The sequence below is a fragment of the Sinohyriopsis cumingii genome, chromosome 8 (assembly GCF_028554795.1).
Source record: "Sinohyriopsis cumingii isolate HCF-2022 chromosome 8, ASM2855479v2, whole genome shotgun sequence".
NCBI classification, from domain to species: Eukaryota; Metazoa; Mollusca; class Bivalvia; order Unionida; family Unionidae; genus Sinohyriopsis; species Sinohyriopsis cumingii.
Window position 1 is genome coordinate 4,222,988 of NC_142968.1, and position 72,089 is coordinate 4,295,076.

General features: G+C 35.6%; 1 protein-coding gene across 1 annotated transcript; it reads left to right on the forward strand.

Moving 5' to 3' along the window:
* The first annotated feature begins 26,991 nt into the window (after window positions 1–26,991).
* Window positions 26,992–57,867, forward strand: LOC149792875 (NADPH oxidase 5-like). Its single transcript, XM_089968917.1, has 14 exons — window positions 26,992–27,356; window positions 29,709–29,841; window positions 30,809–30,959; window positions 31,376–31,586; window positions 33,291–33,685; window positions 34,114–34,286; window positions 35,788–35,979; window positions 36,908–37,040; window positions 45,598–45,726; window positions 49,778–49,803; window positions 51,312–51,383; window positions 54,552–54,761; window positions 55,812–56,084; window positions 57,429–57,867. The coding sequence occupies exons 1-14, from the start codon at window positions 26,992–26,994 to the stop codon at window positions 57,558–57,560; spliced, it is 2,595 nt and encodes an 864-aa protein (XP_089825043.1). The 3' UTR covers window positions 57,561–57,867.
* The last annotated feature ends 14,222 nt before the right edge of the window (window positions 57,868–72,089 follow it).

A 72,089-nucleotide genomic window follows, 5' to 3' on the forward strand; every position in this document is an offset into this window, starting at 1 on the left:
ATGTATCTATGTATGTATGTGTGTGTATGTATGTATGTATGCATGCGTGTATGTATGTATGTATGTATGTATGCATGTATGTATGTATGTGTGTGTGTATGTGTGTGTGTATGTATGCATGCATGCATGTATGTATGTATGTATGTATGTATGCATGTCTCTGTGTGTGTGTATGTATGTATGTATGTATCAATGTATGTATGTATGTATGCGTGCGTGTGTGTGTGCGTTCGTGCATGTATGTATGTATATGTATGTATGCAATCACATGAAACAGTCACCCACCTAAGGAAAAAATTACATAAAAGGTGTAGCAAACCTTTTAGGAGAGAGGATAAAGTATTCTGGTTTCGTTCTCTATTCCGCTTGAAACGTCAGCAAGTGAGAAAAGGTACGACTTCGAACGTTTGCCGTCATCGTGAGCGAAAGACCTCGTAATTATATAGCATTCTCAATGTCCGTTTCACGTACTGTAGTGAAGGCATTAAACACCACATGTACGAGAGAGCGAAATATTATCTGGTCATGTCCAGATATATTACATAAAGAATCGCGTGTTTAATCGAACTTAAAACCGGAACAGTGATAAGCAAACACACATCTATGGAAAGACTGTATGCACTTGCAACACGTTTGTTCACAATGAATATGGAAGCAGAATCTGTATTGGAGCTAATCTTATGAATGTTTGAAACAGCAGATATGTAAAGTATAAACTGTGTTTGTCGAAAATGTCATTTGAAACCAGTTAGAAAAGATCAGAAAAAGCGGTATACCATTTCTGGTTGGGAAACATTATTGTGAAACAGCTGCCAACTGAAGTCATGCTAGGCCGTACATTCACGTCTGGGTGCGTCGGGATAAGAACGTGTCAAATATCTGGATAAGCTGACTGGGAGCACGCTACTGAAAATTTATTTTGGTATTGATTTCCAGGCTGGACATGTTTTACTGACTCATTTGTCATGTGACATTGGACAAGTAACGCGTTCTTACCAATTTCTTACTCGTAGAAGTATTGTCCGGCATGCGATTGCTTTCACTCTGGAAACACTCCAGAATACTATTTCTATCTTGCTATTTGATATTTTAGTTTTAAAGATTGCAAAAATATTACCTTAATAAAATCAACAAACAGTAAATCAGAGTAATGAAGACGATGGCAACAGCAAGTTTTGTCATTTCTAATTTTAGTTTAGGTTCGTAAATTACCAACCTGCACTTCAAGCTGAGTTACGAGAATCATCACAGAAACAACTAGAGTGTAGCCTGTACTTCAAAGTACTTAAAATGGGTCCTTTACTAATGTAACAAAGTATTAACTGTTGATACAAGATATAGTTTTATATAAGACTGATCATTATTTAGCGTTGATTGATCTGCAACTTAGCTGCCATCATATAATTTTTAGAGGTGAGATGTCAGTGATTTGTAAAGGCGAGCGTCTAGAACCACTCGCCACCCGAGGCCTAGAGAAGAATATACTAAACATAATAATTTTTAAAGGTCGCATAGCCCGTATACTATTGAGGGATACATCCGGTTGATGGATAATATTACAAGACTTAACGATGAATAATACATAGAGGTTATTAACTGTGTATTGAAAAATATTGGACCCGAAGTCACGTGACGGATAATGCCAGAACTTGCGAGAGAAAAAGGCTCCACGTGAACGAAGACCCAATATTTTAAATACTCAGTCAGTGATCATTTTATTTTATACTTAAAACATATTAATCATTATTATACATTAAGAAAATGCTATAGTTTAATAAAAATGTGTTTCCTTTTACTGAGTATTTTATGTGTTTTAATTTATTAATGAAGCCTGATCACTGCGCAATAATACACACTACTTTAGCACTAAGGAGGCGCGAGACAGTGAGTGAACGAATCTAAGCCTGACAAAGAGTATGGAATGTCATGTAGCCAAAGTAAAACATCGAAATAAAAGAAAAAAAAACTTTTCATATGAGGGAAAATTATTCAGCATATCAATATAAATTGAAATCCAAATAAAATTATGTAAGCATGCGCCAGAAAATAATTTCTCGACTTTAGTCTTTGTGGGCGACTTGGTCGTTGATAGATGTTGCTGTCATGGCGGAAGAACTACTTTAGAACTGCGTTGTGCGTCATCTATAGGAGAGCTAGAGCTATTGCATATTAAGAACAATGACAATCCATTCACAGACACTGGAATCGGGTATAATGGACTACTTTGACTGTTGTCCTGTAATGGACGTTAGCAGCTGGTTTTATGTGTAGATCTTTTTCATCCGTCTTTATCTTCTCCTCGAGTGGCTGAAGAAATAAATATATATCTTCTTGACTCATCTCGAATAGCTCGTTTAGGACGTAACAATTTTGAATTTTGTCAGAAATTATACATTTAATAAATTTGTAAAGATAAAAGAAAAAATACATGAATCTGTCTCGAAATCGACTCTCCACAAAGTGACGCGCGTAACTAGGACATAATACAGTGCACATGACCTTCTGACCAATCTGGGTTATCCTTTTGCACAAAATTTAAACAACGATAGTTCATACAATGAAATCTCATATTGGGAATCGTACAGACTGTTCGTCGTACGCTATGTGAGGAGCAATGAATGTAGCCAGTATTTATTTTTTATAAGTTTAGGAGCTGCGGTGTCTCAGTGGTTAGTGCCGCATTTACGACCGAAAAGGTGAGGGATCTAATCCTACCGTGGTGTGTCTCCAATTGCCTCAGGTGGCAGGGTCCAATTTTTATGTACAAATGTAATGCCGCAATCAGCGACCTAGTATAAAAAAATCATAAAAAATCAAATACACAAGTGAAGTCAAAAAGGTCCATATTTTTAGATACCTATATTAAAACAAAGCATATGAATAGTATTCACTTAACCAGAGAAGTCAATGGCAGTTCACAGCAGAAGAGGTTTATGCACCCCAACCCCTATTTTATTCATGCATTTTTCACATCCAAGTGCCATTTTGGACAGCATGTGGTGCTCACAGTGCAAACGCAAGCCCTTTCCCTCGATGAAAATTTTTCAAAATCATTGTCTACTAAATAGTTTGATGCAATTCAGAATAGTTGTCATCCAAGCCTTTTTGAGATACTCTAGTTCCCTTGAACCCACGTGTCTACTGCTATGGGAGGCTAGCTCTTCTTCCTAGCCAACTATTGGTATTTCACTATCAACATACTGCAGAGCAACTATGGAAGGTGTACATGCCTGACATCAATTTCAAGAACAACACAAGCCCAAAACACCTAGTTCACAAATATATCCATATCTATAAATACTAAACAATAATAGCTGAAAAAGTCACACCATAGCCTTAAGTTAAGAAATTTGCCAGGGCCAATTTACGAAACTGGACCCTGCCACCTCAGCACTATTTAACTTAGTTGCTGTGTTCTAAAGCACAAAGTCAAGGCCATTTTTGTCAAGCTGTCCTGTCAATACCTCAATGTTGTCACAGCTACTGAGAGGTTCATTACATCGACTGATTACGATTCTTTCACTACATTCTTGACTCAGGGGCCCCGAGTGGCCGAGTAGTCTAAAGCGCTCTCCGTTACGGATCACTGCCATCTCACTTCTGCCTGCGTAGGTTCGAGTCTCGGATTCGGCCAATGTGGGTATGTGAGAAAGCTTGCCAGTAGCTTCTCGAGGGTCGGTGGTTCTTTCTGTGGTTTTCCCGGGTTCTTCCTCCACCATTAATACTGGCCGCCATGTATAGCCTATCGTGTGCTGAAAAATGGCGTTAAACCCTACAACAACAACAACAACAACATTCTTGACTCAGACATATTCTAATTAAATGTCTAATCGGTCGGAATCATTTGTGCAAGATCGTTATGTTCAAGTAATATTATCCATTCTATTCTACCTCATATTTTTACATCTTTCTCGAAATAACTCAGAAGTACTCACAGAGTTTTCCATTTTGTTTATTGAATAAGTAAATTCTTCCCCAATTACTGCTAATGACATTGATGCAAAATCAGGGTTATTTTCTTTGTATAAAATATTGCCATAAACATGAATGCAAAATATCGAACAGATTTTGTCTTTTGAAAATATATTTTTCCAGCTTTAAAAAAACGGAATTGTTTTGGGGGAAAATGCCGGTTATGTTCGGTCTTATCTTTTACATAAGTCAAACGTCTCCGACTTGAACACGTAAATACATACCACGGATGTGTAAATATCAGGAAGGTTGTATGCCCTGTAGATAGGTATTATAATCCAACAGTAACTATGATGTTGGAGATTAAAGTTTCCAGGATTTTCATTCAAGCGTATCATATATAGATACCTATCAAAACTTGAGAAGAATACAAAGCAAAACTAAGTTCCTTCGTTTGAGTGTTATACATAGGAGTCTAAAATAGCTATAATGATATTTGTTTAAAACGTCCACGAAAGCTTAGGACAAGTTTAAATGTTGTATTGACACTATGAATAGGTGACACACATTTAGGACAGGTTTAAACGATGTGTATACACTGTGAATAGGTGACACACATTTAGGACAGGTTTAAATGATGTGTATACACTGTGAATAGGTGACACACATTTAGGACAGGTTTAAATGATGTGTATACACTGTGAATAGGTCACGCATATTCAAGAAAAGATTAAATGCTGTATTGGCACTATGAATAGGCGACACACATTTAGGACAAGTTTAAATGCTGTGTATACACTGTGAATAGGTGACACACATTTAGGACAGGTTTAAATGCTGTGTATACACTGTGAATAGGTCACACATATTCAAGAAAAGATTAATTATTGTATTGACACTAGGAATATGTGACACACATTTGAGACAGGTTTAAATGCCATGTTGACACTATAAATAGGTCACACACAGGTTAAAATGCCGTGTTATCACTTTGAATAAGTCACACATATTCAAGACAAGTTTAAATGTTGTATTGACACTAGGAATATGTGGCACACTTTTAAGCTGGGTTAAATGCTGTATTGACGCTACAAATAGGTCAGCAGTTTCAAGTCAATGGCAATTACTAATATAAATATAAATTCATAATATAAAAATGAAAATGTTGTATTGACACTAGGAAAATATTGTATTGACACTATGAATATGTGACACACATTAAAGACAGGTTTATTGCTGTGTTGACACTACAAATAGGTCATACATGTTCAAGATAAATTTCACTGTTGTGATGACACTAGGAATATGTGACATTAAAGACAGGTTTATTGCTGTGTTGACACTACAAATAGGTCACACATGTTCAAGATAAGTTTCACTGTTGTATGCACACTAGGAATATGTGACATTAAAGACAGGTTTATTGCTGTGTTGACACTAACAAATAGGTCACACATGTTCAAGATAAGTTTCACTGTTGTATGCACACTAGGAATATGTGACATTAAAGACAGGTTTATTGCTGTGTTGACACTACAAATAGGTCACACATGTTCAAGATAAGTTTCACTGTTGTATGCACACTAGGAATATGTGACATTAAAGACAGGTTTATTGCTGTGTTGACACTACAAATAGGTCACACATGTTCAAGATAAGTTTCACTGTTGTATGCACACTAGGAATATGTGACATTAAAGACAGGTTTATTGCTGTGCTGACACTACAAATAGGTCACACATGTTCAAGATAAATTTCACTGTTGTGATGACACTAGGAATATGTGACATTAAAGACAGGTTTATTGCTGTGTTGACCCTACAAATAGGTCACACATGTTCAAGATAAGTTTCACTGTTGTGATGACACTAGGAATATGTAACACACCTTTAAGACAGGTTTCAATGTTGTGTCGACACTACAGATAGGTCACGCATATTCAAGACAAGTTTAAATGTTGTATTGCCACTAGGAATTGCAAAGATCTTTCATTTCTAGTTCTCGTCCTCATCACAAGTTACATTAAGATATTTATCTGTTTTACAGTTCGAGAAAAGCGCGCATCTGTATCAAAGGCATAACTTTAATAACTGTTAGTGTGTGATTTATCATCGGTATACCCTGTGACCAGGTCACATCAGCCGCAGTGGAGGTAGGAAGAGGGCAGGGGGACCAAATGGCTCGGGCCTAAACGCCTAAGAGTCTACAGTCTTTTGTCTGATATTTTTAGATCTCATAAATAATATTCAAACGGGCCTCAACTTCTCGAAGGGGCCCGGTTTTTCCTCAACCTCTGAAATAGATTGCGTGTAATACATCTGGATCATACCGGGTGATACATCTTTATCACACCGTGTGATACATCTTTATCATACCGAGTGATACATTTTGTCATACCGTGTGATACATCTTTATCATACTGTGTGATACATCTTTATCATACTGTGTGATACTTCTTTATCATATCGAGTGATACATCTTTATCACACCGAGTGATAGATCTTTATCACACCTTTTGATACATCTTTATCACACCGTGTGATACATCTTGTCATACCGTGTGATACATCTTTATCATACCGTGTGATACATCTTTATCACACCGTGTGATGCATCTTTATCACACCGAGTGATACATCTTTATCACACCGTGTGATACATCTTTATCATACCGTGTAATACATCTTTATCATACCGTGTGATACATCTTGTCATACCGAGTGATACATCTTGTCATACCGTGTGATACATCTTTATCACACCGTGTGATACATCTTTATCTTACCGAGTGATACATCTTTATCACACCGTGTGATACATCTTTATTACACCCCTATGATTGATAATGGGCACTGATGCAAAATTCAGGGTTATTTTCCTTAAATAAACAATTGTCATAAACGTCAATGTGAAATATCGGGACACGTTTTATCGTTTTAATATACATTTTTCCAGTTTCAAAAACAGACCTTGTTTTGCGACAAATGCTCATTTATTTCCGCCTTATCCTTATAACAAGGTAAACATCTCCGATGTGTGCATATAAATGTATACCACGGATGTGTAATTATCAGACGCAATTTCTGTTCTGTACATTAGTAATATCCCCAACAATACCCATGAGGGGGGGGGATAATAAGGTTTCCAAGGTATTTATTCAAGCGTATCATATACAAACACCGCTTAAAATTTGACAAGAATACTCAGTAAATATAAATTCATACAATAAAAATGAAATTAACTTGACCTATTATTAGAAATGCGGCGTATCAAAAGTGCTTGAGGTGTGAATTTCGCACTTTTTAATTTCTCTTTTTAACATGGTAGCGCATGTTTTGTTTTCTTGGTGGCAAGTAGAAGAAATGGCGGAGAGTGCCGATGCGATGGCACACCGCTTAAAACTTGACAAGAATACTCAGTAAATATAAATTCATACAATAAAAATGAAATTAACTTGACCTGTTATTAGAAATGCGGCGTATCAAAAGTGCTTGAGGTGTGAATTTCGCACTTTTTAATTTCTCTTTTTAACATGGTAGCGCATGTTTTGTTTTCTTGGTGGCAAGTAGAAGAAATGGCGGAGAGTGCCGATGCGATGGTAGTAAAGATTTACTTACTTTGAATATTTCAATTTACATACTTAATAAAAACGGTAAGTCAATGCGTCAACTGTGATAAGATCGACCATTCATCCCGCTGGTAAAGACCACAATGTAAACACGTGATGTCACGACAATCATTTCATACCTCCCTCCGTATATACCATTGGGTATAAAATACTTAGATCGATATACACTTCAGTCAGCATTCATGTTTTGATCCACAATTAGTGTGGGTAGAGTTCAGAACGTGATATTGACGTTTTCATTTCATTTCAAATGTTTGAGACTGACAGATTTTGGATATCGCTGTATGAATTGCGGGAATACAGAAAAACCAAAACATCACTTAGTAAGTACGTTAAATCTTAAAATATATATCCTTACATTGTTTCTAATGCAATATACTGCTTAGCCGATAAATGTATTTCTCCTTCTAAGACCTTAACCACATAAGAAAGATACAATTACGACGTATTGTCACCTGGAAAACTATATGTAGTAATTAGTTTACGTAGCCCCAACATTTTATACAAATGGTAATGCATTTAACAAACATAAACAACTTGCATAGCCTATGACACGCACATGAAACGAATATAATACAGAGAAGAAAGATTCGCAAGACTAAAACTGTAAGTTACATAAATATTGTAGCACCATCATCAGGAATACAATATAACACTAGAGTTCTACATGTATTAAGACTAGGGTGCAAAGTATGCCACTTTTTCGGATTACAATAAGAAAAATTAATCGAAAAGAAATAAATACAAATTAAAGAAGAAAATAAAAAACCTAAACAATGAAACATATGTTTAATCGTACACAAAAAAGCGAAACAAGTTTTAAAATAAAGTTTATTTCCGATGTTAATCTGAGTGATTAGATTTGGTAGAAGGGATCATGAGCAGATATATATATATATATATATATATATATATATATATATATATATATATATATATATATATATATATATATATATATATATATATATATATATATATATAAAGAATACAAATCATATGGCGAATAACAATCATTTCAATTGCACTGGATCCAGCAAGGGATCACGTGTGTCAGGGATTGATTAAGATAAATGCATTAAACTAACAACGAACAGTACGAGACTAGTATCTAGCTAGCCTGAGCGCTTTCGACTCTATAATGAGTCTTTTTCAAAGACAAATACAAACATAGACACGACAAACAAATAAAATAGAAATATGGTTAGGTTTGCGAAACATTACATGCCTGTTTATACAGGAACACAACCTTTTAACTCTATAATGCGTCAACTAGTTTATTTCAGCTAGCTGCTGATACTGGAAAATATTTGTATTGACCTAGAAATTGATGAGCCATAACGACATCTGTTATTTTATGTAAATTTATGTAAGCGCAGATTATATCCCAGATATTTCATTATTATAGTAGTCATAGGCTATTAAGCAAATTTAGAGAATTATTTAAAAGAAAATTTGTCGGCTGCAAAAGATAATTGTATTTGTACATGGTTGTCTTTTTCTAGTCTTCTTGGTTTAAACCGCTTTTTTCGATGTTTTAGGGCGGCGTATCCAGTAACATTCCTTTTCTTTCCTGGTTTGGAGACTCTAGTTGCGGTTGTGAGTAATTGCAATAATTGTTATATCACTGAAAGTGTTTCCAAGGGAGGAAAAGTGTTCTGTGACCGGGCTTCTGTACAGCGTCTTTGTCATCCAATCAGATCTATAAAGATTGATCCTTTTGTGTAGCTTTTCAGTTTCTCCGACATACTGAAGGCTACAGATCTTACATGTGATGAGATAAATGACATTCTCTGTTTCGCACGTTATGTTTGGACTATGTATGTTTAATTTTTCTCTAGTCACTGTGCTAGAAAACGTCCTGGTCTATATCATATGTAGACAGGTTTTGCATCTTATATCGCCGCAGGGGCCAGATTGACTAGGATGGTCTTGATTAGTGATTGGCGTTGGATTTGCCCTGACTAGGATGTCCTTGAGGTTTTTTGGTCTACGGTAGGCAACTACATGTTTGTTAGGGAGGATTAACTTTAGTGCGCCCGACGATTCCATGATGGGCCAGTGTTTCCCGATGATTTTAATTACTTTGGGGGTTGTCTGGATGGTACGTCAGGATAAATGGTATCCTATCGGGGCCTTTTCTTTCTTTCCATGTTTTAAAAGGTCATCACGGTTTGTTTGTTTAGCCCTTTGCGTGCATCCGTAATCAGGTCTTTTTTGTCGTAGCCTCGGTAAATTAAATGTTTAGATGGCTCTTCAGACCTTTTCAGGAATGTTTCATCGTCGGAGCAAATTCTGCGCATTCTCAGTGCCTTGTTATATGTGATGTTCCTAATGCAGTGTTTCGGATGACAGCTGCTTGGAAGGAGATACTGGTGTTTGTCGGTTGGTTTGGAGTAGATGTCTGTATGCAGATTGTTTTCTACCAGTCTGGTTGTTGTGTCCAGGAAGACGTGGTTTGAGTTGGTGATTTCTGCCGTGAATTTTATTGAGGGATGGAAGTTGTTTGCCTTTGATATGAAATCATCCAGACTTTCTCTTCTATGTTGCCACTTCATTTCTATATCATCGATGAGGCGTACCCATTGGTATGGCTAAGTTCAACCGATGCTACAAGCTGACCCTCCAGACTTCCCATAAAAATATTAGCATATGAAGGGGCCATTTTTGTACTCATTGTGGTTTCCTTAATGTAAAGGCAGTTGTCTTCATTAAATTCAAAGTTATTATGTCTTAGGACAAGCTGGAATAGGAGTTGGAATAGGACTTGTGTGAGTGCATTGTCTACAGTTCTATTCTTCCATTTTTCTCTACGCGCCTGCATCGCTTCGTTGTGTGGTATGTTATTATGCAAAGATATGACGTCTAAGGAAACATGCAATGTATATAACAGTAATGGTTCGCTTGTTTTGGTTTCTATGAGGTAATATGTCCTGTCCTGAAGATATGATGGCAATTTGTGGACATGTGGTTCCATAAAATGATCCAAATATTCTGATATCCTGTCTGTGGGATGCCAATTACCGGAGATTAGAGGTCTGCCCGGGTTTTCTTGTTTGTGGATTTTAGGTGATTCTGATTGATTTGGTTTTGTAGAAGGTAACATGCCGCAGATATATATATATATATATATATATATATATATATATATATATATATATATATATATATAGATAGATAGATAGATAGATAGATAGATAGATAGATATAGATATCAGAGTAAACTTAAAAATTGTTATTAAACATTAAAGATTAAAATCTGATGTCAGAAATCTGCATATTGCAAGAAGCCAATTTAATGTAGCGAAATATCAATGAATTGTCTTATTCATCTTACTCGGTTTGAAAGGTAAAACTTTGCAGCCGATCTTTAATGACCTATATTTCAAATATTCTTGATAAACGTGGATGATATGTTCCATTATTTGGTGGTTTTAAACAATCGGTCATCAACGGTGACTGCTACTCAGCCAGCAACACCGTTCATTCAGCTCTACCTTTGCTATGGTCAGCTCTACCGCTGCTATGGTCAGCTCTACAGCTGATATGGTCAACCTCTATGGTCATGTCTACAGCTGCTATGGTCAACCTCAATGGTTAGCTTTACAGCTGATGCCTCATCGATTCTGGTCAGCTGAAATTAAACCTAACACCATGTAATAATAATGACATGGCCATATACGATAACACGTACTGATATTATATACGGTAATCTATACAAATGACATTACAAAGCAATAAACGGGCTCAGAAGTGGACCTACCTATGTCCGATAAGAAGTCTGTGGTACTAAACGTTTCTTAATACAATGCATTTTTATTGCTAATAAAGATCTAATGTTAAGTCACATACAAGAATAGCAAATATTTGCATTATACTACGGTAGCCGGAGCTATATAGATAATATACAAAGTTAAACCATGGGAGTACAATAGTTATAACGTAAAATATATATCAGAAATTTATAAATAACTCGCATACCTCTACAGCTGAAGAGTGCAAGTCCTAGAATATATTGGTGTGGTCCCTTTCAGACTCCATCATTGACAGGATCCCCTAGTGTCGAAATTTGTAGGATTTTATGTGTTTTGTTGCCCTCATAGTATATGTAGTGCGTGTATATTCAAATATAATTTTGACATATGTATTAATTTGGATTATGCTTTTGTACACCGTCCTAGTCTAATGTTTCTATAGCTCCTTAACCCTGGCTGGTTTCGAAGCTTTAATTACCTTAGTGATCCTTGCCAGGGATCTATGTTGTACAGTGTATGCTATATGCATATGCTATATGTACTATATGCTACCCGCTGGTTTTTTATTGTTTTTTGTGGGGGTTTTATGGACTGGCTCTGTAATCACATTTAGTCTTTAGTTATGAGGAGTCCTATGTAAGAAAAAACTAATTCCAGCTAAGGAGGTCCGGTATTAGCATGTGGCGGTAGCATGTGAATCAGTTATTTTGTTAACAAGCTTCCATGACAGAGGCCAATACCTTCATTCCCATGCGTTGAGTCCTTATCTAATGTAAAAGTGATGAGCATTGAATAGAAGAATAGAAGAGGAGTTTGAGAACAAATTAATCAAGAGGAGAAAGGAAATAGAAACTATGTTTATTGCTGAGTGCGTGTATGTTGTTCATCTTATCCCTCGTAGTTTTAGTAGATTGCATATATACCCCCGTTTTGTGTTTTCGTAATGTTCTATAATTTGACCTTTCCTTCGGAAAAATCCGACACGATCCGTGCTCCTCGCGTGAGCCACGTAACTTATACATCGTACCAGTATATACTCCTTAATCAGCAAGGCCAACCCCTGTCCCACTATTTTTGTTCTTTTTGTACCTATCGATGTTATTGCTTATATTAGTTTCTACGAGGTATTTAGTGTCTTTCTTAGGATGTTATTTTATTAGCATTAAACTCAGTATTTACGTTAATAGAAAATATCAAAATTACAGTTGCAAAAGCGATGCAAAGAAGCTCGTTTAGGATAAACCTCTCGCATCGTGTCTGTTTCTGTTCGTATATCATATTAAATGAATTTATTGTTTTTCTTTATTCGGAATATGTTTTAAAAGTAATAAAATCTGGATATGACACGAGGTTCCATAATGTAAAGATTTCATCCAACGGTGAGGTATTTATACACAGACAATGTAGCCCTACATTATCTGTGCGCTAGATGAATCGATTTTTTTCCCATCGAAAGCACTTAGCACGTGCGGCATTGAATGAACCGAACTCAGTGTTTCACAATAATGTACAACACACACAAATCACCCTCGGGTTTCGTTGTACACAAAACACGTAAACCTAGTACACGCATTTAATAAATAAAGGAATTTATACAATTCCTTGACAGACTATGTCCTTGATCTGGTTTTAAGGTTGCTTATCAGTCTTACAGTTTTACCCGAAGCGTTTTGGAGTTTATTTTTGAGACTCTTGCCAATTTTTTGCATGTCACAAATGACATACATAATCCACATGATATTGTAATAAAGTTTAGCGCAATGTTTATTCTCTCCTTTTTATTAGTGAAAACATTGAGCTTGGCATTTCATTATGCATTTATATTCTTTCGTATACCGTTAATTATGTATTTACCAAAGCCTGGCATTTCATTATGCATTTGCTTTCTTTCGTATTGTTGTTGTTGTTATTGTGGGGTTTAACGCCATTTTTCAGCACACGATAGGCTATACATGGCGGCCAGTATTAATGGTGGAGGAAGAACCCGGGAAAACCCCTAAAAGAACCACCGACCCACGAGAAACTACTGGCAAGCTTTCTCACATACCCACAGTGGCCGAATCCGAGACTAGAACCCACGCAGAAAGAGGTGAGATGGCAGTGATCCGTAACGGAGAGCGCTTTAGACCACTCGGCCATATAGGGTCCCCCTTTTCTTTCGTATACTGTTGATTATTTATTTACCCTAGCTTGGTATTTAAATAGGCATTTACTTTCTTTCGTATACTGTTGATTATGTATTTACCTAAGCCTGGCATTTCATGAGGCATTTGCTTTCTTTCATATACTGTTGATTATGTCTTTACCCTAGCTTGGCATTTCATTAGGCATTTACTTTCTGTCGTATACTGTTAATTATGTATTTACCTAAGCCTGTCATTTCATTAGGCATTTATCTTCTTTCATATATTGTTGATTATGTATTTACCCTAGCTTGGCAGGTCATCAGGCATTTACTTTCCTTCGTATGCTATTGATTATGTATTTACCCTAGCTTGGCATTTCATTAGGCATTTACTTTGTTTCGTATACTGTTGAGTATGTATTTATCCTAGCTTGGTATTTCATTAGACATTTACATCATTTCGTATAGTGTTCATTATGTAAGTAATTAAGCCTGGCTTTTCGTTAGGCATTCAATTTCTTTCGTATATTGTTGATTATGTATTTACCCTAGCTTGGCATTTCATTAGGCATTTACTTTCTTTCGTATACTGTTGATTATGTATGTATCGTAGGTTGGCATTTCATTAGGCATTTACTTTCTTTCGTATATTTTGATTATGTATTTACCCTAGCTTGGTATTTAATTAGGCATTTACTTTCTTTCATATAATGTTGATTATGTATTTATTCTAGCTTGGCATTTCATTAGGCATTTACTTTCTTTCGTATACTTTTGATTATGTATGTATCGTAGGTTAGCATTTCGTTAGGCATTTACTTTGCTTCGTATACTTTTGATTATATATTTACCCTAACTTGGTATTTAATTAGACATTTACTTTCTTTCGTATTCTTTTGATTATGTATTTACCTAAGCCTGGCATTTCATTATGCATTTACTATCTTTCTTATACTGTTTAATATGTATTTACCAAAGCCTGGCAATTCATTAGCCATTTACTTTCTTTCGTATACTGTTCATTATGTATTTACCCTGGCTTGGTATTTCATTAGGCATTTACTTTTTTCGTATACTGTTGATTATGCATTTAACATAGCTTCGCAATTCATTAGGCATTTACTATCCTTCGTATACTGTTTAATATATATTTACCAAAGCCTGGCATTTCATTAAGCATTTACGTTCTTTCGTATAATGTTGATTACATGTTTACCCTAGCTTGGCATTTCATTAGGCATTTTCTTTTCTTTCGTATATTGTTGATTATGTATTTAACTAAGCTTGGCATTTAATTATGCATTTACTCTCTTTCGTATATTGTTGATTATGCATTTACCCAAGCTTGTTATTTCATTAGGCATTTACATTCTTTCGTATACGGTTTATTATGTATTTACACTAGCTTGGCATTTCATTTGACATTTGCTATCTTTCGTGTACTGTTTATTATGTATTTACCCTAGCTTGGCATTTCTTTAGGCATTTTATTTCTTTCGTATATTGTTGATTATGAATTTCCCAAAGCCTGGCATTTCATTAGGCATTTACTTTCTTTCGTATACTGTTGAATATGTATTTCCCAAAGCCTGGTATTTCATTAAGCATTTACTTTCTTTCATATATTGTTGATTATGTATTTACCATAGCTTGGTATTTCATTAGGCATTTACTTTCTTTCGCATACTGTTGATTATGTATTTACTTAAGCCTGGCATTTACATTCTTTCGTATACGGTTTGTTATGTATTTACGCTACCTTGGCATTTCGTTAGGCATTTGCTTTCTTTCGTATACTGCTGATTATGTATTTACCCTATCTTGGCATTTCATTAGGCATTTACTTTTTTTCGCATACTGTTGATTATGTATTTAACATAGCTTCGCAATTCATTAGGCATTTACTATCTTTCGTAAACTGTTTAATATGTATTTACCCTAGCTTGGCATTTCTTTAGGCATTTACTTTCTTTCGTATACTGATGATTATGTATTTACCAAAGCCTTGCATTTCATTAGGCATTTACTTTCTTTCGTATATTGTTGATTATGTATTTACCAACGCCTGGCATTTCATTAGGCAATTACTTTCTTTCGCATATTGTTCATTATTTTTTTTTTAGCAAAGCCTGGGATTTCATTAGGCATTCACTTTCTTTCGTATATTGTTGACTATGTATTTATCTAAGCCTGGCATTTCATTAGGCATTTACTTTCTTTCGAATACTGTTGATTATGTATTTGCCCTAGCTTGGCATTTCATTAGGCATTTACTTTCTTTCGTATATTGCTGAGTGTGCATTTACCCTAACTTAATGCATCTATTTGGAGACCTAATTTTATTTACATTTTTCTTTGAATCAAATAAGATTATCCTAATATTAGGATAAAGTCTTGTCATTGCAAGATTCTAGGTCCTTTTGTCAGCATTTTGAAATATAATATGTACAGTGTACAGTGTAATATACACTTTGAAATATAATATGTACAGTGTACAGTGTAATATACACGTTGAAATATAATATGTACAATGTACAGTGTAACATACACGTTGACATGTAATATGTACAGTGTATAGTGTAATATACTCTTTGAAATGTGAAAGGTACAGTGTACAGTGTAATATGCACGTTGAAATGTAATATGTACAGTGTAAAGTGTAATATACTCTTTGATATGTAATATGCGCAGTGTGCAGAGTAAATGTACACTCTCGTGAAAAAAAATACAACCATGTCATATGTTGGAATGTATACTAGTTATCATATGATTCATATAACACAAAAGTTAATTCCGAATATGCTAACCTGACATCCGCTACAAACGGCCTGGATTCCGAATATACTGACCTGACATCCGCTACAAACGGCCTGGATTCGGTGCTGGTGAAATGCTGGAAATTTGTTCTCTATTGACTTGATATGATTTAAACGATTCGGGAGACTCGACTCACATTTTATGCAAAAAGTGTTATTATTCGATGCTTTTTTATAAGTCGAACATCATCCTTCCACTGAAAATAGTTACTAATTGTTTTTATTGGCATAGCTCGTTTGTATAAAAAAACAAATGTTGAATGTTCCTGACTTTTTTTTGCTTACTTAGTAAATTCCGAGAAACAGGTACATTCTTATTACAAGAGTAAAACTGCACATAGATCGACCCATTTTACCGCTTCCAATTTATAAAATGCGTTTCAGATCTGGTCGACGTATTACGCAAAAATTACGCAAAAAAACAAGGTGGAGGAAGATGGAAAGGAGGAGGAGAAAAATAAGTGTCCGTTCCAATGTTATCAATTATTTCTTCTAAACATTCATCAGCTGCTTCATCCATCAATTCATCTAACGATAACTAAGCCTAACGACAAGCCAACAAATTTAAGTTCCTTGTCTATTAATCTCAGTTGTGCATTGCTTGAATTGCTGTACATATTTGTGGGACAAAGTATGTAAGCTGTTTGCTGGACTGACCATAAAACCTGTAGAAAATCAAACGGTGATACAGCTGGAGCTTTCATGCTGAGGGAACGATATTGAGGGCAGAGAACCGGGAAGCGGTTGGAATCATCTCTCAGTTTATATCCAGCTCATGCACTGAAAATCACGATACAAATCAGAATTTTCAAAGATTATTTTCCTTTATTCGGAAATACTAATCCGCGTAGGTGAATTATATATATATATATATATATATATATATATATATATATATATATATATATATATATATATATATATATATATATACGTACATGCATACATACTGGCACAAACAGAAAACAGCCTCCAAGTTTCCTAGCTAAACCAGTTTTTCGTCGGGGGAAGAAACAATTTACTTTCACACCAAATGAACACTAAACATAAAAGCCGAGAGTTTTACACCTATCTATTTGAACTTTAAGGGAAATTAAAGCTACAAAGGAAAATTATAATAGAAGAAAGAAAGTAACGCTCGAAAAACAGTCTTTAAACGGGTAAACTAATGGCTGACCATTGCGGCCATTAACCCAACAAAGCTATACAGCATAAATCAAAGAAGACATTGCAGTGGCTATCATTCAAAGAAACACAATGATTTGTCATATTTACAGGCTGTTGACACAGGGTGGAAATCATCAGTGGCGAGAATCACCACCATTTACAAAATTAACAATAGAAAGTATAACCTGGAAAGCAGACTGCGCCTGCAGGTCATGGTCTGTCTTGTTTGTTCTATTGATTACTCCTAACAAACAGTCTAGCAACCAACCTCAGTTGTCTCAGTAACTGATATCATAGCACTCAGCAGTAGTGAAACTGCACACAGCCAGAACTGACGAAGCATTATTCGTCGACATACGTGGGACTGCGCAATTTGTAAGTGTGGGTGTGACTTGGATTTATAACGTAGCTTTAACAATTTTCCGGTCATATTTTTGTACTTTTATGACTCTGTTAGGGTTTCGAACTCGAGACCTCCCGCATTAGAGGCGTACGCTCTAACCTCCTCTAACCACCTCTAACCGGAACGGTCATGTACGAATGTGCATTTTAGTACAATCAACTTGTCTGAAGACAGATAGGACAAAGTTTGAAATCGTGTGGATTACATGATGGTGGTCTCCTGTTGGCGTAATGAAAATGCATCTTACTTATTCATCCAGTTAACAATGGCTTTTAGAACATTCATTTTGACCTTTGCTCTTATACATGGTTATTATGTCATGAATGTGGAGTTTTGGAAAGAGAGAAAATCACGTGGAGCAGCTGGAAAACTCTTTAGCTACCGTCTTCGTTGACAGAAATTGGGTTACTTGCTAATAGCCAACCCCAAAACCCCAATTAGATCCCGACTTTCTCCTCTTCATGTTGATTTTAACTTAGATTCCAACACCCCTTTTTTTTATAAGTTCCCTTCCCATATTTGTTAATTCCAGACTGTTTAACCCACCCACCCCCACTACCCAGTATTGTGGAGGGAAAAGTTACAGAGATTTAATTACAAACTTGACAGGCAGTGGAAAATGATCACCCAACTCCCACACAAATAATATATGTTAATAAACACATACCACGCAATGTTTGCACAGATCCCATAAGACAGCATTTCAATACACGACCTTTAAAACTACTTTCAAATTTAATGCCAGGTGCATAGTATAGGATACATTGTGAAAACTTTCCATAAAACTACGTCACTTGATACTATTCAACTAAACGATTATATATTTTTCAACAAAATTAAAAAGAAATACAAAGGTAACTTTAACCTTGAACATGAAAAGTAGAGTACCGTTATCACGCGAGAAACAAGTGCCTAAAGAAGTTACCCTCGATATAGTTTTGCACGGTCACACAGATTTGGGACAAATTTAAATGCTGTGCTCACACAGATTTGGGACAAATTTAAATGCGGTGCTCACTCCATTTATGGCATGGCTCTTGTATTTCCTGGTCCCATCTATGGCAGTAGTTACGTTATGACATTGTACTGTTTTACACTTCAAGAGCATCGTGCATATTTATCAAATGCACAGTTTTTACAAGTTGTGCCGTTTGATACATCTTTGTCATACCGTGTGATGCATTTTATCATACCGTTTGATACATCTTTGTCATACCGTGTGATACATTTTAATAATAACATATGATACATCTTATCAAGCCATATGACTCATCTTTGTCATACTGTGTGGTACATCGTTTGTCATACCACTGATACATCTTTGTCAAACCGTTTGATGCATTTTTATAATACCGTATGATACATCTTTATCATAGCGTGTGATACATATTTGTCATACCATTGACACATCTTTATCATACCACTGATATACCTTTGTCGTATCGTGATACATTTTTGTGCATGTATGTATGTATGTATGTGTGTGTGTGTGTGTGTGTGTGTGTAGGTACGTGCGTACGTACGTACGTATGTATGTATGTATGTATGTATGTATGTATGTATGTATGTATGAATGCATTATATAATATTAATAAATTATTTTTATTATTATGTTATGAAAGAATTTCACTCCGGCTGTCTGTCTGTATCTCTCTCTCTCTCTCTCTCTCTCTCTCTCTCTCTCTCTCTCTCTCTTTTGCCTCAGATGACAGTTTCTTTTGAAGGTAAACAATATTCCTGTTTTTTTAACCTGGTCATTAAAAAATATAATATATTCCAGGGGTGAAGCTAAGATGTGTGCATTCTTTGTGAGAATTGTACATGTCTGTTCGTGTATGTATCTTTGAAAGGGGTAGGTACTGTAAGAGTCATTTTCGACCCATAATCATATCCAGCTGAAACCAATATAGACAAACTATGCTCCTCTCTCTTTCTTAAATGTGTATTTGATTTTTATCATAAGACCACATTTAATAAAGGAAATTATAATTAAAATACCCATGGTTTTCTTCGCTGTTTTGGTACATATATTCGTGGGTGATAGATATGTAGGTTAATAATCTACTATCACGCATATTGCCCAATAATATATATATATATATATATATATATATATATATATATATATATATATATATATATATATACCATAATTTGTGTATTTGTACGTAATGTGATATAAAAGTAATATTTAGACTTTTAAAACTTGAATTATTTATAGCAATATGTACTTAATGCCATTAGTTTCGGCTGATTACCTCCGATACTATTTTCGTTTTTATTTATATCATGTCGGGCATGTATACGTTTAGCGATGACTTTGTCATATTTGTACCAGGATCGGCCCAGAAAAGAAAATTTACGTATCTGTTGAACATACTGTTACAAAAATACAATGAATACACCTTGCATAGAGAAGTAAGATAATATATTCCTTATGATGATAATTTTTGTGTATTTCTCTCAATTTTATGTCTCTGTGTGTGTGTGTTGTGTGTGTGTGTGTGTGTGTGAGAGAGAGAGAGAGAGAGAGAGAGAGAGAGAGTACAATTGCTGTAAACTAGTAAGCATATTCGTCACTCGTTAACATATATACCTCTGGCATTATTTTATTATTTCACCGTCCGTTTTCATACATTTATTGTCCAGACTGGTTCTGATTTATCATTATATATCTCCAGAATGGATATTATGAATTATTTTTTTTTTTTACAGTAAGACAGATTAATTCAAAATTGTATTTGTTCCATAGCGCAATTCATACCCTTCCCTTGATCTTATCACGACATAATTCCGTGGCATACCCACGTAGATCTCAATATTATCTAGTCAATTTCATATATGATATGTATCTCTTAATCTCCTGTATATTTAGTACCACCAGTAAATCCTAATGTGCCAATCGCACTTTAATTCTCATTTCGTTCGCCATTTCTTTAGCCACCAACCACCAGTCCGAATTAATATGCAAATGATACATACATAATGATCACAGACATCAAAATTTTCGCCATGGTTTTTGTTGGCAGGAACGATTCAACTAGTTTTTAATTATCGACTGCCTCCAGTGAAGGTGATCAATATTATCTTAGCAAGGTTTATATTTATCTAAGAAAACAGAATTGCATGGCACATTGCTTACTGCCAGTCATGTATCTTGGGAAACCAATAGAACCTGGCACATTGCATTCTGCCAGGCACATATCTCGAGAAACCAATAGTACATGGCACAGTGCTTACCGCTAGGTACATATCTCAATAAACCAATAGTACATGGCACAATGCTGACCGCCACGTACATATTTCGAGAAACCAATAGTACATGGCGGAGTGCTTACCGCCAGTCACTTATCTCGAGAAACCAATAGTACACGGCACAGTGCTTACCAGTTACAATAATAGCCAGTAATTTAATGCCAGCAAAAAAGGTAACAGTGCATGCAATTAAACTGATAAAACAACAACCGATGTAAGTTTCAGTAAAACCGCCGTCTTGTAATTGTCTGTACATATGTGCAAGGCTTAATTTTATTCAAACTCATTTTATTGATTTATACGAAAATGGGCAGGGTAATCGATTAAGCTCAGTTTTGTTTACATATATCCACGCTTGTAATACTAATACTTAGTTGACTAAATAACTAGAGTCACGCCGTATTCAACTCTAATAAGTACAAATGGCATTAAGCGAGATGTTTTTGTCCACGTAAACCGACACTAACGGTTGAAACGTGTCAAGTCGAACGAACATCATATTGTAAACGGATCTTCAGTAAAGTGACAGCTCATTATGATTTAAACAATTTTTACATTTTTTAAGAAAGTATTAATAACCTTTTTTTTTAACTCTTACAGATTTCGTATTTTGTAACTCATTATTTCCCATCGAACTGTTTACATTATCATATGGTTTAATGCGTTTGTTTTTAGCGCACCTGTACGAATGCGTCGTCGGCGTCGTCCTTTATTACGTTTTATTATTCTTCTGCCACTACTGCCAGGTGGAATAAGGTTACTTATATGGAAGATAATCCGGGCGTTCATTGTATAAAAAGTACCGAGTGTAGTTATGGAACGTATTCAGGCTATTCCTTACAAAGTCGTACTATATTTAGTCACGATATTTGCATGGAACATAATCATGGTGTTTGTAATGCAAGTATGAAGCCATTAAATGAGACGTTTTCACCTTAACTGACCTTTTGTACATTGTGACTGCTGTTTACAGCTTAGGGTAGAAAGTTTAAAGGTTTGATTTCTTACAAATATGTCGAGCTTTTGACAATATAATGCTTTACTGCACAGAAACAGGAAAAGTGTTTCATTTTATTTAGTTGGGTGTATTGTGGCACATAAACATTTTTGGATCGTGCCAAGCCGAATAAAATTAAATTGCCTTGCCAAGGGAAAGAATGTAGCAACGATCCCAGTCTTATACTATGGTGGAAGTCGAATCCATACTCTTCTAGTCAGGACTGCGAAGCCGGAACCACTGAGCCACCGCAGCTCCACTCTAAGTTTTAAACGTAACAGTCTTTAGGGCCTAAGAAAAAGAGTGGAAAAAGAAAATAAAATCCAGTTAAAATCTGCGTCAATGTAACTAGTCTAATTGCATACAAATGGTTTACAGCCGGCTTAGCCGAACCCATTTATTTATTCATTCGTCCTGTTTTCCTACAGTAGGTGAGGTTTATCATAGTGTGTATTCAGCAATATGAAAACAATACACGAATGGCAAGGGAGCAGCAAAGAAAAAGACAAACATACATTATATATATATATATATATATATATATATATATATATATATATATATATATATATATATATATATATATATATATATATATATATATATATAGACATACACGAGAAACACGATTGTCAAAGTAATTGCACTATCGGACATAAGGAGAATGATGTAACGTTACATCATTACTCCATTAGCCATAGTTCATGCCTTTTCGACACTTTTTAGTGTGTGTGTGTGTGTGTGTGGAGAAAGATGACACGCCATACTTAATCAAATAAGTAGCAGTGCTATGTGTATCCAATGGATAAAAGCATGCAATTAAATGTGTTTATGTTCAGCGAGAATTCCGAGTCAAATTGTTTCAATTAAATGTGTCAAGAACCGAACACCTATTTAATTATAATTTTTATCATCTCACTTCTGGATTTTGATAATGACGTATTGAAGAAATTTGATATATTCTCTACGTAGAAAAATGACGTGATCGATGTATAGTTGTTATACAGGTAAACATACGTAAGGCACTTAATCGAGAAAGATTTCAAAGCTTTCATGTTGACCCAAACTATAATAGTAATTCAACAAAAGCTGTCAGTGCTTTGATGTTAGCTTTACGTGACAACATTATCACGCCGTTTAATACCATCGAAGTTTCCCGGATAAAATCCGACCCGACAAGTCATTACCTGCCTTATTCCGACGGAGCTGTAAAACAATACAATTTAGAATTGTTCTCTCTTGGCACACACTGCAAGCTAGGTTTATTTGCTTGATGACCGCTTCCAAAATTCCTGAAGATTCTTCCTATGCTCAACATAGTTAATTCATTGGCATACAAAAGAGAATATTTATTACCGTACGAAAATACTACCAAACGACTCGGCTTGGCCCAAGTTGACCTGTTTTGAACACGTATTACATTTGTGCAGTCCATCGGTATATGCAAAAATTGTGAAATGCTTTCGTGTATCTCTTTTTAATTTCATTTAACAACTGGGTATGATGGTGAAGCGCCTCTGACAGCGCCTTGACGATAGATAGGGCCTACTTTATCTTCGTAAACTCTAAAACAAAGTCACATAGATAACACAAACAGCTCAAGCAGCGTGTAGCCTGCACCTTAAATCCATCGCTCAAGGATCGTTGAAGCAGACTTTCGGTGTTTAATGCAGGGTAAAATCTTGTTCTCTTGGAGAACATTGTGTAGTATAATTGACGGGGATGTGTTATATTAGTAGAGGGGAACATGATCTTATTAAGGTCGCATATTGTAGACGGTTCTCGCAAGAGTATTACAGAAGGCTAGCCAAAAATCATATTAAGACTTATTTTGAAATTGGTAATCAAATAAGATTATCTATCTATCTATCTATCTATCTATCTATCTATCTATCTATCTAACTAACTATCTGTATATCGATCTATCTATCATCTATCTATCTATCTATCTATCTATCTATCTATCTATCTATCTGTCTGTCTGTCTGTCTGTCTGTCTGTACAGTATATTAAACTGTACCGATAAATCACATCCCATGTCAACTCTTGTTATCAAATTTTGAAATTCTTTTGCATAAAAATTCATAAATAAGTAATTGACATTGATTAAATTTGGTGATTCAGTAATATACTGGAGAGAACATTTTTAAACATGAAAAATAGTAAAACCTGTTTGATAACACATTGTCTAAGCCCTGCATAGTTTAATCTTGGAATAGCGACAGGCAATGTGATCCACTCTCAAGATATGTTTTGTTCTTGTTACAGATTTTAGCTCATGTGACATAAATAAGAATATTAACTGTAACGAAATAAACATAATGATCTGAAATGACAAAACACTGGTGACAATCACTTAATGTTCAGAGAGAACACTGCAATCTGTATTAAGTCGTCTCTCTCACCATTCCAAATTCACTGGTCAACACATTAATTTTCAAAACAGACAAAAACTGAAAGTAAAATGGTTTTCGGTGTATGAAAAGAGGCAGAAAGAAGTTCTGCTCTGAAGGTACTTTCAGCATAACATTCCATCTGATTTGGTAAGAATTATTGCGCTTAGCTTGCCGGACAAAATACTCTTCTTACGCAGTGGTCAAGACGAATGCCTACGTCATTAGGAATAATATTAAAAATAGATTTAGCCAAAATTAATTATCTATTATCAAAGTTAGGAATTCTCTAAAAACATGGTTAAAAAATAATATGTGTTTTTATTAGTTTATGTGAATGATGGGCGGAAATTAGACAAAACAACGTAATAGTATAACTATGAATTGCATACAATGATAAACATTTAGAATTTTGCCCACGAAACAAACATAACCGAGCAGAATGTTACTCTAGGATAGAAAATGGAAATATTTATTATAAATCTCGGTCATAAATACTGATAAATGTTATTCAAGGAATGTATATCTATAATATATAGAAAATTCAATCCTCTCAGTATAGATGTGTTATTTTTAGAACTCAGAACAAAAGGAGGAAACGTATTAAACTTAGTTTATTATCAGACACAATGAAGACACAGTTAAGGAACAGGGTAAAATAATGTACATGTAATTAATATGTTTTGAACGCTCAGTAATGGCATTTGATTAATCAGATGTAATCAGGTTGAGCCAATCCCAATCAATCAGTTGTTGGGGTGTGCTTGCATCAAATTATCGTCACTGTTTTCTCATGTACACGTCCTGCGTCTTTTCCGAGAGATACGTTGCTTTTTCAAACTGAGTCCTTATGATGGATGCAGATCGAAAATAAGAATTTATAATTTAAAAAAAACAACAAATAGTTCTGATTCGTTTTGGGAACATGTTATATAAATATTTGGAATTAACGTTACATCTAATTTTAGTTTCTAATTTGTAATTTTGATTTGGAAAAATATTTTTAATAATCATATAGTTATTGCTTACAAACAAAACAACTCACTAAATTAGATATTTATTGAAATTTCTTATTTTGACGTAATATCGCAAGAAATTTTGCAGCGATTCCTTCCTGATGCATTCAGTTTAAAATATATATTTCCTTCTTTTAAACTGTTTTGTATGTATGTATGTATGTATGTGTGTATGTATGTATGTATGCATGTATGTATGCATGTATGCATGTATGTATGCATGTATGCATGTATGCATGTATGTATGTGTGTATGTATGCATGTATGTATGTATGTATGTATGCATGTATGTATGCATGCATGCATGTATGTATGTATGTATGTATGTATGTATTAATATATGTATGTATGTATGCATGTATGTATGTATGTATGTATGTATGTATGTATGTATGTATTAATGTATGTATGTATGTGTATTAGTGAGTATATGTGTGTATGTGTTTGTATATGCATGTGTGTGTATGTGTTGTGTGTTTTGATCAATTATTTGTATTAATTGGATTAACAACATATATTAGGTTTGGTAGGTATACAGCCTCTGAATAACAAGTTAAAAGAGAATATCAAGCATGTTGTATATTTCCTTAGGTATGGAAGTCGACCAATGTCTCGTGCCAGCCACGAAATACACAAAGTTATACTCAACAAAAACCTCTAAGAGATATTACTATTAATGTGTACATTTTTAAACGAGTGACTCATGATAGATACAGGGCAAAGACTATGGTTCTTTTTAACAGTTTTAATTCTTTCGTCGCTAAAATTAAATTCTATTGTATCTTAGATCTTTATTTTTCCTGAATAGTCCAAAAGTGAATACTTTCTAACGCAAACAACACATTATGTTGTTTGACCTTTTAGTCTAACCAAGATTTGGCAAAATAAATACATAAAAAGAACTTTGGCAGAAAATGCTTCTTTTCGCATTCATTTGAGGATATTTGTTTGCCTTACTTACGATGCTTGTGGAAAAGTCGTCTCGAAGATAATAAGCAATTATATGGTTTTTAATGGAGAAACTTTACCGCTGAATCTAATGTAAACTGACTGGCAGTAAGGATGACAACACACAACTTACAACCAAACATCTCCGTCCTCAACCACACATTCACCAACTAATTTACATCAAAGCATAATATCTTTTACACACGTCCGCATCATCCGAATATTATTGCACGTAAAGAAAATGAAAGATTAGAGGAGGAAAAGAGAGAGATGAGAAAATAATCAGATCCAATGTTATTTACTTTAATCGTTCCTTCCTTTCTTCGATATTTACAAGAAAAGTGGGAATGCAGGTATGACATTTGTTTTTCCAGGTGGATAGAAGAATACAAAGTACAAAATATCTTCTTCGTTTAAAGACTAATATCGGTTAATTCGTCTGTCTTTTCTCAGAGAACGAAGTCGACAATTGTTTGACACAGCACACGAGAGACAAAGGATTTTAAACACAAAATCCTCAACGGAAAAATAACTTTAACTTTATCAACAGCAGCAGCAAATTCAGATTAAAACAACATGTCCACGGAGGGAACCGTCAACCTCGCGTTCGTACCAGATGACGATATGGATGTAAAACTGGACACAACAGAATATAATCCCTATGATAACTTTGACAGCATAAGTTGTCATTCACTGCCTGACAACTTGGAAAAGAACACAGACACTCTTTTCGAAGATCAAATTGATTCTACGAGCATCAACTTAGAAATAAAGACCGGAAATGGTATCAATGTTTCTCACGAATCTGACAACAATACTGTAGATGGAAAACGTGTTGAAGCTGGGAAAGATGCGCGGACAGAAGATAATGTGAGATCTTTAGACCAGCATCCCGTAATCATCACCGAACTGTTAGAAAACAAACATAATGTGTACGCCAAGTAAGTATTATACATAAAAGTAGGTTTTAGTAGGTGTCGGAATCAGAAAAATTCAAAGGAATCGAAATCGGAGTACTAACCATCAGCACAAATACACTTAGATAATATATCAGATATGTGGATATTTCATGTTACATTTGTTTTTCTTCTCTCACTCTAACCTTTCCATTATTCTGAATAGTTTTTCTTCTCTGTGTACGAACAGACGAGCAGGCAATTACTGAATTTCAATACAGTGACTTAGACATAAACATTTAAGATTTCGCAATCGACTTATATAAAACAAGATAACGACAAGAGATAAAGATAATCGACTCCCGCGGGGGTGGGGGTGGGTGCATTGGGGTGCCAGGAGATTTAAATATAAATGATGCTTGTCGATCTATCTCTGAGTAGATTACAAATTTATATTTGCATTGATTCATACATTTATAATTTTAGGTATTAAAATTGAAGGTGCTAGTATTGTAATGTCAGGGCGCAATTGCAAGTCTGGTCTCAAATGAAAGTGACGACGAGTCTTTGAAGTAGTGATTTTACGGTACTAAATTAATATACACTTACATATGAATGTCCGAAGGAGCAGTTTGTATTTTTCCCAGAATTATCTAAACTGTCAGAGGCGTCACTAGAATTGGTGTCACCCAGTGCGGTAACTCATGGTGTCACCCCATGGACCTCCTTTCTGCACAAAAATTCAAAAAGTTTATAGACAGTCATTTTGGTGTCACCCCTTCTGATGGTGTCACCCGGTGCGGTCCGCACTCCCGCACCCCCACCCCAGTGACGCCACTGTATACTGTCATGATCTCTCGCCTTCCCTCAGGGTTACTGTGGTGGTAATTCACCGTGGGAGAAATTATATCAGCCAGTGCGTTAGCAGAAGTCACTTCATGAATAAAAAATACTTTCTTTAATTCGCCATATTGTTACGCAAACTTTAGGAGCTAACCAGTGCAATATGACAGTGTAGATCTAACATGGATTGAAACAGTTTAAATGTGTAGTATAGTAACAATGTAGCCCAGTACATGTCCGCAATTACTTGGCGCTTTTGATAGGAAAATGTTATATCAGCCTGTCCTATTTTAGTATATTATACATGTACATCGCTATATATGAAGTACACCATATTCATAGGAAGCGGTGCAGAGGGCAATATGGCCCAGGCCTAAACCCCTAAGGGGCCTCGAAAAGCGTATTTTAAAAAGAATAAACAATTCAGGCAATAATAAATATACTTCTTTGCGTACTTAGTTGTCTTTTAAATCTTTATATCGTAAATTATATGGGCTAGTTTTGGCATTCGATCCATTTCGAAATTTCAGTATAATTTAGGGGCCTCAAACTCTCGATGTGCCCGTTGCCTTTCTTAACATCTGAAGGTGCCAGGGCCGATGTTGAACCTGCGATCCTTTGATTACGAGTCTGAACTAAAATTGTTGAAATTAGATCGAAAATTACTAGATATTACATAAATCAACAAATGAAGAAAAAAGAGAAAAAAAAAAGAAAAAAGAAATTTATAAATGACATTAGAAAAGAATACATTTATTTATTAATTCTAACTAAATCAGATCTTAAATAACGACTGACTCGACCAATAATCAGGGAAAGGAAAACATCATGGAGGACAAAGTCGTATTTGAGACATGAAAAAATAAAAAATAAAAATTTAAATAAAAGCTTTTCATTTTTTATTTATGACAGAAAACACAATTTTGATATAAACGTCACAATCCATTTAACCAATAAACTGAATAAACGCACATATTATTTATATAAACTAAAACAGCAATAATGATAATGCAGAGAAACCGAGTCGTAGACCTTGCAATTTTTTCGAAATATTTTTATTCAATCGCAGTCATAACGGGAGCGAAACAGATTCCTCAAGAGAAGTCTTTTTATTTTTTGATGTTTAAAAAAATGGTTGCAGCCGTTCTTAATTACCTGCATAAATCTATCTATTTATTAATTAATTTATCTATCGATTTATATCTATCTATCTATCTATCTATCTATCCACCCATCCATCCATCCATCCATCCATCCATCCATCCATCTATCCTTCATCATCATCCTTTTCATCCTCCTCCTAATCCTATGTAGATCTCTTACTGAAATCACCTAAGACTCTCTCTCTCCCTCTCTCTCTGTCTGTCTCTGTCTGTCTGTCCGTTAGTCTGTCTCTCTCTCCCTCTCTGTCTGTCTGTCTGTCTATCTCTCTCTCTCTCTCTCTCTCTCTCTCTCTATATATATATATATATATATATATATATATATATATATATAGAGAGAGAGAGAGAGAGAGAGAGAGAGAGAGAGAGAGATCACAGCCTTCCTTTAAAGCAATACTCATTATGACTACAGTGTTGAGGATACCGAATGGTTGAAGTTTATGGAGACTCAGTTCAAACGAATTGCTGGTCAAGACGGACAAATCACTATGGGGAAGTTTGTGTACGCGCTCGGACTAAAAAAGGTACGAGCATTCAATTTTAAAAACAATTATTTTTTTATTCATTTATTTATTTATTTAGTTATTTAATGGGGATTTGTTTTGCTTGGCAAAGCATCTCTGGCCTATAGAATAATTAATTTTGTTTGTCAGTCCTCAAAACTTAGACCGTAAATTGAGTTTGTTCCTAGTTTTAAATTATCTTATCTTCACTTCCAATGAGTCATGAAATACTGTTTTGTGTGAAATTGGGGATAGTTAAATGTTGACCTAATTTTGGTCAATTTTAACCGATTTTCCAGAATCAATTAATTTGTTTGATGTCTTTTTGATTAGCTCAGTTCATTAGATTATGCTTTGCAATCCGGTCATAACGCCACTGACAATGTTCCTGTTATTACATAAAATATGTCACGAGTAAATCATACCGGTTTCATGCTTATCCATCTATCAACCATTAACGACATGGAATGTTCTTTGAACTGAAAAGAGGCGGAGAATATGAACAAAATAGTCGACCACTGTTAAACATGTTCCAGATATTTACTGGAATTACATAAAACTAATTGTCCTACATATTACAATTAGGAAGAAAATATATATTTTTTGATCGTCTCTGGATGGTTCGCATGAATCTAAAGAGTAACGTGTGTTCAAACAAATCCAATTTTTATGAAAGTCTAAGAACATGATGGAATGGAATCTGCATATGCGAAGAAAGACCAAACAAGGCTCGGAATTAAATTTTCTGATAACACCCAGGGGTTACGTATGATGGGTACCTGTAGCTAATAAAAAATGAGAACGGGCGAAGATGATAAACTCTAAAAGTTTCCTTTTAAACTCGAGTTCTACGATTACAAACAGCAGTTTATCTTCAACATTGAAAGCGGGAAGAACACTTCCTGGTTCAGGTGGCCATCATTGGACACATAACACTAAAAAATGTAAGACAATTAATTAATTGAAGAATATAACCATTATTTTTCAGTCATTCTTTGCTGAGAGATGCTTCAAACTGTTTGACCAAGATGGAAGTGGCTCCATTGAAATGAAGGAACTTATGGATGGATTGCACACGCTCACAAAGGGGTCCCCTGAGATGAAACTACGATTTCTATTCAACGTATATGACGTTGATGGTAATGAATTAGATTTTAAAATTATAATTTTTCAGCATAAAACTCTGTAATGTGTATGTATTAAACATGATGCAGATAGATGTTATTTGCAGATATTTCTTGAGAGTTTGCTCGCTACCTGGAACGTTGATTCCATATTGGAAGTCTTATGTACAATAGGTTTGAACAAACATATACGAATCGAAGGCATGGGCATTTACTCTTATTATCCTTGCTATCGGATTTAGAACATGTAGTAGAAGTTAATCCAACGGTTTATCATTCACTAGAACATTGAGAAGAAGCACAAGGAACAGACACTTAGATCATCTGATGTCATGTTTCTTCTGATTAGTTTTATTTCGGACCGGTTTTAGATCCTTTCAGCCTAACCTTATGCAAGCATTTAATTCACAATCCTCTTGCGCTGATTGCAGGTAGCGGGACAATAGATATAGATGAACTCAGGACGGTTCTAAAATCTTGCATGGAAGAAAGCTCTCTTTCACTGACAGAGGAGAATCTGGACAATCTTACCGATGCACTATTTGAAAGCGCGGACGAAGACGGAAGCGGTACGATCACATTCGAAGAGCTCAATGCAGAGCTTGCGAAACACCCCGGATTGTTAGAAAATCTGACAATTAGGTTAGTAATTTGTAAAATTATATAACTAAATAAGATATATATATATATATTGACGCTCCTCTGAGTTACACGAAGTCTTTGCTTTCAGGAGATAATTTTGGCATTTGGCATTTCTTTACAGACTGACGAAGTGTAAACTGCGTAACCCGCGGCTGAATCTAACCCTGAGGTCAAGTGATTACTTTGCATAATAGAAAGTGTTACATTAGACTGGGTAAATACTCTTACAACAGAATCAAAACCCACTGTGTCCAATTGAAGAAACTGTATGTATCTCAAAACTGATGCCAATTTATATGACCTCTGTTCATGCACAATATAAATAATTTGCCCTCTTTTATGTACTTTCATTTTCCAAGAACCAGCTTCTGTTTCCTTTTTGGGAGTTGTGTAGTTAGTCTGAAAACATTTAATCACTGGAAACATTTAATAACTGGAACTGGAAACATTTAATCACTGGAAAAACTCAAAATGGCCTGCCTAATAGGATTCCTTTAAATCATAAAGAAACAAAAAATATTAAAAGATACATTTATAAAATATATAGGGTTTCAAATTATGTTTGCTGGTCGGATTTCATATAATTGAATTGGTTCCTTTCACTTCATTTTTTTTCTTTTGGCATGCTGTCAATAAGTAAACTAACGTCTGCTATCTGCCCAGGCTTCGATAATTTGACTGCTTTAAGCACTACATGTTCTCACCTTTTCGACTTGGCAGCTAGACAAACGATGAACCTTCATTTAATCATGAAAAAATGTCTTCGTAAAGTTTATTATTTCCTTAAATATATAAATCAAAAGTTTTTCAAAGGTTTATACACGATGTTACGATAAAAACGTTTCTTCGTTTGATATTGTTCTAAAACTAAAATTGGCTCTTAAAAATGATAACTAACTCCGTTTTATGTAATTATTCGAAAAGAAACTTAAACGAAAAATGTAACCTGTTTGAAGCAACCGTAGGTAAACAGTATATAAACTTTGTCAACATTTCCCGAATTGCTGCTTGGGCAGATTTCCTTACGCAGTGAACTGAATACAAACACATATCAGCTTTGTATGTGTCCGCGTCTGTGTGCGTGTGTGTGTTTCTGCCTACATGTATCTTTATATGTATGCATTTGTTACACATGCTGTAATTTGTTTCGGAACTTTATACTTGGTACTGAACTTAAGGGAGATAAATCTGCAGTATTAAGAACAACTGGTCGAGACCATCTTACACCTGAAAGTATAAGCAAATCTATGGCTTCAGATAATCTCTCAGAACTGTACTGACCAAAATGGATAAATGTCTCGAATCCTTCACCTACAATGATCCATAATATCCTACGTTTGGTTGGTAAAATGAAATCATACATTATGCACTCTGTCAAACTGAATCATGCCATCCTATACACAATTTTAAACACTGCAGCTTTATCCCGGATGATCTATAGAATGGAAGAGCTTTACTATGACTATGGAGTTATTGCTTTGTGTTGAAGTATTGCACTTTACCTCTCTTGCTCCAGCAAGACATGTTGGAAATGGGTCCCCGTATCAACTTCTATTGCATATATTCTTACTTTTCTTTATTGAAAACCATTCTAAGCTTATGAACCACTTGCAAGCCTTGGTACATCTTAGCAGCTGACTACTACTACTACTACTCCTACTACTCGTAATAATAATAATAATAATAGTAATTGCATTGTTGCAGTGCTGCCCAATGGTTGAAGCCACAGGAGGAGGCCAAGGAAACGAAAAAAGGCACCCATCGTTACTTTACTTGGTCCTACATTCGGAATAATCTAAGAAAAGTCATTTTCTTTTTTTGGTTTGTGCTTATGAACATCGGTCTTTTCATTCTGGGTGCCTACAACTACCGGACTAGCAATGGTTGCATCATAGTGGCACGTGGAGCAGGGATGTGTCTAAATTTTACCTGCATGTTTGTACTTGTGCTAATGTTGCGGCAGTGTCTGACATACTTGCGATTGACAATAATTGCTAATGTTTTGCCACTGGACCAACATATTTTATTCCATAAGATGTGTGGAGTTTTCATCGTTTTTTGGACTGTCATACACACGGCTTGTCACATCGGAAATGCAGGTATGTGTAATATTCCGCTTTCTTCTTTGGAAAACAATTTTACTGTCATGACAACCAGTAAACTAAAACCTAAATGAACCTACGAATTTAATAATGGGAATATGGATATATTGTCTTTTGTGTTACTAACATTATTCACCGACTAGAAGACCTTTTGCAAGAATGGCTTACAGTTTCACCGATCTTTAACTTAGTGCATAAAAAACGGATTCGAAGATGAGCGAAACTGTGTTATATTTAAAAAATTCAAACGTTATCTCTTTTACCATAAAGAATTTGAACAGTGACTGGAAATGAAAGCTAGTTTTTATATTTTTCTAGTTTGATTTACTTTCTAATTTTTCTCCTCATTTGAGGAACCATATTTTTATGTTAACTGTCCAACTTTTATTTACATATCAATCAGCGTACGTACTATATCTTTTCAGCTCTCGTGTCCGAAGCTACAGGTATAGGAATGGCGGACATTCTCTTTACAACAGTTGCCGGAGTCGGCTTTGTCGGTGCGTCGGCATTTATCACGGGATGGCTTTTGGTCCTTATCCTGATAGTTATGGTCATCTGTTCCATGCCGTTTGTCAGAAGAACAGGTCATTTTCAGGTATAGTTATAGCAACGACGCCCTGACGCCTTTATTCAAAAGCAGAACTAATGACTTAATATATTGTATACGTCAATGAAACCAAAACACGTGCCGATATGTACATCTGCAAGTGACTTTAAATGCGATTTGGAAGCTTGACGGACATAAAACCTTGATGTGGGTCACGTAACCGACAACTGCTTTAAATAAACAAAATGAAATTGTCACCACTCAAATATTTGTCTTCAAATAGTCTAGATAGACTAAATTATGAACATAATTCATATTTGGTTTCAATTTGATTTTATGAAAGGAGGTGTTACAAACGGGTTCAAAGGCCACACCAACACCATGTAAGGGTCCTACAACTTTATGTAAAATAAACTAGAAAACCAGTGTTGCTTGCAGTACCAAGCCCAACTAAAAACTGCCTGCTCTACCACTCAGCTCTTGCTTTAGTAAGGGTTAGAGATAAGGGATCTTAATTAAATTAACATTTGTGCTTTATTCAGGATCAGTTAGCCATGGGAAGATAAACAAGAAAATGGAGCATGTTGGCAGTCTCTGGTAAGAGATATTCAGAATGCTGGGATTAATGATCTGGTCAACTGTCACTGCTAACAGCTGGAATCTGATACAGCACTTGGGTTAAATCATACTTATAACAAGGGATTATATATTTCTGGCAATGGGTTAATTTCAAACATTTGTTTTGTTTAAATTTATAATTTTCATAATCTATTCAGCATTTTCGATTAATAAGTTTCGATTTTGTTCTTAGTCTAAACACACCATGCATTGCTGATGTAGTACAAAATGCACAGAAACGAATAGCGTAGTTTACCTGTTTTATAAATCCTTTGGAGTTATAATTATTCCATGAAACATTTCCTGAAAACCATGTATTGTCAAGGGATTGCTAAACTCTGGAAATAAGAACAAAATGGTACTGCAAATTCCAACTGTTATTTATTTTCCGATAATAATTGTCATGGCATACTGGATAAACTCAACTCGAATGTATGGAAAGAGACAGACAGACAGACAGACAGACATACAGACAGAGACAGAGACAGACAGAGACAGAGACAGACAGAGACAGAGTTTGATTTTCAACGTAGCTTTAACAATTTGTCAGTCATATGGCTGCAATGTCTGCAGTGTGACAGTTTATGGTGATGTCTAACACCGGGGCATCATGCCGCAGACATGTAGCATGATGTCCAACCCAGTCACATTATCCTGACACCAGGCCGACCAGTCCTAACACTAACCTCTAAATGCCGAGCGCCAAGCTCACGGAGAGAGAGAGAGAGAATTCCTTTTTAAGATTTAACCGATCATTTCTATCTTTTGATCAAACTTTACTCGTTTGTTATTTTCTAAACTAAAATAAAAGTTCCATGACAGGTTAGTTGACTTTTAAGTTTCATTTTAAGGTAGGCGAATAATACGAGTAAAGCCACGAGCAATAAACCTAATAAATGTGTTTGATCTGACATTTTGAATCTCTTGTTAGGTATTCTACTGGACCCATATGCTGTACGTTCCCTTTTGGATCCTTGTCATCCTTCACGGACCCTCTTTCTGGAAATGGTTCCTGGGACCTGGTGTATTATTTGTTTTAGAGAAGATAAGCCGCTCCAAGTTCATCAAGAAGGCGAGATATGGAAACACGTACATAGAGGAGGTCAATCTGCTACCATCTAAGGTTGGTCTTCGTTCATTTATTCCTTAAAATTGCCCGTCTGTGTTGATGAGAAAGATTTTAATGTTTAACTTAAGTAAAGGGTATGGTTTAATACTTGTTGTGCAGTGGAATAAAATGAAAACCCCCAACAATTCTAGATTGTTTATAGGCGGGTCTTGTTTCATTATCATGACTGCCTTGCCATCTTTTAACGACACAAATTATTATCACGTGATTTCGTTTAAAGACCAACCGAGATTTCTCCTCGATTGATGCAAGAATACAGAAAAACCCATATTGTATACATTGAAGGAACAAGGCAGACATTAGGTTGATATCTTTGTTCCTACTTTACCGTCGTCGTGTGTGCTAAGACCATACCTTCTGTGTACTAATTGTTGGTCAGAAAATATAATATTGGTAACAGGGCCAAACCACGCACCAGTTTAATCAAACGTTTTCCATACTCCCTTGCTAACGCTGTTTTCTTAGAATTCAAAGAGTGTCAAATTGTATATTTGAAAAATATGTAGAAAAGATTCGGATGCGTTTTATAACGTACCTTTCTGCCAAAATAAGAAACAGTGAGTTTCAGAACTTTTTAATCCAGGGATCTCAAACACGCGGCCCGTGGACCGCATGCGGCCTACCAAGCGGTATCATGTGGCTCGAAAAATGATTGGCGTCACAAGGTGTCATGAGAGAAAATACTGGTGGTGCGACCCTTGAACGATTGAAAATGACCCCATGCGGCCATCAGGGTGGTTTGAATTTGTGAGACCCCTGGTTTAATCGATGATGAATAAAGAAATATGTAGGTAAAATCCGAGTATAGAGGGGTCTTTTTTGCTGCTGTTTTGCATCATACCCTATACAAGCATATATACATAGTTTTTAAAATATATACTTAATAAATATCTGTTTCATGATGATTTACTTGTTATTACAGGTGACACATTTGGTGATTAGTCGACCACCCAATTTCAACTTCCAGCCTGGGGATTATGTGTACTTGCAGGTTCCAGCAATCGCCACCCACGAATGGCATCCATTTACCATCAGCAGTGCTCCAGAAATGAAAAGTGAGAAGAATATTGTATTTATTTCCTAACTGATGTTTACAGTATTACAGCTGTGTATATAAAAATGTAGGCATCTTATTATGACAAATGATGCTAAGGAAAATAATATAAATTCAATGTACGTTCTGACACTCTCTGTAGGATGACCTATAGACAATGACTATTTGCATTTGTGGATACTATATAGAGGCAGTGATGAAGGTGCTGTAGTTGGTTCGAGAAGACAGGTGACACGAGTTCAGCCTGGATGTAATATAGGAAATGTAAGCTATTAGCTGTGTGCAAACGTTTGCCGGAACATGAAAAAAGAAGAAACAAACTTTGAGCCCGAAAGTCAATGCCGAGTGCCCACCCAGACGTTTTCTCACCGCAAACCGATTACGAACGCTATTGTTATTTGAGAGGGAAGTAAACCTGATGAGTAACTTTCGATAACAACAATAAAACCCAAACCATATTACGATTCTAATCTCACTTTTAACATTAAGTCACTAAACTTACAAATATCTGGGGGCCCCGAGTGGCCGAGTGCTCTCTAAAGCGTTCTCCATTACGGATCACTGCCATCTCACCTCTGTCTGCGTGAGTTCGAGGCCAGGATTCGGCAAATGCAGATATGTGAGAAAGCATGCTAGTAGCTTCTCGTGGGTCGGTGGTTCTTCCCGTGGTTTTCCAGGGTTCTTCCTCCACCATTAATACTGGCCGCCATGCATAGCCTATCGTGTGCTGAAAAATGGCGTTAAACCCCACGACAACAACAACAGATATATGCCGTCTGCTGTAAGTTACTAGATACGAGTGCCCTAAAAATGTGACTCGGCAATAAACTTGCTGCGAAGATCGAGGGTGTTCTTTCCTTATTTTGGCTTTTAAATTTTCTTTGCCCTTTGAGAAAAAGAAATTATACATTCGGCCAAAAGATCAATGTCTGGCCTAACTCGTCACACTGTCATCTGCAACTCGCTAGAGACTACCCGGATGTAGGCATAACTAAAAGAAAAGCACTACTCATAAAATTACAAGTTCCTATTTTTGAGTGCAATTTGCATGACAAGAACTCACAGGTCAAACTAGGCAAAACCTGCCCGAATATGTCATGATTAACGGTTATGACGTCATTGTTAGATGCAATCTACTGTCAATCAGCTGTGTTGTGTCAGATATCCATCAATGACATTTTCAGTTCTAGGATGAAAGGACAATAATAAAAACAAAAAGGGTCAGACGCTACATTAAAACAACATAAAGGTAATAAGAAAGATGAAACTGAAAAGAACCGACCAAAGTAAATCTTAGGAATGAAGATATCTGAGTGAAATTCCATTGATTATAATTTTTATAAAAGAAACACCTTAAGGCATTTATCATGTATATGACTGAAGTTCAGCCAGAAGACACGCGATTCTCGTGTATTCTATCTCAAATGTACTTCGATCTAACGTCAACCGAACAACATTGAAACAACAATACATGTAACCTCCAATAACATAATTTGTTCCCTAAATTGAAATTGAGCAACATGATGAGTAAGGTCGTCACACGACGAATATTGACTTCTTTATTACATATTTGGTATGCTTCGGTTCGGTTTTTGGCGTTTTCGTGACGTTAGTTGTGCTGAAAATAATTTCGCTCTGTTCATAAGGATGACACGGTTTGCCGTGTACATAAGGATGACACACGGTTTTCTGTGTACATAAGGATGACACACGGTTTTCTGTGTGCATAAGGATGATACACGGTTTTCTGTGTGCGTAAGGATGATACACGGTTTGCTGTGTGTGTAAGGATGATACACGGGTTTAAGTGTGAATACATTTTATGTATAAATAGGGATGACACACGGTTTGCTGTGTACATAAGGATGATACACGGGTTTAGGTGTGTATAGATTTTAAGTATACATAGGGATGATACACGATTTTCTGTGCGCATAAGGATGATACACGGTTTGCTGTGTACATAAGGAGGACACACGGTTTGCTGTGTACATAAGGAGGACACACGGTTTGCTGTGTACATAAGGATGATGCATGGTTTTCTGTGTGCACAAGGATGATACACGGTTTTCTGTGTGCATAAGGATGATACACGGTTTTCTATGTACATAAGGAGGACACACGGTTTGCTGTGTACCTAAGGATGACACACGGTTTGCTATGTACATAAGGAGGACACACGGTTTGCTGTGTACATAAGGATGACACACGGTTTGCTGTGTACATAAGGATGATACACGGTTTTCTGTGTGCACAAGGATGATACACGGTTTTCTGTGTGCACAAGAATGACACACGGTTTTCTGTGTGCATAAGGATGATACACGGTTTTCTGTGTGCATAAGGATGATACACGGTTTTCTGTGTGGATAAGGATGATACACGGTTTTCTGTGTACATAAGGATGACACACGGTTTGCTGTGTACATAAGGATGATACACGGTTTTCTGTGTGCACAAGGATGATACACGGTTTTCTGTGTGCATAAGGATGATACACGGTTTTCTGTGTAAATAAGGAGAACACACGGTTTGTTGTGTACATAAGGATGATACACGGTTTTCTGTGCACATAAGGATGATATACGGTTTTCTGTGTGCACAAGGATGATACACGGTTTTCTGTGTACATAAGGATGATGCACGGTTTTCTGTGTGCATAAGGATGATACACGGTTTTCTGTGTACATAAGGAGGACACACGATTTGCTGTGTACATAAGGGTGATACACGGTTGTCTGTGTGCACAAGGATGATACACGGTTTTCTGTGTGCACAAGGATGATACACGGTTTTCTGTGTGCATAAGGATGATACACGGTTTTCTGTATAAATAAGGAGGACACACGGTTTGTTGTGTACATAAGGATGACACACGGTTTGCTGTGTACATAAGGATGATACACGATTTTCTGTGTACATAAGGATGATACACGGTTTTCTGTGTACATAAGGATGATACACGGTTTTCTGTGTGCACAAGGATGATACACGGTTTTATGTGTGCACAAGGATGACACACGATTTGCTGTGTACATAAGGATGATACACGGTTTTCTGTATGCATAAGGATGATACACGGTTTTCTGTGTGCATAAGGATGATACACGGTTTTCTGTGTGCGTAAGGATGATACACGGGTTTAAATGTGCATAGATTTTATGTATATATAGGGATGACACACGGTTTGCTTTGTACATAAGGATGATACACGGGTTTAAGTGTGTATAGATTTTATGTATACAATGGAATGACACACGGTTTTCTGTGTGCAAAAGGATGAACGGCTGCCTTTGTTGAATTTGGACAGTACACGGTTTTCTTTGTTCATAATAATGATACACATTCCGCTATGTGTATAAGGACGGTAATGGGTTACTTGTTTGCAAACGTATGTCGGGGCTCTCAGGAATGACTTTAAACTGATGGACTGTGCATTCGGGTTTACAGTCGTCTCTATCACTCCAAGAAACGTTTACATACATCAACCCATAAAAGATTAATAGATTATGTAGGCGAATGTTAAGCCTATAAGCGATTGGTATGGGCTTTATGTGATTGTGGCAGAAACTGCACACTCCGGAGATTTATTAGTTTAGATTATGCTGTTATGTTTTATAAATCTAATGACGGTGGTCTCTTGTAACTGTATACCTAGGATAGGCAGAGGTTATAAATCTTAAACATTTGTTGATATGTGTGTAGCTCACGTGGTTGTAAGGTAAATTGGGTTTTTATTATGATCTTTAGTTGTGCGTCCTCTGTTATCCTTCATGTGTTCTTCGTCAGCAATTGCTATTTTCAGTTTCTTCTCAGGAACCACTGAGCCAATTCCAAATCTAGCTTTGCAGAAGGTCTTTCAGATTTGTACACATGATGTCGTACCGTTGATAAAATAAGATCGTCGTATACAAAAGTACAAAATAAATAAATAAATGACTTCTAAAACAAATATCTAAATAGAATTCAACAAGAACTGACAGATTTCATCTTGGCATAATGGTCAGACAGCATCGTAGCATAACAGACAGACAGCATCATGGCATAACGGACAGAGAGCATTATATCATAATGGACAGACAACTTAATAGCATAATGGACAGAGAGTATTATCGCATAACGGACAGACAACATCATGACATTATGGACAGACAACTTTATGGCATAATGGACAGAGAGCATTATCGCATAAGGGACAGGCATCACCATGGCATAATGGACAGACAGCATCATGGCATAATGGACAGAGAGCATTATCGCATAACGGACAGAGAGCAGCACGCTTAAACGTTAACATATGGTGATGTCGATGTTAACCGTCTGTAACAAAAGGTCATATGACTACAAAAAATAACAAACAATATCATTTTTCTCGCATAGCTGAAGAACATATTATATAGAATTTGGAGAAAAGTACTGAAAACATCCAGCAATAAAGACATGCCAATTTTTAAAACAAATCGCCTCTCCCCCCCCCCCGAATAAAAAATCAATTGAACGATTTCTCAAATAGCACTGATGAGAATTTGACCAAATATGTTTAATTGTCATAAAGTAACGCAGATATCAGCTAATTGCAATTGCATTCATAATTCTTGTAGATTTTGACAATAGCATTTTCATTTGTATTTCAGGTTGATTTCGGCCAATTGTATTTCAGCAAACTTTCGGCAAATTGCTTTTGCAGTTGTAATTTAGGAAGTATTCGACTTATTGCTATTGCATTTTGTATTTCAGGTAATATTCAGTCAGTAGATGTTGCAATTGCATTCTAGATAGATTTTAGTCATTTTTTTTTGTAACTAAGTAAAATTTCCGAGAATGGCTATTGCATTTGTATTTCAGACAAATTCTGGCCAATTCATTCTGCATTGGTATTTCATATAGATTTAAGTCAATTGCTTTTGCATTTGTAATTAAGCTGATTTCGTTAAACTGCATAGGTAGATTACGAAGTGTGCACATTGTTTCAGATCACGAAGAGCACGCGATATCTGACCACCTCCCTATCCTTACTTCCCTTCGTACAGTGACCTGTGGGAGAGACTTCAGACAGTCTATGAAGAGAAACAACATAGCCTGGAATAAATTAAACGCTGATATCTTGAAAAACTATCAATCTGAGCTGGACCTTCGCCTGAAAACTTTAGATATAGATACTATTTCGGACAATGTTGATAGCTTTTACCAGCACATTGTTAATGCAATACAGCAGTCAAGCGACATCGCGCTTCCAAAGTCTAAATTCAATTATCATGCCAAACCATATTGGTCAAATGAACTCAAAGAAGCACATAAACTTCAAAGACAAGCTAGGTATACTTGGATAAATGAGGGAAGACCGAGGGGTAGTCAATTTAATTCTTACAGAGAATATAAAGATAAGAAGAGAGACTTTAGAAACGTTCAAAAACTGGCTGTGGAAAAATATATGGGGGAGGTGTATGAAGAAATTGAAAAAGCACATGAATGCGATGTAAGACACTTTTGGAAAATGATCAACATTAAGAGAGGGAACAATACAAATTTTTGTCAGGAACTATCAACTGATGGAGTTTGTGTCCGTGATGATGATTCCATCGCAAATGGCTTTGCTAGATACTATGAGGACATTCACACGCCGAATTTAAACCATAGTTTTGACGGAAACTTTTATGAATTTATAGAGAGAGAATTAAATCGGGGTCTACAGGACGAAGTAAGCCATATCGAGGCCTTACAGACCAGTATCAGTTTAAATGAAGTAAGAGAAATCATTAAAGGTCTAAAGAAATCAAAAGCATCGGGCCATGATCAAATTTGCAATGAACATTTGATCTATGGCAGCGACTACCTCATCGAGTGTATGACAATTTTATTTACTCGGATGATTGATCAATCTTACATACCTGTAGATTGCAAAAAAGGGTTAGTAATACCACTGTACAAAGGTAACAGAAAATCAAAGAACTCCCTCGAAAGTTACAGACCTGTTACTTTACTGCCTGTTATCTACAAAACCTTTGAGAAAATTATTCATGAACGTTTGGTAACTTGGCTCAAAGATACTAATTCTAGTATACCCAGTTCACAACAACATGGTTACCAAAAAGGTTTAGGCTGCACAACAGCGAGTTTTGTGCTGTTGCAATCAGTACAATATAATGTAAACATGGGTTCACGGGTTTTTGCTGCTTTTCTTGATACAAAAAGGCATTTGATACCGTGTGGCACGAAGGACTGCTTTTTAAATTATTCACGTTGGGAATTACGGGTAAATCCCTTTTGATATTTTTTAACATGTATACAAATTTACAGAGTAAAGTTCTTGTAAATGGGCAATTTTCAGATTGGTTCTCAATTGGCCAAGGAGTGAGACAAGGGGGTGTTTTGTCAACCTTGATGTACACAATATTTATAAATGACTTGCTGCTACAGTTAGAAAATAGTGGATTTGGAGCAAAGATTGGATCCTTAGCTGTGGGAAATCCAACCCTAGCTGATGATATTTCACTTTTGGCTATATATCCTAGCAATCTACAAAAGCTGTTAGATATAGCATACGACTACAGTAATAAGTGGCGATTCGAGCTTAGTGTTACAAAGTCATACATTATCATTTTCGGACCCCAATACAAGAATTTTATCAATATGAAATGGTATCTTGGCCCGTCATGTTTGCCGGTTACCGATTCGGCAACACACCTGGGTCACCGGATTAACTCAAAGCTGACGTCGCATGACTCAATACTCGATGCATGCAAGAAAGGGAAAAAAATCTTTTCACGGTCTGTTTGGTATTGGCATTAAACCGATTGGTTTAAATCCTTTGGTTGCTGCAAATGTAATTAAAAAGGTAATTTTCCCTTCAATGTTTTATGGAAGTGAATTATGGTGTAACATTTCAAAAAGTGACCTCGCTTTATTGGATAAAACTCTGAGGTATTTTGCCAAACATTTACAAGGTTTTCCAATACATACAAGATCAGACATTGCCCTGGGAATGCTAGGATGGACATCAGCGCAGTCCGAAATTGATAGAAGAAAATTGATGTTTTTACACAGATTGTGTTTGACGCCTAACAATGAACATACTAAACGTGTGTTTAACGTTGCGTTATTTCACTTCATTCTGATCGGATGCATGTCAAGCTGCGGGTTAATTTCAAATTTATATTATACCTCAAAGAAGTTTGACTTGCTCGGGTATCTAACTGATTATTTACATCATTCTGAAATTCCAGATAAACATAATTGGAAAGAAATTGTAAGGTCAAAAATTGTTGGTCTTGAAAATAGCCTCTGGAGAGTTCGTATGTCTAATCAAGCAGATTTTGATAGATTCTCTTCGATACACGAATACTTACGACCTGCCTCAGTGTGGCAGTAGGCTAAAACTAGACAGCACACTAAGGTATTTACATATGTAGCTAAACTATGGGCTGCTGTTCCACAAACACAGCTTGATATGTATATTAGATGTGGGAATGTTTATACAGACTTGATACTTCATTGTTGTGTTAGTTGTCCTTATATGTCGAACTTTCGAAATTCTTTCTGGGATTTCCTTACTGATAAATTTCCCCTGAGCCTGCACATTACGTTATTTAATGCAGAAGATGAGCTGCAACTACAATATCTTTTAGTTAAAAGGTTACCATCAGGAGTAATCGACAAAGAAAACTCCAAGCTATTCGTCCTGTATGCAGCATACTTTGTCATGCAGTGTGCAGCTATCTTCTGTAAATAAGGTACTGAAACTTGCAACTTATGAGTTGACGAACACTTTGTTGATTGATATTGTGTAAGAATTTGTATTCCAATATAGAACATTTTTTTTTTTTTTTTTTTTTTTTTTTTTTAAATATTTATTGATTGTATTCAGATGATTTATTCTTATATCATGTAATCTTCCATGGAAGGAAATAAAGATGATGATGATGATGATTCTGCATTGGTATTTCATATAGATTTAAGTCAATTGCTTTTGCATTTGTAATTAAGCTGATTTCGTTAAACTGGATTTGACATAAATTTCGGTTAATTGCTATAATATTTGTATTTCAGGTAGATTTCATGGCCAATTGCTATTGTATTTGTATTTCAGGTATATTTCACGTCCAATTGCTATTGCATTTTTATTTTAAGTAGATTTAGGCCAGTTGTTATTGCATTTTTATTTTAGATAGATTTCGGCCAATTGTTTTTAAGCTAGTTTTCGGCTAATTGCTCTTGCACTTGTATTTGAATTATATTTCGCCCTATTGATACTGCATTTGTATTTCAGTTACATCTCATGACCAATTACTATTTTTGGTAGACACCAGTCAATTGCTATTGAGTCTGTATTTAGGTAGATTTCGGCAAGTTATATTTGAGGTAGATTTTGGCCTCGCAAGCATAGTTACGGTCATTTGAAACTCATAACACACTTAATATATATATATATATATATATATATATATATATATATATATATATATATATATATATATATATATATATATATATATGTTAACTCTAAATCTATCTCGTCATTAATGGTGCGATTTTTTATATTTTCTTCCTCCAAAATGTAGAACGTATCTGGCTGCACGTGCGATCAGCGGGACATTGGACAAACAAACTCTATGAGTATTTTCATAGCATAGAGTCACGGTTAATATCACCAGACAGTGTTTATAGCAGAAAGTCTACAGATAAAGACGGTAAGTATAAAATTTATATATTTAAAAATTAGCAAAAACCCATACTTTAAACGTTCAAGATAAGTCATGAACGTTGTTGAATATTATATATACTGTTGTGGATTTTGTTGACAGTTGTTAAAGCACATATTTATCTTCTTAATATACGAAGAAAAACACAAATCGGTCATTTTTAGCATTGAATACTTTGCATTCGAATTAAATACTTGTACATGCATTATTTTAAAAGCGCATTTACGACATTTTATTAGACCACTGGTCTAAGTGGTTGGAGAGTCCACCTCGGTTGCGGGTTCGATCTCCAGCAGAGACATACCAAAGACTCATAAAAATGGTACAAACAGCTGCCTCGCTTGGCACTCAGCATTAAGAGGTTAGTGTTATGATTGGTCGGCCTGGTGTCAGGATAATGTGACTGGTGCTGAGGACATTATTCAACATGTCAGCGGCATGATGCCCCAGTACTTTACATCACTATCAACTGCCACACTGCATACGTTGTAGGACGTTTAACGCACCTTTAACAACTATTCAGTCATATCGCTACGATGTCTGCAGTGTGCAGGGTCAGCTCCCTAAATGTTCGTTCAATGGCATCGACAGCAATGCAGCTCTCAAAGGTGTTGCTTATCAAAACCCTTTCCAGTTAACACTGCAACATATGTACGTCTTATGTCCCACTGGGTGTCCAGGCGTTTTTCAGCAGACTTTTTATCATACGTTTACTCAGAACAATTACTTGAAATCTTACTTGACTATGAAGGAACTGAACAATTGGGTACAATAAGGAGATACGGCAATTAGTACGATGAATATGCAGTTGGTATTATTTATGGAAATATATTGCGTCGCAAAGTAATGCAGTGACGAGGGACAATGCACCCGAAAAAATCAGGGGAGACGATTCACCCGATAAAATTAGAGGCAACTCCAATGGAAACTTAATCACACAATGAATGCGGTCTTAGTTGCAGAAGTTTGCGATACCGTTGTAATGAACAGTTTCTGAGAAGTGATTTTTGAAGATAAAAAAATAAAAATCGTTCACGTAGCAGGAAGCCATAAACATAAGTAATCAAGGACTGGAGCAAATTACAGCTGTCACCATTAAATCGTTGTAGGGGAAAAGAAAAGAATGAAGAAGGAACAGTACTGATTGCCAGAGTAAGAGAATCATTTTCCTATGTTGCTATCCTCTTGTCTGAAGCAATCACACTCTTGTTAAGAGAACGCTGGTTAAGAGAACGCTGGTTTTATTATCTTCTAATCTTGTCGCGCACAATATAACAAACTTTTGCTGATGAATTGAAAGGAAAGTTTGATGAGTCTCTCGCCTTGAGGAACCATTCGAAATATCCTTTGACTCCCATTAAGTGGAAACGCATCTAGGCGATTTTGGGGCAAAGTACCGATACTTCCCGATATTCGACATGCATGACATACCAGTTTAAAGACAAAGTGACGTTTAGTATCTTTGCTCATCATTACGTTTGAAGTTTGGGACAAAAAATCGAAGTGAACACATGGAAACACCAATATGTCATGGCATACAGATTCTAAACATCGTCATGGAATCCACTTTTGTGTGCCTATATGAAAATGGCCATCAGACACTTAAAGATACTCGAGTTATGCCATGAACATTAACAGGCATTGACGAGGAACCAACTAGTTTGTTTGTGATTATATGATGCCCTCTTATTTTTAAACATTTACTGGACTCTCTCTCTCTCTCTCTCTCTCACTTGATTTTCTAAGAGGGCTGCTTTCTTTCATGTTCGCGTGTCTTGTGATGGAAGTTGATTGAACTCAGCGGTATATGCGTTCTCCAGTCATGCACTTCATTGTCGTCTTGCCAGGAAAGAAAGTAAAAAATATAAACGAACCAGAGCGTGAGTGGTATATTGAGCGAGGCCTTTGTACACTTGCAGATGGAGAAACATCTTGGCTGCGTAAAGGAATTGGAGTGACCTCCAAACAGGCACTATAGAAAGAGGGAGATAGGGTCCTTCAGGATGGCTGAACATCTGGTGGAGGTTCTCGTGAAGGAAAAAAGATGAAGAAAAAGAAAAGAAGTGCAACAACAACAAGAGCAGCAAGAACGAGATTAGCAGAAGCTCAGGAAGTAGCAATGGCTGCTTTTTATGCAGTGGTAGTAGCAGAAAAAGCAACACGCAGAACTTGACCCATTCATCCGAAGGGCAAAAAAACTGAAACGTAAGATTAATCAGCCTTAGTTTTTAATCTATTCGTTTCCATTAGCCCTTGGGTTGGATACTATTGGACGATCAGTGCCCGAGGGTGCGGAGATGGCCCCTGAAGGTGTAGTCACTAATGCGAGTGTGGCCTGTAAAGAAAACCATTGATTTTTAGGGAAGACCAACTATTCCTTTCAGGGCTACCCTGATGTCTTGAAACCGGAATCCTACTCAATATTGCAAACCATATATTACATGTATCAGTATATAAGTATATATGTATGTGTGGATGTATGTATGTATATATGTATGTATTTATGTATGTATGTATGTATGTATGTATGTATGTATGTATGTATGTGTGTGTGTATATATGTATCTATGTATGTATTCATTTATTTATGTTTGTGTAGGTAGATAGATAGGTAGGTACAAACTTAAATACGTTTATGAACTATAGGGATGGATGGATGAATGGAGGAATGCTTTCTGTCATTTTTTAATTTATTATATATTTAATAAATTTTTAAATTTGCAAAGTTTCTAGTTTGTATAGCAATCAATATTTATGCTTTTATAGTCAGTTTAATTTTTAAATTTAATATAAATTTAAACAATTTGTAAACCTTTAAGTCCAGGGTTGTTATATTTTTACTTTTAATTGTTTAATATTATTGTTTTAAAATATTTTTTTTTGTGTAAATTTCTCCGGTTAGTCTCCTAATCAAGATGACCAGAGAATTGATTTTTTCCTTTCCTCCCTGAGTGTCCCTTTTTAAATTGACAGATTCAGAAATGCAGCATACATTGGCTCCTGTGTATACCCTTATCCCTCGGATACACAGCTAGAGGGGATGGGATAAATGAGCGGAGCGCAGGATCATGTGTATTGCTAACGTGTTAGAGATCTGGCTCACAATAATTTTTTTTTAAACGATGTTATAATTATCTTTCATTATTTATAAAAGATTTTCTTCTGTCATAATATCGGATATAATACATTTTGTTTTAAATGTTCTGTATAATATGGGGTTAATACCTTTTGTGCAAAAAATGTTATATTTGTTATAAATTTACAGTGTTTCTAAAATTATATTCCTAACGACTCAGCTACCCCATCTCATATGACTGCGTCATTGTGACACAAATCAAGAAGCCTCCACTACACCTCCTCGTAGGATTGCGTCATCGTGACGCAAATTGAGAGACTTATTGCAACACTTTTAGTGATCTAAGAGACTGGTTGGTTTGGGAATAACCTAATTTGTTGCAATAGCTGACAGTTTTCGATATGTTATAATACATATTATACATATATCATCGTTTCCGACTTGAAAGCACCGCATATCGAGCTATAAAACGCCATCGTTCTTATTTATTGACATGAAAGTTGCAGGGGAGATAACTTTGAAGAAAAAGTTTTACACCGAGACATTTATTTCGTTGTTGTTATTGTTGTAGGGTTTAACGCCATTTTTCAGCACACGATAGGCTATACATGGCGGCCAGTATTAATGGTGGAGGAAGAACCCGGGAAAACCCCGGAAAGAACCAGCGACCCACGAGAAGCTACTGGCACATTTATTTCGTGAAAGTGTGTATATCTCAATTGTTTGGTAGGGGTGGGTATGCGTCAGTTGCTTGGTTGGGGTGCGTATATGTCAGTTGTTTGGTTGGGGTGCGTATATGACATTTTTTTGGTTCCGGTACGTATATGTCAATAGTTTTGGTAAGGATTTATTTGTCAGACGTCATTTGTTTGGAAAGGGTACGGATACATCATTTGCTATTGGTCTTTCGTTTGTTATCTTCGTACATCTGGATTTCATACCTTTAATAATTTCTTTTCACAGATGAAAATCTGGATAAACTTGAAAAGGTACTTTTGCTTTTTATTGTCATTAAATCATTTCATTATTAATTCATTGGTAGCAGAGGACCATTGGAGCCCTATTTTAAACACTTATCAATGAATTTTCTAAGTTAGAATATATTTTTTGAAGATAAAATTTATTTTCCACACGTCCCATTAAAACAAAGATATGATTGTATTTACACCAGTAGAACATTCTAGATGTTCATATACATAAAAATTACACTTTTATTTTGTACGATAACACAGCCATTTATACTTTACCGACAGTCCAGTAAAATTACTTTGCATTGTGTCGGTTTAATATTTCTTTGACTGATGTTACTTCCAATTTTAATTATCCCTCGTGGTTAACATAACATTAATAATAATAATAATAATAATAATAATAATAATAATAATAATAATACATGTAATAATAATAATAATACATGTATTAATAATAATAATAATAATAATAATAATAATAATAAGAAGAAGAAGAAGAAGAAGAAGAAGAATAACTATTATAATTATTTGTAGTAGTAGTATTAATTGGTAGTTGTCGAAGTGGTAGCAGTAGTAGTAGTAGGTAGAGTCGTAGTAGCAACTAGTAGTAGGTAGTTGTCGAAGTAGTAGCTAGTAGTGGTAGTTAGTATCCGTAGTAATAATAATTAGTAGTAATAGGTAGTAGTCGTAGTAGTAGCTAGTAGTAGTAGGTATTTGTCGTAGTAATAGCTATTAGTAGTAGGTATTAGTCGTAGTAGTATTTAGTAGTAGTAGGTAGTAGTCGTAATAGTGGCAAGTAGTAGTAGGTAGTAGTTGTAGTAGTAGCTAGTAGTAGTAGGTAGTAGTCGGAGTAGTAGTAGTTGTAACAGCTACTAGTAGTAGGTAGAAATCATAGTAGTAGTTGTAGTGGTAGCTAGTAGTAGTAGGTAGTAGTCGTAGTAGTAGCTATGTATAGTACAGTCGTAGTAATAGTAGTAGTAGTAGTAGTAGTAGTAGTAGTAGCTAGTAGTAATAGGTAGTAGTCGTAGTAGTAGCTAGTATTAGTAGGTAGTACTCGTAGTGGTAGCTAGTAGTAGTAGGTAGTTGTAGGTAGTAGTCGTAGTAGCCGCTAGTAGTAGTAGGTGGTAGTCGTAGTAGTAGCTAATAGTAGTAGGTGGTAGTCGTAGTAGTAGCGAGTAGTAGTAGGTTGTAGTCGTAGTGGTGTTAGTAGTAGTAGTTGTATGTAGTAGTCGTAGTAGTAGCTAGTAGTAGTAGTAGGTAGTAGTCGCAGTAGTAGTCGTATTTGTAGCTAGTAGTAATAGGTAGTAGTTGTAGTACTGATATTAGTATTATCGTTATTTTTTCTTAAATGTATTAGCAGTAGTAGAGGAGGGGTAGGTAGCAGTAGTGGTCGTTATAGTAATAATAATATACAGACACTGCAAATAATCATATGATAACTTCGTAAGTCTGGTTATACAAAATTTCGGCATACATGTTGACTTTGTTTCCAGCATACTTTTCATTGCTTACTCTAATACTTTCAGGGAATACGTCGTAGAGGTACAGCTAGACTGAGCGAGAGGAAAGGACTTGAGAAAAAAATTGTTCATCTAAAGGTATTGCTTTGCGTATTAATAAGTCCTTATTGTGGTATATGTTTAAAAGTTAACACAATTATTAGGAAAAGGGAAAATTGATTATCAGCAATGTCTGGGATGCATTTTACATTTGTATCAATTTGATTTCCCATACAACAGTATTTTCCCGTGATTTGCACCCATAACAAAACATGTAGGACCTGCTTTGCACGAATCAATTGTATTCACTCGTGAATAGCACTCAGAATGAAAAGCATATGTCCTGATTTGTACGAGTCAACCACATTCACCCCAGAATAGCATTCAGAAAGAAACGCGTAGGACCTAATATGCAAGAGTCAACAAGTATTCACTTGTGAATAGTATTCAGAAGGAAACGTGTAGGATCTGATTTGCATGGGTCAACCGTATTCACCCGTGAATAGCATCAAATGAAAACTGTAGTACCTGACTTGTGCGAGTAAACAGTATTTAGCCGTGAATATCAATCAGTACGAAACGCATAGGACCGGATTTGCACGAGTCAACCGTGAATATTAATCAGAACGAGAAATGTAGGACCTGATTTGCAGCCAGGTTCGAATCAGACAGGTTCGAACGCTTCTCAAGTTATGGAGTGATAGCTAAAACTAATAGGGATATCAATCTACTGGATACAAAATGACCCCCAAAACGTATTTGATCAGCGAATTACTTGATACAAATGACCCCTACAACTAATATGTGTAGCGATCAACTGGATTCAAATGACCCCCAAAACATATTTGATTAGCGATCTACTGGATACAAATGACCCCCAAAACGTATTTGATTAGCCGTCTACTGGATACAAATGACCCCCAAAACGTATACGTATTTGATTAGCGATCTACTGGATACAAATGACCTTTAAAACTAATATGTGTAGCGATCAAATGGGTACAAATGACCCCCAAAACGTATTTGATTAGCGATCTACTGGATATAAATGACCCCCAAAACGTATTTGATTAGCGATCTACTGGATACAAATGACCCCTAAAACTAATATGTGTAGCGATCAACTGGATACAAATGACCAACAAAACATTTTTGTGCATCAGTCTAGTGGCAAATGACCACCAAAACTTATTTGGGTAGCGATGGACTTGATACAAATGACCGCCAAAAATAATATGATTACCAATCAACTGGATACAAATGCCCCCAGAACGTATTTGATCAGCGATCTCTTGGATACAAATGACCCTCAAAACTAATACGAGTAGAGATCCACAGGAAAAAATGACTCCCAATAATAATATGGGTAGCGATCGACTGGATACAAATGACCCCCAATACTAATATAATTAGCAATCTAATGGATAGAAATGACCCCCAACCCGTATATATTTATCATTCTACTGGATTCAAATGACCCCCGACACAAATATGGGTAGCCATATATTGCAAACAAATGACCCCCAATACAAATATGGGTAGCCATCTACTGGATACAAATGTCTTCCGATTCTAATATGGGTAGCCATCTACTGGATACAAATGTCTTCCGATTCTAATATGAGTAGCGACCTACTGGGTACAAATGACCTCCACAAATAATATGAGTAGCGATCTACTGCACACAACTATCCCCGAAAAATAATATGATTAGCGATCTACTGGATACAAATCAACCGCAAAACTAATATGTGTAGCGATCGACTAGATACAAATGAACCCCAAAACTTATTTGGGTAGCTACCTTCTGGATACAAATGACCCCCAATGTTTATATGGGTAGCGATGCAATGGATACAAATGACCCCCAAAACTGATATGATTAGCGATCTTTGAGGTACAATTGACCTCCAAAACGTATTTGATCAGCGATCTACTGGAGACAAATGACATTTAGAACAAAATATGGGTAGCGATCTACTGGAGACAAATGACACTTAGAACAAAATATGGGTAGTGATACAAAACAATGTGTCGGTAAAGAGGCTATTGATTACTACGCCTGGTACACGGTAGTATTGACGAATTAAATAAAAATATCAACGAACGAAAACATACGTTTCATTGAATTAGGCCAAAAGTTTACAACCGAGATAAACGTATTATAAGTAAAGTATATATAAACACCTTCGAGTTTAATGGTATAACTTATGCAGTTAAACTACAACAGACAAAATTATTGAGATTTCGAAACATAGTTGAACAGGTAAATATGTGTATATAGCATGGCGATATTTGATAGAATTATGCCATTGCAAGAGAAAATCGATAAGCGAAGAATGATTTGAGTGAACTAAACTAATCCCAGCATTATATTGTTTTATGAGTTTTGTATTATACTAAGTCAGAAGTATTCACATGGTATCAAATTAATTGCGAACAAAAAACAAGAAAAAAAAAGAAAACAACTTCCTAAAATATCACCAACATCACCTGACTGTGTGAAATGTGTCAATACAAAAACAGAAGGCTTGTTATGTTAAATGCTGAATGTAATATGAAGACCTTGATTAACAGTTACTGATTCAATCGTACTACATCACGTTTTTCTGGATATCAGCTACATACAAATGATGCTAAGCTTTACAGCAATATTTCATGAAACAATCAGGTTAATTCTACAATTTAATGCAATTTCTATGTAGCAAATTGTAAGGTTCTATTTTATAGATAGATTGTACATAGGAATAGTGGTGACAGTTAACGTTCCACATATACAATGCATCATCAAAAGAAATATAATTTCTTTCTTGGAATCAAATAACCACCCTTGGAAAAAATCGATATGTTGTTTGTTTTATATTTGCAGGGTTTTGGGGGATGGGGCTGATCGGAAGATGAATGGGGGGGGGGGAGAATTTTGCAAATTCTAGAGATAATTTTAGCTTTAATTTAAACAAGACAACATCATCAGGTTTGGTCACCATTAAAATACAGCACGATAAAAGCTTATCGTTGACAAAGTTAGCCTTCCGGTAAGAACCAAGAGGCATCCTCCTCGTGTGAAACGTGAAAAGTAATTTAGTATTTCAGTTCGAGAGAAGACTTAGCCTCATGCTACACTATTGTTAAACATCCATGTTAATCTCCAATTAGTTACTATAAACGTTTGTCCCTATTTAGGACAGGATTCCTGTTGAACCTCAAGTGTCATCCTCTACTACTGATCTAGATCTTCCTTAAAAGGAAATTTCCTTTCTTTTATAGTGTTTTATGGACGGTCCTTATGGAACTGGATGCAGAGAAGTGTTTGATACAGAGCATGCCGTTCTGATCGGCGCAGGAATCGGGGTAACTCCAATGGCATCTATACTCCAGAGCGTGTGGTACAAATACAAGGAGGAAAAGCAAATTTGTCCTAAGTGTCAACATACATGGTTTGGACAAGTTCCCGAATCTATGATGAAGCTAAAGAAGGCAAGTATTACTATTCTTTTGCTTTCGCTTAAAGTTAAAATTCATAATATTGGCACATTTTTCTAATGCATTAGTGTCACGGGGCAATTTACTGTTCTTGGAAGAGTTTCTTAGAAGGTGTACTTGACTGGACCTTGCCACAGTCAAGACTGAACCTTTCCCACTGTCACGAGTGAAACTAAATTATACTCTCCTAAAGTATTACTCATTTTCAAGCCCCCGCAAACGTCGGAGAGAAATACTATAATTGTTTGATACATAGTCATGTAAATCAAGAAAGAACGTGTTTATATATTTATTTATCGATTACGTTATACGAGTTCTAAAGAAAAATACCGAGTCAGACGACTTCCGGTTGTCTTATGACAAAAATGACGTCGCTGATCCAATTTCAGCTCCACAGTTAAGAAGCGACCCTTTGAAAGTTAGTCGACTTCCGGTTGGCTTATGACACAAATTACGTCGCTGATTCAATATCGGTTAGACAGACGCCTTTGAAATCCATTACATTAATGTGGAAGGTTCGTTAATTTATGTGTATAGATATTTGTTTTTAGTAATTATTACACTCTAATGCTGCTGCTGGATGACTATGACAAATATGAAATTGTCAAAACGATTACAAGTGTACAGCATTCCAGACTGTACCTTTGCACTTCAAATTGGTTATACTTTATTTGAATCAAACTGCAAAGCAAGAAATTAGTTTCTGTTACATAGGTATATGTTTTACGTTTACTGCTCCTTTTATGTTAACAGAATAGAGAATCCAACTCGAGTTGCTAGAATTCATGTCATGGAAGAAAAAAAATTATTACACAGTGTGAAGAGTCTTTACAATGTGTGAATCGATTACGTAATAATAATAACTTTACTTAATCCTAAGATAAGATTTAACCAGCCTAAAGTAAATCTCAGAATAACGTTGGTGGGCAAGAGAAAAGTTCGACATTACAGTGATGTGTTAACATATCATAAACATCATACGAGACACTCCTTCATTACGTCAGGGTCAATGTTCGCTGAATTTTAGCCTAATTATAATTTTAGGTTGACTTCATATGGATAAACCGTGATCAAAGATGCTTTGAGTGGTTTGTCAGTCTCTTGACAAAACTTGAGTTGGAACAGTCCGAAGATCAGGAAGGTTCTTTTGAACACATAATACACATGCGCATGTACATGACGTCAGCTGCCAAGAAGACTGATATGAAGGGGATAGGACTACAGATGGCGCTAGAAATTATGCACAAAAAGGACAAAAAGGACTTGATCACCGGCCTGAAAACAAAAACGGAAGCTGGGAGACCCGACTGGAATAAGGTGACAGGAAATGATTTAATTGAGTGAGGGAGAAATTAAAAAGGGAGGGAGTGAGGATGGAGAGTGAGGGTGGAAACGACGGCTGATCAGTAGATAACTGCATTGATGACGGATAAATACGTGGAAAATACTTAATTAGTTGCAAAATGATATTAAAAATGTTTGTATTTTACTTGCTTCCATGTCCAAAATCAACACAGATCGTCATCCTTGTCTAGGTGCTAGTTGTTGTCGTTTTTTTTCATAATCGTCGTCATCATAATCATCCTTATTGTGTTCTTCTTCTTCTCCTAGCTTTAATGCATCAACATGCAGTAACTAATTAACTAATGTACTGACTTCTCAAAAATTAATTCATTTGTAGGAATCTTCTATGACAAGATGATTTTTCTCACATTAATTTATAATAGTGTTTTCCAGAGTACAACATCCTTGTCTTTCATCATGCAACTGCTGTAGTTTATCACGTGACCTTTTTACTGCCAGTAGTGCATGCAAAACTCCACAATTTCCATCATGGCGTGAACGTTTCATCACAATAAGTATAAGTACTAAAAGGAGCATCGGTTGAAGTTATGAGTCTGGTAACAAAGCGTTTTGTACAAGACTGACCTAGCTCACATGTACAGCCTTCTGTATTCGAGGCCAATAAGCGTCATTATAATTGTTATTGTTTGTAAGGTCATACTCGTGTTATTATTTATGAAGTGCAAATCGGTTTCAAACTTATGTGTGCGTTTACATCATCTTTTACGTATGTCTTATTATGATTGTCGATTAGTGTAGACTTCATTATTTTACTTATCAACATCTATATCATTGCCCAAGGTATCTACAATACGCTATTGCGACGGTTCATGTTGCCATTCCCTTAAAAGTCTAAACTAATGAAAACCTAACTTTCAACGCCCTATCTCAACGGGAGGAAAAGTAAAGTATGTATTTTTATATCTGAATGTTATGTCAGTATTGACAATACGCCATTTTGACTTCTCCCTTATTTTGTTATCTCAGGAATGAGAGAAAAATAACTTTTTAGTTTGTACCGGTGTTAGGTTGAAAATTGCACCTGTGAGATCAAAATGGGCTACGTCACGTGGCACACGCAAACTTCTGACTCTAGGGCAAAATGTTCGTTCCCTATACCAATGCATTTGAAGGATTCTTTTATTTTGTTCGGGAACAATTTTTATAACCTGATTATTTAATACAAGCTTTCACCCTAACCTGTTGACTGTTGCAATGGTGGTGGCACTAACACGTGCACGTGGTGGTGATGGTGTTACTGATTTTAAGAAAAGTATTCAAAAATACATATCTGACAAATTATCATTGTATTTGCAGGTATTCACGGAGATTAAAGATGAGAACAAGGGAAAAGTCAAAGTATTCTATTGTGGAGCACCTGCTCTGGGAAAAGTCATCAAAGAGGCGTGTGCAAAATTCAACTTTGGCTTCTCTAAAGAGAACTTCTAGACATTCACGTGTTCTGTAAATGCTTGTTTTGTACTCGTATATTTCATTAAACCACAATCATTTTTACAGCAGTTATGTTGGAAATGGCAGCAATAAACTGTTCTTAATGACAGCTGTAGATTGTTGCTTATGACAGCTGAAGACTGTTGATTATGACAGTTGAACATTATTGTTAATGACAGTTTCGGGGCTGTTGTTTATGACAATAACTAATACAACGAATAGCAATATCCACAGTAGATAAAATTAGAACATACATATATCTATGTATATATATATATATATATATATATATATATATATATATATATATATATATATATATATATATATATATATATATATATATATATATATTAACCATTTAATTTACGTCCAGCTTCAATATTAAAGTGTAGAGATTACTATTCAGAATTTTGAGTATATGAGTTTTATGTTGAATTATTTGTGTCCAAACATTATTACTGAATATTTAGTTTCAGCCTTTTGTTTATGGAATATTATGCTGACACATGGGGGGTTTTTTTTGAGGCGAGAAAAAATAAATTATCGCAAATCACACGATGCTTTTTCTCTAGTGAAATATCATTTCTGACAATAACCATGTAATCTTTTATGATACATATAATTTTTATAGTTTACAATTTGTAATATTCTGTAATGCTTTTATGTGTAATTGATTGGATTAAACATCCAGTCCACGACCACTCATTGCATTTGTTTGTATGATTGCTACCTTACATATGCAAATCAAACATAATTTCTTAAATCAAATTGCAAGAGATAGAAGAAATAAAAACATGGTCTGGATATAGAGCTTCAGTGTGTCACAGGTGTTAAACAAGGTGAATGTTTGTCACCTTTCCTTTCTTCATATCGATGTTAAAGCAACAGTAATTTCTAAATGACTTTGAACTAATATCTTTCTGTATGATAAACATAATTGTGTTTTTTATGCTGATAATGTTTTGATACGGCGATGAAATACAGAATTAGCAAAATGCACAGTTTGAAAATTGAAAATGATAAAAGCTAAACGTTAATACTAACAAAGAAACGTTTCTATTTTGAGCCTCTGTGAAACATTGGCCTCAAGAATCTAATTTCAAATTAGGTGATACGAAGTTTTCGATTTTTGGCAAATTTTAATTGTCGTTTATCGTCTTTAAGACTAATTAGTCTAATCGTTTAACTCCTGTTCCGAATTTATTTAATAAACTGGATAAGTATTTGTTTCAGTTCATAGATAGATACATAATGGACACCCTTGACAAATTAGTCATGCCAGTTTTCAGCTGATGGTCAATCGTTATGGGTTATAGTTAGGCAAATCGCATTGAAAAGTTGAGCTCCCAACTTTGTAAACAGTTATTAGGTGTGAAATTTCATTATTCAAAATGGTTATATGGATGCAGATATTGCGATGTCAATATATAAAACTAATAGGTATCACAGTATTAACAAATATGGGCCTAATATTTTGAATGTAAATGTTAATAAATAGTTTGAAACAATTTACCATTTACAAATCACATATATTTCCTAATTTTCTTCAAAGATTCTTATCAAACTTTGCATTAATTATTTTGAAGCTGCAGTTCATTCTTCGACAGGCTCGATCATCCGGTTTGACCTTGGACTCAACGTCCCATTCGCTGAACACTTGCGTTACTGTTTCCGTTAAAATGTGTTTCTTTTAGTCAGTATTTCTTCAACCCCTCAATATATCCTCATCCTTAATCATTTTGAAACTAAGACAATTGATTCTGTAAAACGCTCCCTCTTCCCTATAAACTTCCACTCGAAGTGACAGTTATCCTAAATGTGCCTGAAGGTTTTGGATACATTTTATTATTTTAAATTTAAGTATATACACTAAACACTTAATGGGTTATGAAGCAGAACAATTAATTACATGGCATGTACGCCTGTCGCTTTTATTGTTGGGGTGAAGGTCAAAGTTATAAGCAATTTGTTGATAGGTTTTGGGCAAAGATTTTTCGTGTTTTATATTGACTAGGCTTCTTGGTACGTTTTGCTTTTACATTTGATGAGCCTTTATGAAAGTTCGATAATTTATTGCTGCACTTTCCAGCTCAGCCTTTTGACTTTCAGGTCAATGTCACACACGTTATGTTGGGTTCAACTGTAATAAAGATATTACAAGTAATATTTAAGCATATCACAATGTCGAAATGTGGAATATCTGTTAAAGGCCTTAAATTAACTTTTCATTATAATGAGATTAAATATCATAATCTCAAATCCCTACTTCACATAGTACTCATTGATACCGGGAAAAAGCCAGCTACATTCAATTTCTTAATCTTTTTAATTCTTCTAATACGCTTATTATCGGGAGACTGATAATCGTTGATAGCAAATCTTAGTACCAAGGAGTTACGCTGCTAATCTTAGTTCAGATAACTTTCTCGCATTTTCTACGACTTGCCCTAAAAGTGTGGTTCAAGTCATCTACACATCATCTGTCTAATGATATGGCAAATTTTCTTGAGACTGGCTGTGCCTGATATTTCAATATTTTTACTATTTACATATATTTGATATATTTTTATACAACAATAATTTGTATGTGGGTTGGATACTTTGAATAAAGTAACAGTAAGCATCAAAATGGTTTGTACGTATTTTTTGTACGCTTGCTGGAAGGCTGATGTCAATGTAATATATAAATCCTTCTTATGAAATATAATTATTTACTGTTTTGACGAAGAAAAAACTGTAACCATTGTTTCCAGCGTTCTAGGTCATTTGTCAAGGAAATGGCACAATTATTGTCGGGAGAGATATTCCATTTTATATATTAGAAGTGTGATGGATGTTGTCCAAGAACATATAACAACGTGCATATTTATGATTTAGGGCAAATACTTGTTGAAGTTTCCGAATTAATGATGATGATGATGGTGATAATAATAATAATAATAATAATAATAATAATAATAATAATAATTCAGATTTAAGTTCATAGACAACAATATCAGCAATGTCACACATGATATGCCACAGAAATCACACAAAAATATTAATTAAAGAATTCGCACCAACGGGCAATTATTGATGAATCACGACAGCAAACGAAGTGAAACAATTATTCCGAGAATTTTTTATTATTTCAATCCTGTCCGAGTCATACCAAAGACTTATAAAAATGGTGCTAGCAGCTGCCTCCCTTGGCGCTGAGGATAAAGAGGTTAGTTTTAGGACTGGTCGGCCTGGTGTCAGGATAATGTGACTGAGTGGGACATCATGATACATGCCTGCGGCATGATGCCCAAGTGCTAGACATCACTATAAACTGCCACACTGCAGACATCGTAGCGATATGACTGAAAAATCATTAAAGCTGCGTTACAAATCCAAACCACACATACACACACACACACACACACGCGCGCACGCACGCACACACACACACACACACACACACACACAAACATCTAAATCAGTTCACTATCTTTCTAAGAAAAACCCCAAAGCTATTGACATTGTTTCAATGTTTCAGATATTACATTTCAATAATTCACACAAAACTGTAATACGTACACGTTTATGTTTACATTTCGAAAAATGAAATTAAATAATCTTGCAAGTTCAGTTTGTACGCCATGATTTTAATTTCTCCTATCTGCAACCGACATGCAGCCGTTACTGCAACGTTTAGCACATCGTGGAGAGTTTGATTCAGTAAATCTATCTTGCATTTTAAATTTCTTGAAGGAAGTTAACTTTTACTCTAAACTGTTCCTGCGTAAAACCTCAATCAATCAATCAACCAATCTACATCGGGTTGACGTAAATTCATTACACGCTTTAGGGAAGTCAGTATCAGAGAAAAAAAATGACTGACCAAATTTTAAACTTTAATTTAATACACTTTAAATCATATTGCCTTCATTTAACTCGTTAACAATATACACTGTCTTTCAGATGCTTAACCCTGTCCTAAGAAACTTATAAATAGGTAACCTAATGTAAATTTCTTCTTGTCATATAATATATCAAAATAATATTTGCCTTTATTACTTCTTACACTGAATAATAATAATAATAATAATAACAATAATAATGATAATAATAATAATAATAATAATAATAATAATAATAATAATAATAATAACAATAATAATATGACTAATGATATAATAATAGTAATAATAATAATGACGATAATGATGTTGATAATGCTAATAATAACAACAACAATAATCATAATGATGATGATGATGTTGTTGATAATAACAACAACAATACTACTACTAATAATAATAATAATTTGTATGGTCTGTGATCTGTTGAATAAGGCTTGTTTCATACTGTTGTAGTGCAGATATTGAAGATAGGTATATATTAAAATACAGAAGAGTAGAACATGGAATTTTTATAAAAGAAAACAATTAGGGCTCTCATAGAAGGATGTTTTGTTACTAAACGTATAAGAGAGGGCCTTATATGAACGATATTTGCACATATTTATTTGGGGTTTACTATCTTGTTTACACTTTTTCTTTTACATTCTACCATGTATGAATAGGTTAGGTTTATTTTAATAGATGGGTCTAGATTATTGAAAGGGCTAGAGAAAATTTCAATAATTATATTTATAAGATGGGTAATCCTGTGACACTGATCCCAAGATGGCTTAGAAATGGTATTTCATTAAGTGTTTTAAATTCTATTTTACAATCTTCTTTTAGGTCCTGCATGATATATTAGTTTTGTTTTCCGTAGAGAGTAGAGGTGGGGTAAAGGGCCATTATTCATCTAGGTGCTTTTTTAACTTTATAAAAGGGATCATTGGGCTGTACGGGACATAAAGATGTTAGCATTGTTGATACGGGATTTATATTGTATTCTGCCTCTTTTAAATTCCACCTTGAGTCGGTGCTATGGTAGGTTATTTTTGTCAAAACGAGATTGTGAAAAATGTGCAGCAATATGATAAATGGAGATAGAACTGTTAATTTATTTATAAGGGTAAGTATAAGGTATCTAGGTAGGAGATAATTGGATGTCGACAACGGATAACTGGGTGTTGGTAGTAGACATATGCGTATTGGTATGTAAGGATATAAAAGGAGTGTAGGAATGGGGGAGTTGTTTTATAAATTATAACTTAAACGGTAGGATCGGGGTCTCACGATGATAAGGGGATATATATGATATACATTTGCTATCAAGCCAAACAAAATAATGTTAGGGGAATTATTTATTTAAATTATTCATTGGAATTAAAAAGTGTTCATTGACCTTTTGGAATAAAACACTGGCTCGGGACTATTGAGAACACACTCAAATACATTCAGGATTATATCATTAAGGTACATCGGACAGTCATAATTATTGGAATTCATTCAGAACATAAATCAGGGAATTCAGTATAGGTGCAGGACTTCAAAGAATATAATATCGATTTAAAGGTCAATTTATATAATGTTTGCTTTTTGTGCAAAGAAGTGACAAGGAACTAGCAAATTTCATATTAATTTTAAACAAAACATTTTATATTTGCATGCGAATTTCTCAAAATCTTTACTGTATTGATGTTTTTCTCTCAGTTCAATATGATCTATACCTGCAAAAAGTCACCGGTTTTTATCAACATAAATTAAAACGCCTGTCAACACTACTCACAGATCTTAGAATTAAATTTCTGTTTCATCAGCTTTTTTTATACAAATTCATGTGAAATTCGTTATAATTAGATCCTTTAAATATTCCTCTCATTCTGTAAACGATACCAAAAACAAATACAATCCTGTTATACTGCTTTACATATTTGATGTCCACTGTTTACGCAAAATAAAGAATTTAAAAACACACTGGTTGATTAGAAGATTCCTCAGAGAGCATTGCTGAGGCAATAGCTTATGATATGCTGTAAATATTATTTAAAAAACGGAAATAGAACATTTTAGAAGCAACATTGAAAATAATTACTTATTTAATATTTTAACTGAGCTAAAATTATTGTCTCAATCTTATTATTTTTTATTTATTTTGAAACTTTTGCTAATGATGAACTAGGTGCTACTTTACAATGACATCACTACATCAATTCAAACAATCTCTTATAAATCATTTGACATTCCTCATTTTATCAAGGTAAAAATTTGGTTTCCGATAACACCTCATTTGCCATTAATGGTTATGTTACAGAACATGCAATCTTTGATGACTCTTGGGATGAAAATGACGACAATATGTATCTACCCCTTAGGTCAGGGTATATAGCGGTGCGAAATTCCATATTAAGCGCAGAATCACTCATTATTATTAAAAGAACGCTTTAATTACACATCACCTGTCAGCACATATACTAAAATACACATGAAACCGTCAAATATCAGTAAAACTGATTTCGAAAAGTTCTTTTTAAATTTGGTTAAAACGGATGTCTTAATTTATGTCATGGTTTATAATCCATTTTGATGATTAAAAATGAAATCAAGTTGTTTCACAGTCTACGTTGATTCAAAAGAGAAACTAAGACACAATTACAATATTAAGCCCATGCAACGCGGTTAGTAGTCGTAAATTGGGTTCATCAATCTGTCTGCTCGTATTTGAACTAAGTCAATTTAATCGGGTGATTCTTGAGATTGGGGTCTCAAACCATGCAAACGTTACGTAAAATGAGTCAAACTAATCGCTTTAATCTATTTATTTCATATTATTTAGGAAAAATGATAACGTACATCTTAAATGTCGCAGGTATGAGTTGCCCTGAGACGTATATCTGAAATAAACATTGCACTGTAGAAAAGCTTTCGACTAGTTAGATTCGTAGCGATTTGCTACCAGACCCTGTTCTCGGAACAAAATAAAATAACGTCTATCCGAAGTAGAGATTTGTCTGCAATGCCGTAATCAAAAGATAATTTTAAAGGAGCACTTTTATATGATATGACAAATACGACATTCCAGAAAACCGTAGATGATTGTAGTCCTTGTAAAAACACATTTTTTACGAAAATAGTGCAAATAACTTTTTCAAAATCCAGCAAATGATATCGCCTTGGTCAGCATGGTATAAATTATTAAACCAGTCTTCAGTAACAGAATATAACTGTTTTGCTCAACGTTGGTGAAACATTTTAGAACTGCAGTAGGCAGAATTAATTTAATAAGTCCCCAGCTTTCTCCCATGCACTTCAGGCAGTCATAGCCATTGTGGCCATTGAAATACTGGTTTCTTGGATATGACATACGCTTCTGATCGCATATTATCATAATTTCATTTGCTAAACATTTAATTTGCCGCGAAGACTCGGTCAGGAAAATGAGGTCCAAAAGATGTCAAGTATATCTCAGTTTGAAAAATGAGGTTCAAAAGAGGTCCATTATATCTAATTTAGGAGAATAAACCATTATCCCTTTATTGTACGAATTATTTCCTGTGGAGAACCCCATCTCTATGAAAACAAATTACATATGTCTTAACCCTGATCGATAAGCACTCTTTTAAGACAGTAGGGATAGTGATTTCGTTGGGCCATTTTGCGACCCCTGACCGATAAATAATCTATTGAGGCAGTAATTGTTGATATTTCGGTGGGTGGGCAGAGAAGGCTATAGTGTGTGGTTTGCCCATTATGTCATGCAAGATATGTCAAAAAGTGACAATGGTTGCCACTAGAATATTTACTGTCATTGTGACTGAGACATTTCGCAAGTGTATGACATTTTCAGTGCATCGTGATTCTTTCTGTTCGTCTCACCTGTTATAACAAGGACATTAGAGGTAGTATGCAAGAGTGAGCGAAACAAGTACAGGTCGTACTCAGGATTACAAGATAAATATCACGTAAGATCGAACTCAGTGCAGGAACTGTGATAGGTAAACGCACTTCCATGGAGTATTCAAACTCTTTGTACATGCACTAGGATACAGGATGCAGTATCCGGATTGGAGCTAATCTTATGAATGTATCAAACAGCCAATAAGTAAGTAAATTTGTTTTTGCTGAAATTATCAAGAAAAACAAGTTATAAACAAATAATCATGTATGGGATTATAAATATGGATGGGAATCATTCTGTCCTAACAGCTCAGCAATGAAATAGCGTCAGGTATATGTACGGTTTAATTTTGTAAACATCTGAAGGTGCAGGGATGTATTGAGTAACGTGTCAAATATCAAGGGAACGTTGATTGCAAGCAAGTAATTGGGGATCGGTTTTGACATTGGATAGAGAGTGCGATAATTTCTTGACCTGTAAGTGAAAAAGGCCCTCAATGAGGACATTTTGCGGCACGAATGTATTTAGGCTGGTACATAAAGTTTGAATTTGAACCATTCTAAGTCTAAGAACCTTATAAACCACATAAAGGACTTTTGTTTATCATTGTACGGTTTCTTATCAATAATTGAATCTATGGCCATGTTATCTGTGAAAATATTAAATAGTGATTTTCCAAACAGTTATTACAAATCTCACAGGCAGGGCAATACAAGAGAACCCTCTAAATGATATACAGAAAGAGGACCAGATTGACGTAAATTCACATAAGAACCAGCGAGAGCCATAGATGGCCTGAAAACCAAGTGATAACGTTGTATGATCAGCATGCAGACAAATACTTGGCTTGTGTTCCGACTCTGGTTTAAAGGATGTAACAAAAACGAATCTAAACCAAAATCTTAAGTAACATTCAACACAAAATTTATTTCCCAAGAATGCAAGATGAAGATTCAAAAGACACTTACGGTATAGTGAATTAAATTACAAATATCCTAAATATCCTATTACACAACCAAAAGTACGGAATGTTCCGAATGAATGGAAATAATCTTGAATAGTCAGAGTACCACGATGATGTAATTCAGAATGTCTTTGAATGAGTTCTCAATAATTCTAAAGTAGTGTTTTAGTCCAAAAGTCAATGAAGACTTTGTAGTTCCAATGAATATTTTAAGTAATAAAAATTGATTCCCAAAGACTGATTGAAACAGGAATGAAAGATTTGTTATCAAGCCGCTATATATACACACACACCTCACCTGACCTGCGATGAAATAGAATTTTCGAAAAGCTAATGGATAATTTAACTAACTCTTAAGCAATGTTAGGTCCTGAACCTAAATTTAGGGTCCTGAACCTAAGCAATGTTAGGTCCTGAACCTATATATTAGTAAATATCTTGATTACTACCTATAATCATGTAAAAAAAGGTAGGTAAAACATGACGCAAATCAGGTACACAATCTAAATAAAATATAAAAAAACACGTAAAAGAGAATTATCTTCAGAAAACATACTTTTTCTATTATAATACGATAGGAATTTAAACCGGATTTGGAGATCAGACAGTACAGACTTGATTGTAACATACTGATTACGGTTATTGGTGCAAATAGTTAAATTTATCAACTTTCTCTAGAAAACAAGACTTGGAACACTTACTGAACAAGCGAACGTTCGGTAACATATTAAAGACTACAGCTTCTTCAGTCGCACTGATTATATGGACACGAATATTGATCAAAACCTTAATGGCTTTTGAAGTTTATCAAAGGAGAGAAGAGCCACTCCAAGATGTAATCAAGGATAATACCACAAAACTGTATAAATGTAGCATCGGGGATGGGGAGGGGTAAGTGTTGTGCTCTACTAAAGGTGTCATTAGCATCTTACACGTCTCTTAAAAGCGGGCCAGTGAAATGTGACATTGCATTGTTGCTTATTCTAGGGAAGGAAATTATACAGGATCCTCACTAAGGAACCATGTTTATACAGGATCCTTACTAAGGGACCATGTTTATACAAGATCCTCACTAAGGAACCATGTCTATACAGGATCCTCACTAAGAAACCATGTTTATACAGGATCCTCACTAAGGAACCATGTTTATACAGCATCCTCACTAAGGAACCATGTTTATACAGGATCCTCACTAAGGAACCATGTTTATACAGGATCCTCACTAAGGAACCATGTTTATACAGGATCCTCACTAAGGAACCATGTTTAAAGTTATTTAAGGCTTAATTATAATGTTCAAATTTGCGACAATTGGAGCTGCAGCCTTTCGGTCTAAATTCATTTTTAATATATAGTATTTTACCAGACTAGAAGGGTAAACTCTGAGTGAAAAAGAAATGATACGGAATGTAGATTGAATATCAGATTTAGCGATGTATATACTATTGCCCAGCTTTTTGATAATACCAACTGCATCTTCACAAAACTGCTGATGAAACTCCTTGACATTGAATTGCTCATCAGCACAAGCGACATTAATGGGGTGGGGGTAGCAGTAGGGTTGCATGTATCATTGCATCTGGTCTGTAAGATTCATGTTTGGTAAATCCTGATCGATGGCATGCGGAATCCTATTTTGCAAACGCTCGAAATCACAGTCAGTCCCGCTACCACCAACACCACCAGGAACATTAATGCAAACAGAAACCTCGCTTCAGATAGGATAGGAACTAACTTACTACAGGTGGCTTTTGAGATTGAAAATCGTTGTCAAATTCTTGTAAACGGAGGAGGAAATACTTCTCAGTAGCTTGAGGCGATTGAAATAGGTGTAAATCTGTGCGACCTCTATCAAAATTTACTTTACCAACGTGTGTGTGGGGCGGGGTGGGGTGACGGTGAGATCGACCAACCTGGGCCCCTTTAAGACCCTGATTCTACATCCGTGCCTTGAAAGATTGCTGAGATTCTAATTGCCAAAAGCCTCATATGTAAGTCTGGTAAGCAGATCTCGCTGTGGTGGTTTGAAATCAAGGTGTGTGTGTATGTGTGTGTGTGTGTGGGGGGGACTAACGACGCTGCAAGGCCCAAATAAACTACCATTTACTGAATGTCAGCTCATACTCTTTAATGACGTTAAGAAATCAAAGACTGGCGTGCGACTTGATCTTATTGCGAATGCGATCAACGATATCGCAAAGACTGGTGGCATATTTACTCTTCTAGTGGCAATACCAGGGTTGATTGCAGCTATAGCTGTAGCTCTTGCAAAATCAGCTATACTTGTTGCCATTGGAACAGCTGCCGGCATGGCATTAAAAAACGCAACTGGGCAAGGACTAATGACCTCAAATTATTTTGACTAGGCCTAAGATTGTCAGGAACTTGGTACGGTCAAGGTCTGCGACTACCAGGAACGTTTCACTAAAACTCCACATGTCCAGGTTAGATTTATTTCATGCTGTTCGGCTATTAAGCATCGAAAACCTGGTATCAGTAATCTCGATGAAATTTTAGGTTCAGATACTCACTGAGTTGCATAAGGTATTGATCTACGTGGTGTTATTTATTTTCATTCATATGGATTGGCGCCACAAAAATAATTTTTAAAATATATTAGCCGATTTGGCAGCATGATCATGTATTCAACATTACCAAAGCAGACTTTAACAGATCAACCTATTTGCAGTCCAGTAACTCTTGCAGTACTTGGCGCTATATCAAGGTCGTCAGATCCTCCACATAAAGTCGTGCATGAGTACACCAGTGGACGGCATAGCCGTCAGACGCCACAACCGTCAATCGTTTTAAACAGGTTAATAATTTATAATGGTAAATATTTACCGAAGATCTACTACGCGCAAGGGTCCTGGTGACATTGATTTGTCAAAGTCTGTGAAAAGAGATGACCTTGCTGATCTTATTAATCTCGTTGTGATTAACCAGGATGAGGTTGTTGTTTTTCAGGATCAACATGGAAGTTTAAAACGAGCCATATTAAATGAGCCGATATTATCCTGCGAGGTTTAGGTGCAACCATCGATAACATCCCGGTATTTACTGATAGTGGGAAAATCAGAGACTCATACGTATCAATCGCAGCGATCAGAAATGAGATCAGAAATAAGATCCGTAGATGCATTTATAGAATCGACGATTCCATGACCGGTCCATTCTGCACAAACAGAAATACCATTGTTGTTCTGAAAGAACCAAAATCGGACTATGCCGACAGTGACGCCACGACAAGTACCACCTTAACGACAGCGAGTGATACATTAACCACGTTGCTATCTGAGTATTATCTTCATGTATGCGCGTTTACAAAGTTTCAAAATATCTTTCAGAGTCTTATTAAAGTCGTTGGTTATTTCCTTGGAAATCAAATGGTAGTCAACATTGGACTCGTTGAAATTCCCACACGACTCGATGACGTAATCGAAGAAATCAAAACGATTAAAACTGGTGTAATTCAAACGACCCAAATCATCAATGCGGTACACACGGTGGAGTATGGAAATGCCATCAAACATTGTGCTGAGGTCACCGGCGTGTAAGGCTGTCATTATTTAGCGCTGTGAAATTTACGACATATCCATGGCATCATTCAACCGATGAATGTTCTGGTCTGGAACCGTGTCAATCCTGATAAATTAAAACTACTGAGGAAATAGTCTTGCTCGATCCCGCATATAAACAATTAACTGCAAAGACGTATTTGTGCTGCCTGGAATTCGTCGCAAAAGCAGCTTAATTGATTGCTTAGTATCAGATGTAATATCTCATGAGTCCCACAAAATCTTACAGATATAATCAAGCATGTAGGTAGAAGGCATCGCTGGAAAACATCATTAACGAGCATATTACAAAACAGAGGGTATAAGGCAGACGTATCATGGTCATCGACAATGTTATATATGCCGTATCCTTGCTGGTCGCTGCAAAAAGGACGTTAATCGGCGTATTATCAGCAACGTACGTGACATCGCCAGTGATAGGACACGGTGCCGCTGTTGTTGTCGGTGTTGTGCGGCTAAGACGTTACATGAATATACATAAATAGTGTGGGCGGCAATACATGCATGCATACATATATATATATCACCGATAATGTCAACGGAGTTAAACGATGGTTTAATATCAGATAGCGTTTTTGCTGCAGTTAGTGATATTTATTGATATCAATAAAAATTCAGCAGATCTCAAAGATCCAATTGACTATTATTTTTCAAAGATCTATGCGGCATGTGAGAAAATCCTTCGACATAACAACGATCTAGATGTTGGTGGTCGTCATATATCACCGTGCGTAGTCAATATCACGTCGACGATTTCTGTGAGTCTTCTCTGTGACGCTGTGAATGGTTTCAACTGATTACAAGCGCAGCAAGGATATGTTCTTTATAGATTTTTTCCAGAGGACCCCCATTGGCCGTTTGATTTTATCTGTGCTTATTAATCCCGTTTATTTACGATGTCATAATCCGTCGCTGTCACGAAGAAGATTCCGTCTGACCAACCCCGACGGGCATTTATTAGGCATCCGCGGCCAAGAAGTAAAGGTGAGCTTGTATGTGCGTCATTGGCTCTGAACGCTAGAGTTCCGAACGGCCCACCCTAAAATGGGCTGTAGCGAGCAACATAAAAAGCAAATAGCGCTCATGGAAATTCATACCACCGCCAGTAACATACTAAAACCCACGTAATATATTTTTGTTGTCGCTGGTAGCGACCAATGGTCGTCAAGCGAAGCTTTGCTCGCGGAAGTCTTCATTTTTTTCGTCGCCAAGTAATGCTTTGCTCATGGATTTTTTTTTCTTTCTCGCTCGCGATGTTGTCTCCCCTTGGACGTGAAAGAACGAATGTCACTGCCCGAGCAGCCGCGTGCTTGGATTGGAATGCTTTGCAATCCGATTCCTATTCATCATGTATGGATTCAGAATCATTCGGTTGGAATGCTTTGCATTCTACCAGAAGCTTTCTTAGCTGCGCCGTACATACGCCTACAGACTCTCGAGTTTCATATTCACGAGACAGTGCCAATATGATTTTCTCAATAAACTTGCCATTACAATATAACAAATTTAGCAATCACGCTCTCATCGTTGTCACGTGTAAGGGACATTTCCATTACACATTGGAGTAACTTGATAGCGCGAGATTCTGCTGCTAGACTATATCTACCATCTTCCCGTCGCTGGTGTATCATTTCAAAATCGTAGTTGATATTTTAGGATCACGATGCGCAAGGCCATTTTTTTGTAATATCTCTTTCGCATAGATAATAGCACAAAAATGCTCTTGCTTCATTATACAGTAAAGGAAGACGGCCGTGCCAAAGCAATGCAGATTAACAGCATTTATTTGGGAGGGGCATAATGATGTTCTGGTGATGTTTCCGTCAACAGGATATGTGCTGGTGGGATAATTAACACTAATCGAATACACATAATCAATTTACAATTTTGCTCATTTTCTCTTACTAACTAGTTTTGCCATTTTTCATTGCCATACCATGACGACCCATATGGGGTGCCCTTCATGAGGCAATTTAAATTTTTCACCTGCTCAACCACCCGACCCCCAACTATATATAATTCTTTTTTTGTTTCAACTGTTCTTCGAACATTTTACCTTTGTATTTAGATGTCAGCCCGCTACTCACTCGGCCACTGAGCACACATGAGTATCGCACGTTAAGAACTAATATAAAAAGCTACACAGCGCCACTAGAAATGTGTATTAACCCCTAGAATCAAAATTGTTATTATTTCAAAAAACTTTAACCCGACACTCAAGTC

Bases quoted from the DNA above. Each gene is read 5' to 3' on its own strand.
- LOC149792875 (XM_089968917.1), top strand. From the start codon at position 26,992: ATGTCCACGGAGGGAACCGTCAACCTCGCGTTCGTACCAGATGACGAT. The intron at 30,960-31,375 runs GTAATGAATTAG...CGCTGATTGCAG, and splicing joins CAACGTATATGACGTTGATG to GTAGCGGGACAATAGATATA. The intron at 35,980-36,907 runs GTTGGTCTTCGT...TTGTTATTACAG, and splicing joins TCAATCTGCTACCATCTAAG to GTGACACATTTGGTGATTAG.